A 70,782-nucleotide genomic window follows, 5' to 3' on the forward strand; every position below is an offset into this window, starting at 1 on the left:
TATAAACACATGTAATCTCATTTGAGAAATCAATCAATCAATTTCCTTTTCATTTTATGAGTCTATCTCTTTGTTTTTTTTTGTCTAGAACACTTCCTTGTTTCTTGGTGTGCAATATCCAGGCAACAGCCTCCTCTTGTTGGACTAGTGTGTCATATATAACAGCGATTGGAGTTGGGAATAACAGCAGCCTTCCGCAACTGCTTTGTGACCCCTCAATCCATTAAGTCTCCCTCGTTGCACCTTGCACCTTGGCGAGTTTCTATCCTTTCCAACCCTGCTAAGAGATCCTCGAATTTGGGCGTATCACAAACCAAAACTACAAAAGAAACATAACATATCGTGGAATCTCATTGAAGGCTCAAAGAGGATGTTCTAGGACTTCATGCCACACACAATCGACTAACTCACATAATCAATCAAAGGCATGCAAATCCAAACATCAACAACAGAAATACAGTGAACCCGTACCTAGAACCGTAAGAGCTCTAATACCAAACTAAAATAACCTGACCCATTTTTTAGATAATAATAATAATTAACTAGTGGTCCCATACACACTAGGCACCGAACCAAAACCAAAATAAACAGCAGAATAACCAAAAATTACCAATGATCAATAACCAATAACCAATGGTAGTGATTTAACCAAATCATAAAACATAAAACCAGCAACCTAGCAATCTTCTACTGACTCAACTCTAGCAACCTACAGAAGTCACTAGAACATCTTCTTCTTCATCGCCTTGATTCCACGATCACACTTTGCCTTTACCTGCACCACAACACTCAGTGAGGCAATTCTCCCATCTACTGGGCTATACACACAAGCAATTAAGATATCTCTAGCCATCAAACAACAATCAATAAACAGACAACAAACCAGGACAATTGCATCGACCGACACCAAATCATGCATCGACCGACACCAACTAGGATTGCATCGACTGACACAAGCTTGTATCGACCGATACAAGGTTCACCTGCATCGACCGACACTAACACTGCATCGACCGATGCATGCTCGACATTTTACGAAAATCCCTAATTGCAACGATAGATGCGTCCACATGGCATTGACCGATGCTCCTAGGTCAAATTGTGCCGTCCTTGCATTGCATCAACCGACGCACAAAGTGCATCGATCGACGAACATGCTGAGCATCATCTTCCCCGAAGCTCCTCGCCGGATCTCCATCCCTAAACCACCAAAACACAATCCAATGCCAAAAAAAAAGCTTCCCAAAGCCTCTTGCAACTCAACAATGTTATAACAAGCCAGATAAACACATAAATTAAACAAGCAAATCGGAGAAATCTCAAGCTTAAACAAGCCATGGTCATGCACTCACTTTTGCCAAAGAAGTTTCTGAACCTAAAACGATAGATCTACACTCCTAGCACGCTCCTACAACTATCCCAGCTACAGATCTCCACAGGAACAGCCACAAATCATCAAGAATTCTCAAAAACACTTAAAAACCTCTTCCTCTCTTCTCTTTTTCTCAAAAACGGCCCAATTCGGCCAAACCCTCGAGTTCCTCCTTTTATACACGATTTCAGGGTTTTTCCTAACCCAAAACACAACGTTTAACTTAAACTCGTTCGCAAAAACCAACCTTGCATCAACCGATGCACTATGCATCGATCGATGCACCTCCCAAACCGAGATTCCGGTTCGTGGATATTACATCCATTAAGACAGGTGAGCCCATGTGCCGGGAGTGGACATGGGGCCCACTGAGAGGTGGCGGTCGAAGAATTACAACATGATTTTTTCCTCTGTTTTGTCTTCACTCGCACAGTTCCGACAATCACTTCCTGGAAGGTCATCCATCCAAAAACTACTCCAGCTCAAACACGCTCCTTTCACTATACCGAAAAGATAAGTGCACTTTGGTAACATAGGTGGTCAAATCAATTCTTTTAAGCCTCTCCGCATATTCCTTAAACCGGGATGTCACACTTTTTCTAAAATATTTCAATAATATATAAAACTATTGTATTTTTCAAAAATATTAAATAATAAAGTGGCTAATCTTAATTGGTTGTTTTAAATCCTGTGTGGGCAGCCTTAGAAGCTGTTAACTCCTACTTTTTATTTGTGTAGATTATTAATATTATTATTATTATGACTAGGATTCAAACTTCCGTGATATCGCGGAGGAAGTATTTCAAAAAAAGTTATATTAAATTTTAAATTATATTATTATATATTATAAAATTATTTGAAAATAATAATATAGTTTGAAAATATATGCTAAGAATAAAACTAAAAATTATTTCAAAAAAGGAAAAATAATCAATAGGGTTAAAATTACATAAATATTAAACATATATAATTGCTAGTTAAAAAAACACAGCCGTCAAAATGAAAACTTATACTAAAAAATATTTTGTCAAAAAAACTCAACCTTAAGTTAAAAATTATTAAATGAAAAGTCATAATGAACAGATTCAACTTTGTAAATTTTTTTGTATGTATAATAAGTATAAAATAATTTATGAAAAATTATAGTAAAGAGTAACAAGCATCAAAACATTTGTTAACATTTTTATTATTAATTAATACACAAATGTTATGATGAACTGAAGTGATTCTAAGTGAAAATATCAAACAAAAACATATAATAAATAAATGCAATACATAAAAGGTAAATGGTCAAATTATTATTATTTTGAAAACGATGAAAACACCTTTGTCAATAGATTATACATAAAAGGGGTAAATGATCAGATTAACTCTTTTATGGGTGAACGAGAAAGCACACAAAAGTGAAGCTTCGACTCATAAGGATCCCAATATATTCCAACCACATCGCCTATCTTCAAATCTCTTCTCACGACGAATTCCCTACGCCATGCACTGCCAAGAATATAGCTTAGACACTTGGGCCATTTCTTAAGAACCAGCTTGTGCATAGTATCAGTGTCTTCATCATACACGTTGACTGCTAATCCAGGGCCTTCTTCGACTACCCTTTGATCAGATATAGGGAGATATCTCAGAATGTCGCTACGCACGATGCTTCCATTCAGATAAAGATAGTTTAGATAGCCAATACTGCTTTTGGTCAATTCCTTCTTGATGGTCCATGGATCGGTGTAGAGAGTTGTTTTTGTTGAGACATTGTGGTGCACCTCCTCTCTTTGTTCTTGATCCGTCGTAAACCTCAACGACGCCAGGTTTATGTTTTCTTCGGTTTGCTTATTGTCTGACGCATCTTCGGGATCATCATGTGGCTTGTCATACGGAAACAGATCCAGGGTGACCAAAGTCTTATTTGACGCTGAAATAGGAGCCATATCCATATCCAATGATCGCAAAAAACTGAAAAATCTGACCAAAGCATTGGATCAAAACTCATTTTTTTTTCTTTAAAATCACAGTCAATTTAAAAGAAGCCTCTTTCTATAGTTATTTTTTATAAGTTATCTGTTTACTTAAATCATTTGTTACTGGATCTGAAATTTATAATGAAATCTGAGAAGCTTAGTATACATTTCACAGAATTTTCAAACATATGCAAAATATACGAATATTCAAAACGAAATAATTTAAAATTATGTTCAAGATCCCTTCTCAAAAGTGCGAGCTACTTTCAGAATAACCATATATGAAAATTTGTTAATGTATAGAACTCAGAATTCTCAATTTAAAACCAAAAAACCATCGTAAAATTAGTAAATAAATAAAAAATGGATGAGAGGCCAATCTTTACCACGAAGACCCGATGTGTTTATAAGGAGGCGGTCATCGATTGTATATGGCCAATCTTTACCACGAAGACCCGATGTGTTTATAAGGAGGCGGTCATCGATTGTATATGGTAAAAAACATTCTGAAGTGTTTTCTTGTGGGAATTCATGTTTATATACACATTGAGCGTTGAACAATAATAAATAAAAAGACATATTAAGTATAGATTCATTACCTAAATATAGCATCCATCAATTATACTTCCTAAGTGATTTTTTTGACTACAGATTATAATGTAACGGTAATTATGGCAATATAATATAAATTATATTGACACGTGTAAATTTATAATTACTATATCATGCAGTTTTAAGGCTTTCTATCAACAAGGATTACTTACTTTTTCCAATTTTTTCTTGGGGGGGGGGGGGGAAGGTGAAGTTGAAATCGAGTGTTTTATTTAAAATTCGGCAAACATGTAAAATAAAACCCTCACCGTTTTCAAAAACATGTAAATGATCCTTATTATTTTGTGGGGTTTTAATCTCTCAACTTCTAATAGATGGTAAAATAACTCATGATGTTCAAACCCAAATAAAATCTGAGCGTTATATTAAAACATAGATACAAAAGCTATCGCATTTAAAAAGCTACAGATGTTAATTCACATTTGGGTAGGTGGTGTTGTATTGGGAGCAAAATGTCTTCGGCGAAGTCCTTCCTCTCTTCATTTGGAATTAGAAGCACTTCTTTGGGCCATGGAGAGTATCCTTTCGAGAAGTGTTGTTCATCAGAACTTCGAGAAGGATTGTGCTGAATTAGTCATGATAGTGCAAGTCCCTGAAGATTGGCCAGCGTTTTCCAACCAGCTCGATGATTTCTTCTTGCTACGTGTTTCCTTCCCGCTCTTCACCCTGCCGAAGATCCCTCGGTCATCCAATTTGAGGGTGTATTGCCTCGCTCGGTCTTCTAGAATGTTATTGTTTGAGTTTCCTTTGTAAACTTTTTTCCTCCGGTTTGGGCTACCAATTTTGGAGTAATGTTCTAATTAATGTTTGGTTGTTTAAAAAAATATTTAGATAACGCTCTATGTATTATTAAATTGGTTTGATTTCATTAAGCTTTTTGTAATTAACCCTAATAAATCTTCATTATTTAAAATTTTCAATGATAATATTTTCAATCTTCATTATTATTGATCTCATGATCGATTTCTGTTGGCCGGATGGTCAGGAGTGGGGCAAACTGTTGTGACGGTTGTCGGAGGACTGCTTTGTTATATTCGAGGACGATTCTATGTTAGTGAAAGAGAATTTTAACCCTCTGAACCCAAAATTGGTGGGTATCAATCGACATCAAGGGGCAGTGTCGATTGATTTTTAGGTCTGGTCGGTTTAGCTTTTAACATGCTGGTTAAGCGGATTTTTGGAAAACCTTAAACGTTTCTTCTTAAAAGTCGACGCCCTAACTGTTTTGTGGCAGAGAGTTGTATTTGTCATTCCTTAGAGAAGAAAAAAAGATTTGGGTTTGTGAGATCAAGTGAGAGATCAAAGGAGAAGAGCTTTGCTTGGTTTGGTGTGTGAACTGGTGTGTGAGGCAGAAGAGAAGGACATAAGAATGTTGTTGTGGTATTTTAGGGTTTTTGTTGGTTGTGTTGCATCGGTCTAGTCAGATCAATATTTTTTTGTTTCGAGGTGTGTGGGACCATGACTTATCTGAGCGTTTAGATTTTGTGTTTTCGTTGTTTTGTGATGTGCGGATTAATTTCTTATTTTTCTGTATTTTGTTGTGGTTGATGGTCTTGAATGGTTGTCGGTTTTGTGTGTTGGTCTTGTGAGAACGGCTTGGTGGATTGGATTGCTAAGAATGGCTTCGGAATTGTTGCAGCAACGGCTCTCCAAGGCTTTAATCTTCAAGTTGCAATCGCTAACATCCTTAGCATTCTCCCTTATCTCCTTTGATTGTTGAACTTTTCCTTCTTCAAGAAAAAGGAGCTTCCTCTCAAAGGCTTCAGCAGTTTCAAAATTTTCCTCCTCTACTCTTCTAACTTCAACAGCAAATTCATCCATTCTTCCCGATAGATACGAATGGATTTTGTCGAGATTTCCATGTATCATCTTCATAGTCTCATCTAGAGTGTTTGTCATCCGACTTATAAAATTCAATATCATCTCTTCTTCAGCTTTTTGTTGAGTAGACTCACGAAAATTGTCTTGGTAGACTCGTTTTGGGAGTCGGAAAGGATCTCGGTATTGGTGTGAGCGGTTTAAATTGGTTGCGGCTCTCCTTGGATAAGGTCTTTGAAAGCGACTTGGACGGTGACTTAGGACAGGTTCCCAATCTTCATAAACATCATATGGAGTTGGAGATGGTCGAGTTCTAGGGTTACCTCGGTAGAAAGCTTCTCCTTGATGTTGGTGTTGTCAAAAATTAAAATTTTCGGTACCTTCTTCATTAGGGAACTGATATGTCATGCAACAGTAGAAGTCTTTGAGCTCTTCTTCTCCATCTTTTTTAGCAGATGATAGATCATAGGACTCATCATTCTCCATAGGCAAATCTTCATATTCTATAGCTCTCTCCTTGAAATAATCTTCTTCCTCATCGGTTGGGTAATCTTTTTCTCTAGTCCACTCCTTGGACTTGTTAGGATCGGTTGGATCATCACATGAGGCTCTATATTCTTCTTCAGCATCAGCAGGTTGATATAGTTGATCATCACTCCAGTTGTTGCACTCACCGGATTTGTTAAGTAGGGCTTCTACCTTCCACTCTAAACGGCTCTCAATGGTGTCAATGGTGTAACCCAAATTGATAATCTTTGTTCGGCCATCATCAATATACTCCGTGTTGTTTAAGACTTGATTGTTGACAGCATTGATTTGTTCCTCCAAGCGTGTAACGTCCTTGGTGATAGTCTCGAGTTTGGCTCCAAACTCAATGCTCATCTTATCCAGCTTAGCATTAAAAACTTTATCAGCCTCCTCTTGACTTGATATAAGTTCTTCTATCATCTTCATGAGCTTGTCTTCAGTGTGAGAGCTCCTTGAAGTGACTGGTTTTCGATTGTCATAGACTTATTTTTCATTGACATCGACATTCATGACTTCTTGTGGATCAAGGTATTGGTCCGTCGCAAAGCATGGTACGTCCGTGTGGTACGGCGTGTAGGAATGGTCAGCTCGGCAGTAAGCTGGTCCCATAGGTGCTCGGCCTTGAGGTGTTCGAGTGAAAGCATTTCGACGAGGTTGTCTAAGTGTTGGTACAATGCTTGGTCGAGAGTGACCAATGCTTGTGCCTTGCAGCGAATGGCTTTGCGGACCGGATGGGTCTCCGTCCGTGGCTCGGTAGCGTGACATGAGTTGTGCAATTGTGAGATTCTCAAAATCTCCTGGGAGAGCGTCGAGGTTCATCCTCAAGGTCTCCTGAAACAGTGAAAAACAAAAAGAAAAATTAAAAGCAAGGTGTCCTAGACGTTACTCTAGTTCCTAGACTCTTGTAAACAACAATCTCTCCCCGGCAACGGCGCCAAAAAGCTTTGATGTGTGTGGTTTTTCACTTCAAATCTTTCACCTTAAAAGACCACACAACTGCTGAAAGTGCACAACTAATCGGTAGTAGTATTTAAGGATCGATCCCACAGAGAGAGAGTTGTTGTTCGACCGAATCCAACGGAAGTAAGTAAGGCTAGGACTCAATAGAAATAGGGTTTTGTGGTTGTCACGGTTGTAGCAAGCAAATAAACGAAAGTAAAAGCAAGTAAAATAAATGAAACAAGCGTTGGGCATCAAGGGGAATCGCAGGGGTTCAATGATCTATCTATCTAGGAAAGTTTAGGGTTAGTTTGTCTATCTAAAACTCGGACTACGAAACACTAATAAACCGTTAACTTAAAGTTCTCAAGCTAACCGTCTAAGATCACTACACCCCGTAACTCAACTGTCGCAGGCTACGACGCATAGATCAAAGCATTTAAAACAGGTTCGACTAACATTCGTGGAATTCCATAGGTAAGGGCTATGTGCTTCCTATGTCTCCCCACACATCTAAGCTAGGTCAAGCACACATGCAAGCTTTTGGCAAAGCACACACACTTTAGATCATAGTTAGTTCATGAGGCTAACTTAAAGCATTAAGTAAAGACTTAGAATTAAAGCATAGAATAAACCGAATTTAAATCTAACAAACCCTAAAAATTGCCACCTAAACTAAGATCATCTTCCTTCTTTGATTTATCCCTTTAAACCCAACTAGAAAACTACTCTAGCATGTTTAAGGGAGTCATCAAAGCAAGGTTTAATAAACTCATAAACATAAAAGAATAAATAGAGAAAAGGGTTTTAGATATTACTTCAATGATTGTCAAACAAAGTGTAAGATCATTTTCCTTAGAAACAAGAACAAAGTAAATAGAATAGAGAGAGTTTGGTGATCTCCAAGGCTTCAAGAGAGGGACAAGAGAGAGGTCTGCAGGTCGTGGCTGTTCTTCTGGTCGTCGGCTCCTTTGAGGCAGTTTTTTGGGCACACCCTAAACCCTAGGGCTTAGAAGAGTATTTATAGGGTTCTGTCTAGATTTAGGGTTTTGTAAGGCTACAAACGTCTTCTCTTGATAAGTGCATGGCAAAGGCGGCGTAGGAAGCTTCTAGAACGGTGGTGAAGATTTGGACTGGGCCGCTGTGGTGGTCGGTGGTCAGGCCTTCAAATAAAAGCCCATGGGCTTGATGGTTCTTCTTAGGTCGGTTTAAGGTACGTCTCGGTAATTCGGGCATAACTTCCGGATGGTTAGATGGATCGACTTGATTCCACTTCAAGGAGAAATATGACTCTTTCAGCTTTCCATAGACACCAAGTACGTCGAAAATTGAGTTCTGGAAGTTCTTCAAACGTTGCTCGTACTGTAAAGCTCTGAAACTTTCCTAAAACGTATTTTCCTTGCCTTTTGGTCCTTTTTGCTATAAAACCTGTAAAACCTTCTTGAAACCTAAAATACTTGATAATATACATTAAAGCCTTGAAATCATATCAAACTCATCCTAAATGCATACTAAAACTATAGCTAAAATGGGTAAAATAATGTTGTTATCAGTGTACATATCTTTTCGGTCAAGTGTCCTGAGATCAACTCACCTTGGTAAGGAAAACATGCACCAAGAGTTGGGTCTTCATTCAACTTAGTATCTTTATTGTTTTTTAGTTTCAAGAATAATCAATACTTGGTTTTGTTACCAAGTTACTATCTCTATATAAACACATGTAATCTCATTTGAGAAATCAATCAATCAATTTCCTTTTCATTTTATGAGTCTATCTCTTTGTTTTTTTTTGTCTAGAACACTTCCTTGTTTCTTGGTGTGTAATATCCAGGCAACAGCCTCCTCTTGTTGGACTAGTGTGTCATATATAACAGCGATTGGAGTTGGGAATATCAGCAGCCTTCCGCAACTGCTTTGTGACCCCTCAATCCATTAAGTCTCCCTCGTTGCACCTTGCACCTTGGCGAGTTTCTATCCTTTCCAACTCTGCTGAGTGATCCTCGAATTTGGGCGTATCACAATCCAAAATTACAAAAGAAACATAACATATCGTGGAATCTCATTGAAGGCTCGAAGAGGATGTTCTAGGACTTCATGCCACACACAATCGACTAACTCACATAATCAATCAAAGGCATGCAAATCCAAACATCAACAACAGAAATACAATGAACCCGTACCTAGAACCGTAAGAGCTCTAATACCAAACTAAAATAACCTGACCCATTTTTTAAATAATAATAATAATTAACTAGTGGTCCCATACACACTAGGCACCGAACCAAAACCAAAATAAACAGCAGAATAACCAAAAATTACCAATGATCAATAACCAATAACCAATGGTAGTGATTCAACCAAATCATAAAACATAACCCAGCAACCTAGCAATCTTCTACTGACTCAACTCTAGCAACCTACAGAAGTCACTAGAACATCTTCTTCTTCATCGCCTTGATTCCACGATCACACTTTGCCTTTACCTGCACCACAACACTCAGTGAGGCAAATCTCCCATCTACTGGGCTATACACACAAGCAATTAAGATATCTCTAGCCATCAAACAACAATCAATAAACAGACAACAAACCAGGACAATTGCATCGACCGACACCAAATCATGCATCGACCGACACCAACTAGGATTGCATCGACTGACACAAGCTTGTATCGACCGATACAAGGTACACCTTCATCGACCGACACTAACACTGCATCGACTGATGCATGCTCGACATTTTACGAAAATCCCTAATTGCAACGATCGATGCGTCCACATGGCATTGACCGATGCTCCTAGGTCAAATTGTGCCGTCCTTGCATTGCATCAACCGACGCACAAAGTGCATCGATCGACGAACATGCTGAGCATCATCTTCCCCGAAGCTCCTTGCCGGATCTCCATCCCTAAACCACCAAAACACAATCCAATGCCAAAAAAAAAGCTTCCCAAAGCCTCTTGCAACTCAACAAAGTTCTCACAAGCCAGATAAACACATAAATTAAACAAGCAAATCGGAGAAATCTCAAGCTTAAACAAGCCATGGTCATGCACTCACCTTTGCCAAAGAAGTTTCTGAACCTAAAACGATAGATCTACACTCCTAGCACGCTACTACAACTATCCCAGCTACAGATCTCCACAGGAACAGCCACAAATCATCAAGAATTCTCAAAAACACTTAAAAACCTCTTCCTCTCTTCTCTTTTTCTCAAAAACGGCCCACTTCGGCCAACCCTCGAGTTCCTCCTTTTATACACGATTTCAGGGTTTTTCCTAACCCAAAACACAACGTTTAACTTAAACTCGTTCGCAAAAACCAACCTTGCATCGACCGATGCACTATGCATCGATCGATGCACCTCCCAAACCGAGATTCCGTTTCGTGGATGTTACATCCATTAAGAAAGGTGAGCCCATGTGCCGGGAGTGGACATGGGGCCCATTGAGAGGTGGCGGTCGAAGAATTACAACATGATTTTTTCCTGTGTTTTGTCTTCACTCGCACAGTTCCGACAATCACTTCCTGGAAGGTCATCCATCCAAAAACTACTCCAGCTCAAACACGCTCCTTTCACTATACCGAAAAGATAAGTGCACTTTGGTGACATAGGTGGTCAAATCAATTCTTTTAAGCCTCTCCGCATATTCCTTAAACCGGGATGTCACACTTTTTCTAAAATATTTCAATAATATATAAAACTATTGTATTTTTCAAAAATATTAAATAATAAAGTGGCTAATCCTAATTGGTTGTTTTAAATCCTATGTGGGCAGCCTTAGAAGCTGTTAACTCCTACTTTTTATTTGTGTAGATTATTAATATTATTATTATTATGACTAGGATTCAAACTTCCGTGATATCGCGGAGGAAGTATTTCAAAAAAAGTTATATTAAATTTTAAATTATATTATTATATATTATAAAATTATTTGAAAATAATAATATAGTTTGAAAATATATGCTAAGAATAAAACTAAAAATTATTTCAAAAAAGGAAAAATAATCAATAGGGTTAAAATTACATAAATATTAAACATATATAATTGCTAGTTAAAAAAACACAGCCGTCAAAATGAAAACTTATACTAAAAAATATTTTGTCAAAAAAACTCAACCTTAAGTTAAAAATTATTAAATGAAAAGTCATAATGAACAGATTCAACTTTGTAAATTTTTTTGTATGTATAATAAGTATAAAATAATTTATGAAAAATTATAGTAAAGAGTAACAAGCATCATAACATTTGTTAACATTTTTATTATTAATTAATACACAAATGTTATGATGAACTGAAGTGATTATAAGTGAAAATATCAAACAAAAACATATAATAAATAAATGCAATACATAAAAGGGGTAAATGGTCAAATTATTATTATTTTGAAAACGATGAAAACACCTTTGTCAATAGATTATACATAAAAGGGGTAAATGATCAGATTAACTCTTTTATGGGTGAACGAGAAAGCACACAAAAGTGAAGCTTCGACTCATAAGGATCCCAATATATTCCAACCACATCGCCTATCTTCAAATCTCTTCTCACGACGAATTCCCTACGCCATGCACTGCCAAGAATATAGCTTAGACACTTGGGCCATTTCTTAAGAACCAGCTTGTGCATAGTATCAGTGTCTTCATCATACACGTTGACTGCTAATCCAGGGCCTTCTTCGACTACCCTTTGATCAGATATAGGGAGATATCTCAGAATGTCGCTACGCACAATGCTTCCATTCAGATAAAGATAGTTTAGATAGCCAATACTGCTTTTGGTCAATTCCTTCTTGATGGTCCATGGATCGGTGTAGAGAGTTGTTTTTGTTGAGACATTGTGGTGCACCTCCTCTCTTTGTTCTTGATCCGTCGTAAACCTCAACGACGCCAGGTTTATGTTTTCTTCGGTTTGCTTATTGTCTGACGCATCTTCGGGATCATCATGTGGCTTGTCATACGGAAACAGATCCAGGGTGACCAAAGTCTTATTTGACGCTGAAATAGGAGCCATATCCATATCCAATGATCGCAAAAAACTGAAAAATCTGACCAAAGCATTGGATCAAACTCATTTTTTTTTCTTTAAAATCACAGTCAATTTAAAAGAAGCCTCTTTCTATAGTTATTTTTTATAAGTTATCTGTCTACTTAAATCATTTGTTACTGGATCTGAAATTTATAATGAAATCTGAGAAGCTTAGTATACATTTCACAGAATTTTCAAACATATGCAAAGTATACGAATATTCAAAACGAAATAATTTAAAATTATGTTCAAGATCCCTTCTCATAAGTGCGAGCTACTTTCAGAATAACCATATATGAAAATTTGTTAATGTATAGAACTCAGAATTCTCAATTTAAAACCAAAAAACCATCGTAAAATTAGTAAATAAATAAAAAATGGATGAGAGGCCGACCTTTACCACGAAGACCCGATGTGTTTATAAGGAGGCGGTCATCGATTGTATATGGTAAAAAACATTCTGAAGTGTTTTCTTGTGGGGATTCATGTTTATATACACATTGAGCGTTGAACAATAATAAATAAAAAGACATATTGAGTATAGATTCATTACCTAAAAATAGCATCCATCAATTATACTTCCTAAGTGATTTTTTTGACTAAAGATTATAATGTAACGGTAATTATGGTAATATAATATAAATTATGTTGACACATGTAAATTTATAATTACCATATCATGCAGTTTTAAGGCTTTCTATCAACAAGGATTACTTGCTTTTTCCTTGTGAAGCATGTAAAAGAAAACCCTCACCGTTTTCAAAAACATGTAAATGATCCTTATTATTTTGTGGGGTTTTAATCTCTCAACTTCTAATAGATGGGAAAATAACTCATGATGTTCAAACCCAAATAAAATCTGAGCGTTATATTAAAACATGGATACAAAAGCTATCGCATTTAAAAAGCTACAGATGTTAATTCACATTTGGGTTGGTGGTGTTGTATTGGGAGCAAAATGTCTTCGGCGAAGTCCTTCCTCTCTTCATTTGGAATTAGAAGCACTTCTTTGGGCCATGGAGAGTATCCTTTCGAGAAGTGTTGTTCATCAGAACTTCGAGAAGGATTGTGCTGAATTAGTCATGATAGTGCAAGTCCCTGAAGATTGGCCAGCGTTTTCCAACCAGCTCGATGATTTCTTCTTGCTACGTGTTTCCTTCCCGCTCTTCACCCTGCCGAAGATCCCTCGGTCATCCAATTTGAGGGTGTATTGCCTCGCTCGGTCTTCTAGAATGTTATTGTTTGAGTTTCCTTTGTAAACTTTTTTCCTCCGGTTTGGGCTACCAATTTTGGAGTAATGTTCTAATTAATGTTTGGTTGTTTAAAAAAATATTTAGATAACGCTCTATGTATTATTAAATTGGTTTGATTTCATTAAGCTTTTTGTAATTAACCCTAATAAATCTTCATTATTTAAAATTTTCAATGATAATATTTTCAATCTTCATTATTATTGATCTCATGATCGGTTTCTGTTGGCCGGATGGTCAGGAGTGGGGCAAACTGTTGTGACGGTTGTCGGAGGACTGCTTTGTTATATTCGAGGACGATTCTATGTTAGTGAAAGAGAATTTTAACCCTCTGAACCCAAAATTGGTGGGTGTCAATCGACATCAAGGGGCAGTGTCGATTGATTTTTCGGTCTAGTCGGTTTAGCTTTTAACAGGCTGGTTAAGCAGATTTTTGGAAAACCTTAAACGTTTCTTCTTAAAAGTCGACGCCCTAACTGTTTTGTGGCAGAGAGTTGTATTTGTCATTCCTTAGAGAAGAGAAAAATATTTGGGTTTGTGAGATCAAGTGAGAGATCAAAGGAGAAGAGCTTTGTTTGGTTTGGTGTGTGAACTGGTGTGTGAGGCAGAAGAGAAGGACATAGGAATGTTGTTGTGGTATTTTAGGGTTTTTGTTGGTTGTGTCGCATCGGTCTAGTCAGATCAATATTTTTTTGTTTCGAGGTGTGTGGGACCGTGACTTATCTGAGCGTTTAGATTTTGTGTTTTCGTTGTTTTGTGATGTGCGGATTAATTTCTTATTTTTCTGTATTTTGTTGTGGTTGATGGTCTTGAATGGTTGTCGGTTTTGTGTGTTGGTCTTGTGAGAACGGCTTGGTGGTTTTGATTGTTGAGAAGGAAGATCAATAGAGATGTGGTCATATGGGTTAATGTCGATCGACACTAGGCCATGTTCGCGATGGAGGATGAGACAATGTTGAACGACACCAAGGGAGGGTGTCGGTCGACACCAGAGCAGTGTTGAGGGAAGTTGTAAAGTAGTGTGAAAGACAGGGTGTCGGTCGACACTTATAGACAGTTTCGTGCAAATCATTTCCTGATTGCCCTGGTATATATCTTAATTACTTGTGTTTGTAGTCTAGTATATTGGAGGATTACCTCACTAAGTATTTGTGATAATACTTACGCATCTCTTTTTGTGTTACAGGTGTTGGTCGATAATTGAGTTTGGTTAACAGTTGCAACGCTTTAGTCTTGACTCTGTAGTTTGTGTCAATTCATTGAAGAGGCACAAGTGTGAAGAGACACAAGTCATTGTAATGTTGTGTCTATTTGTTTTCCATATAAACAAATTTTTCTTGATGTAAATAACAAATTTCAAAGAAAGAAAAGTTTTAGTTTCGATTCTTGTCTTCTCTAAAAGAATAGAGACAAATGTCTCTTGCTCTGTTTCTTCTTCTTCTCAATATTATAACATGGTACCAGAGCTTATGCTGGTCTTTGAGCCTGATCCAAGCAAAACTAAAATAAGAAGAATTCCACTCCAAGAAGAAGAGAAAGATGGAGACAACAAATCAAGGGTGAGATGAAGAAGAAGAAGACCAAATAGGAAAAGATGGTGGTGACAAAAGAGAGTACCGTCAACCTTCACAAACATTTACCAACAGTACCTTCAACTAGAAGGCTCCAAAGGGATGAAGGAGATAGAAAATCTTCTCAAGAGGCAATGGAGAAAATGGATGTGGAGATGCAGTTGTGGAAGGATAATTCTAAAACTTTGTTCAACAATGTTTTGGTAAATCACAAGGATGGAAAGAAGGCATCACTTGATGAAGTTGAGAATCATAAAATTTCTTCAGTTGAACAAGACGGGGAACCCGCTGTTTGAAGAAACAGAGCATGGCGAATTAGCAAAAAGTAGTTTTGAGTTCGTGAGGAAGACGTCAACATGGAGAAGCTGCCTGTTGGAAAAACAGAGCAAGACTACTCAGCAAAAAAAAGGTTCAAGGGAATGCATGATACGTCAAGGAGACGTGATGGTGATCAAAGAGAGTCACCAAGAAAGAAAAGAGGATGCTTACCTCATAGAAAAAATAAAGCATAAGTTGGTTAAAGAGATAAACGAAGAGGACGTGGAGTAGATTCACGCGTAAGACGTCATGGAGACGTTTTGGTGATCCAAGGGAGATATCAAGCACAAAAGGAGGATGCTTACCTCGAAGAAAAATGGAGCAAAATAATATGCTTACCTATTGAAGTTAAACTTGATTTTGGGTTAAACTTAATTATGGGTTTACTAAACCCAAAGTTAAGCCTAAGTGCTAGATTTCTCTAGAAGCATTGTTAAAATCATCATCACATTTAATTGTTCTAATGAATTCTATTAGATAGATATATTAAGATATTTATGTAGGATAATCTAGATATTTGTAAGATAAAATCTAGATATTATATTTACTTTAGTAGAGTGATATAGATAATAGTAAAATAATCTAGAAACTTTTGTAAGCTAACCGTGGAGGCTATAAGTACCTCCTCACCCTCATCATTTGTAATTAACTTGAAGAAGTGAAATAAAAAGAAAGTTGCAATAAAGAGTGTTCTTCATAAGTTCTCTAAGACTAGTTACAATGGTGAAATTCTAAACTGTTGAATAAATTATTCAACAGTTGAAGTCATGCAATAGTCAGTTGAAAAAAATAAAAGAGCTGAGGTGGAGACAACTAAGTTGAAGACATTCAACGGAGTTGAAGACCAAAAGTTTGGGGTATACTTGCCACATGGCAGGTTTTTATTGGTTAATTTTTTTAATTGTAGGATAATATTTAGATAAAGAAATGTGTTGTGTTTCTATTGGATGGTGAGATTGCATATATTTTTAATTCAACCCAATTATCTTATAGAATCCAAAAATTTTATTTTAAAGATTTTATACCAAAATTCATCATTTTTCATTCTCTATAAATAGAGACTTGTTTCATTTAATTTGGACACACAAAAAAAACTCATCTTTTCTACTTTATTTTTTCTATCAGCTATCATCTTTTATTTCTTGTTTTTATTATTTGCAAACAATTTCTATATTTTATTAAATAAAAACAAAATCTCAATTTATTATATAAATTAATTTAATTTTTAATTATTTTAATTTCATTTGATATTAAATATGATTAATAATATGTGAGCACAAAAAATAAACATAAACAAGGTGAAAAATATGAAATAAATTTTGGTGGAGTCAGATGTTGTAATTTTTTTTTTTTTTTTGAATAAAATGTAAAATTTATTCGAAAAAAGCATTTTACATCAGCGTTTGGTTAAAAATGGTTGAAACTAGAAAATCGAAAAGTACAAGCAAAATGTTTGGTGTTATCTTGTGGCCAGCCACAGTGCCAGAGCAGCATTTGATTTGCTGGTGCACTGAGAGTGGAATGAGAGTAGCTTGTCTCTTATATTCCGGTCGATTGTTTTGAGTAGATGAGGAGCTGTGACTGATGGTTCTCCATGCCTTCTCCTGTTCCGTTCTCGCCATAGTGTGTGAGCGGTGGCCTAAAAAGCATAGCGCAGCAGATATATGGTAGTGGAGTCGAGTGTATCAGCGGTAAGGAGGGACAAATTGTCATCCCAGGAAGTCGAGAATCTGTGTGGACAGAGTTTATGAGTAAGGCATGTCCATATTTCTGCAGAAAATGGGCAGGAGAAAAAGAGGTGGTCACGAGTTTCCAATGGTGCAGAACAGAGTACACATGACGAGTTGAAACTTTCACTCCAAGACTGCATTTGGTCCCCTATTGACAACTTATTCGGGACTGCTAGCCATACCATGAGTGAGTATTTGGGAGTGGCCAGTGAAAACCAGACTCCTTTATACCAGTGTGGACGTGGTCGCGGATCCTGCAAGCTCTCCCAGGTCTCCTTAGTGCTGAAAACCGGTTTAAATGAGCCCCCTTGACCTTTCCAGAGAGCTTTATCCTCAGCTCCAATCAGTTCTTGAAAGCGGACCTCATCCAAAGCATTCTCAATATTGTTGAGAGAGTCGACATGGTGCCTTCTGCGCCGGTGGGCGAGAGCCTCTATAACTGTGGCATGTATGGGGATCCCCATATCAATGCACCCTCGCGGGCATGCTATGTCGAGTAAGCGTCCCATAGTCAACCAGTTGTCATACCAAAAGGATATGTTCCTTCCACTCAGTACTTCATATTTGGTATAGTCCACTACAACACTCCGATATTTCAGTAGCTTTTTCCACATCCACGAACCGGCTGTGGTGGTGTCCTTGATCGACCAGAAGGAGCCTTTGCGTAATAAGTAAGTCCGCAGCCACTGAGTCCAAAGGGAATTTGTGGAAAGTAAGCGCCAAATGAGCTTCAGACAGCTCACTGTATTGGCCTCGGTGAGTGATCTTAGGCCTAATCCACCTTCATCTTGAGGGGTACACACATCCTTCCAAGCGACTTTTGCTTCTTGGTGTTGAGTGAGGGCCCAGACCAGAGGAAAGCAGAGCATAGGCTATCTATTTCTTTAAGATAGGCCTTTGATAGTCTAAATGCTGACATCCAGAAGTTTGTTAAGCTAAATATGAGAGAGCTAATTAGCTTCAAACGACCAGCAAAAGATAAGGGGCGAGCTGTCCAGGTACTTATACTTTCTCGGATACGGTCTATGAGAGGAGCATAGTCACGTGCAGTAATCCTCTTTGTCAACAATGGGAGGCCTATATAGCGAACCGGTAACGTTCTAGTAGAAAAAGGGAAAGAGCTAAGAATATCAGCTTTGTCCCCTTCGCGAACTCCTGCCATGTACCGAGTAGATTTCTCAAGACTAACCTGGAGACCGGAGTAATCTGCAAAGTGATTAAAGGTGTGGAGGATTTGTTCTAGTGATCGTTTTGTACCATCAGTAAACACAAGCAAATCGTCAGCAAAGCATAAGTGAGTGAGATTGAGGTTGTGACATTTATGGTGGTATCCGATATGGCGATCCAAAGCTGCTTTATCCAGCATTGCAGACAACACTTGCATACTGATGACAAAAAGATACGGCGAGAGTGAACAACCTTGGCGTAGGCCACGAGCACTGCAGAACAGACCGGAGAGCTCACCATTCACCTGGACCGAGAAAGAAGTAGTAGTGATACATAGCTCTATCCATCGGATGAACTGCTGTGGGAACTCGAGAGCTGTAAGGGTGTTGATGATAAAAGGCCATTGAATAGTGTCGAAAGCTTTTGAGATGTCTATCTGATGTTGTAATTTTTTAAAACAAAACTATTGTAGAGGGTAATAATGATGTATGCGTTGAATTATGATGTGGAAGAAATAGAAGATGATGTGGAGTGTTAAAAAGAAAAAAATTGGTGTTGTAATATTAGAACCGTTGTACATAGTCTAAGACTATCTTTAACCGGGTCTCTTAAGAGAGGTTGTTAAAAAAAAGTGAATTAGAAATAAATCAAAACAACAAAAATACTTGAAACCCGCCTCTTAAACAATAGGTTTAAGAACTCCTAAGAACATGTGTCGTAGCATGTTCTGATTGGCTAATAATTTGTAACCAACAAAAAAAAAATTCCCGAGAGAAGTCATCTCTCTCTTTCTCATCATTCTCCGTCGGAAAAATCGCAAATCATCGTATTTAGATTTGAGAAATTGGAATCGAAAGTTGAGGGGAAATCTATATGAAGCGTTGTTGGATTGTTTCAAGAAATTGGACCAAGGTTTATCATGTCGAGCAGAGAAAAACGTAATGGATTTCACATATCCTAATTTCTCACATCCTTCAGTTCAGGTATGTTTCATCGAATCAGGACCAAGCCGTAGGTTCTAGGAATTTGGATGCTAGTAAGGGGAATACTTTGATTATGAATGATTGTGACAATCCGTCCCGCGGACCCCACTAGCCCCCCGCTAGCTGCCCCAATGGACCATCTGTGGACCCTGCTAGCCCCCCGCTAGCTGTCCCAACGGACTCCAAGCTGGCCCTACAGGGCATCGATCATAACCCATCACTGTGGATATCCGAATCCACCAGTAGGTTATTGGTGCGCCATGCGTTCCTCGAACCCTGGTCCTCACCCTTTAACAACCTTTCCACAGGACAAGTTGCCACCAATTGATCTACAGCTCAATTGGTGACAGCTTGTCCTGTGGGAAGGTTGTTAAAGGGTGGGGACCAGGGTTCGAGGAACACCTGGCGCACCAATAACCTATTGGTGGATTTGGATGAATAGTTTCATTTCCACGAAGAGGGGTTAGGATCGATGCCCTGCAGGGCCAGCTTGGGGTCCGTTGGGACGGCTAGCGAGGGGCTAGCAGGGTTCCACGGACTGTCCATTGGGGCAGCTAGCGGGGGCTAGTGGGGTCCACGGGACGGGTTGTTACAATGATCAAAGGCCTTGTTAAACTCTCATCGTTTAAAGGAGTAGATTACTTATGGCTGACTAATTGAAAGATTCTTTAGACTTGGAGGTTTCAACGATAATGAGAAATTGAAATTTGTGTCTAGGAGTTTATCAGGATCAGTTCTAAGCTAGTTTAACTGTGAGGTGAACCATTCTCCATTTGTTAGCTAGCTAGCATGATTTTCAAAACATAATGGTGGTCAGATCTCACAAGGAGAAGGAAGCCAATGCAAAAACAGATTGGAAGATCTAGAAGAAAACCAGAAAACTTCTAAGGTAGAAGAAGAAGGATATTCTCTCTTGGTGATGAATACTCGAAGAGATGAAGTGGTGAAGAACCATATTTGTCACTAATAAAGTTTCAGAGCAAATAGAATTTGTGAAATGCTTTTCTTCTCTATTCAATCGTAACAAACTTTACAAGATGTGTTATATACATCAAATTACAGTAAACCGGACTAAACTAAACCGACTTCTAATTACAATTAAATAACCAAACCGGCTCAACCAATTCACTCCTGATAGTCACAAGTTCGAGAGAGAACTATACACGTCTCTAGTCTCTAGACACGTCACTATGAACTAGAAACGAGTCTTCTTAAACCATCTCCACTCAAGTAACCCATTTGGATTGCTCAAATCTTAATTAATACTAAACTAATTAAAGCAACTCACTTAGAAACTTAAACAAAATCAATCCTCCACTAGAGAAATTCACTTAGGTTGCTCAATCATTTAAATAATAATTTTTTACATAAAATATAAAACTATAAAATATTACAAATTTAGAAATATTAAACATAAATTTAAAATAAGAAATATTAAATATATTTTACATAATTCGTAAGAAGATTTACTGATGGGTTGCACCAAATTTTTGCCAAATATGCTCAATCAATACTTTTTTCAAACGATCATTCATTTGTGGATCATGAACGTCATTTCGAATGCCCATCAAATTATGTAGATTTTTTTGTCTATCTGTAGAATACGATAGATCAACATGAGAAGTTCCGCTTCCTTCGCCGTGATGGAACTCTGTTGGATAGTAGAAATTGTATTCATGTCGTTCGTCTTCCACTATCATGTTATGCAGGATGATACATGCTCTCATTATTTTTCCTATTTTTCCTTTATCCCAAAAAAGTGCGGGATTTTTCACGATTGCAAATCGAGCTTGCAAGACTCCAAAGGCACGCTCTACATCTTTCCGGCATGCTTCTTGACATTGAGCAAAGAGTTTAGCTTTTCGGCCACGTGGTAGTGTAATTGATTGGATGAAAGTTGCCCAGTTGGGATAGATACCGTCAGTGACGTAGTACGCCATTTTATATTTGAAACACACTTTGTTAGTGGTATGGATTGATGGATGTATGCAATGGTGAGATATGGAATGAATGAATGGTAGGGTGTTTCAATTCCCCTTATGCAAATGTAGTACAAGAGGTGTAAATCCAATCTGAGGATTGTGAACAATCAGAATGTGTATAAGTTAAGCTAAATATGCAAAGGATGTTTGTCACTAACAATCCTATTAATGAAATGTAAGGAGCAGAAAGTAAAACTACTAGAACTAGATGCTGAATGCAAATGGAACAGAATGATTATCACTAAAATGAAGCTACAACAGAAATAGAAACTATGCTAATAAACTAATGCAAGACAATATTGAACAGGGAAATAAGTAAATGCAACAGTAATGCAAATAGAATGAGACTAGAGATAATACAAGACAACTACAAATCATAAACAAGGAGTTCTGGGGATGAACTCGAGCAAGCACTCGATCGAGTGTAGATCGAGTGCAGGGTCGAGCTGGATAAATCCGTGAAACAAAGCAATGCAAGAAAAACAGAGCAACACAAGAACGAATCAAACAACAATCAAACAGCAGGATTAAGACTTAAAAATCAATAAACAAGGAAGGCCTTGAGGAGGGATTCATGGGCTGGACTAATGAATGAGGTCATCTAACTTGGTCAACAAATCTCAAGCAAACTTTGAGCTAATCTCTAGACATATAAATCTAAGACAAGTTTAATCCACTCTCGTGGCAAGAAACAATCAAACCTATGCATCTCTAGACTTGTTCTCACATAGTAAAGAGTCTACACAAGCAGGAATTAAGCAATACATCTCATACCAAACAAGACCTCTAATCTATTAGCTAGCCTAATGGTAAGCTCTAGATCTAGCCTTATCTATGCTCCTTAAACATTGGTGTGATGCTAAGATGCTTGAAATCAAACCCTAACCTCTCAGTTCAGGATTAGCATTAAGAACATCTAGCCTAGAAGAGATTCTACCACAATCAAGCTTGACCAAAGCAAACAAACCTCAAACACAGCCCAGCCTAACCCATCCTCAATATCCTAAGCTACTACTCACAAGAACACATGATGAACATCAAAGTCATAAACCCAGAAAATACTGAAACTTGCATCAATTGAAAGATAAAACAAAGATCCATAACATTCAAGAAGGAACCAAACACGAATTCTTAATATCTTGAAAGTTATGAAACCAACAAAATCCAAGAATCTTATGTTTTCTCTCTTAAAAGAGTACAGGATCTAAGGAAAATAAAAGTGCAAAAAGAATAATTCCCCAAAAGGGTAAAAACTAGGTTTCTGACCATTCTAAAAAGTTGGACTCTTTGGTGGCTGCAGGTACAAGGCTTTATATAGGAGAGGGGGTGGAAGCCCTAAAAATACTAAAAGACAAAATAGTCAACGACTTGGTCAACTCGACCCTGTGCTCGGTCGAGTGGCTGGTCGAGTTGGCTTTTCTTCTGTTTCCTCCACTCGGTCGAGTCCTCCTCTGCACACGGTCGAGTTTCTGGTCGAGTGTGGGGTCGAGTTGGACTCTGGACCTTGGTTCTTCAGCCTTAACTTTCTTGCTTTCCCTTCATGATTGCCTCACTTCTCCTTAGCATTGCTTTCATGATCCTTAAGCTCCAAAATCACCTGATTATGCATGAAAAGATGCAAATGCAATGCAACTAAACTCTAATGCAAGATTAGTCCTAAAGCTATGCAATAATGGTAAAAATGGATAGCAAAAGATGCAAAAGATGTGAATAAACTAAGGGAAAACATGGTAAAATATATGAACATCAGTATTGTTATCCATTGACTACGTATGAAACTCTTGGAGCTCGGCCCTCTAAGATATCATCAAACACCGGTGAGCGGTCAAAAACATTGATATCATTTAACGTACCCGGTGGTCCGAAAAATGCGTGCCAAATCCATAAATCTTGGGATGCCACTGCCTCTAGTACGATTGTCGGTTTTCCAAATCCACGTGAATATTGTCCTTTCCATGCAGTTAGACAATTCTTCCACTCCCAATGCATACAATTCATGCTACCCACCATTCCGGGGAAACAGCAATGTTCTCCAATATTCAGTAATCTTTGGAGGTCTTCCACTGTAGGTCGTCTGAGATAGACGTCTCCAAATAGATTGATGACTTCGTCTACAAAATTTTCAAGGCATTTGTGTGCGATTGTTTCAGCTAGTCATAAATATTCATCCATCGCATCTGTCGAACATCCGTATGCCATCATACGGATAGCTGCAGAACATTTTTAAAGTGCAGAAAGACCGAGCCTTCCAGTAGCATCTCGTCTTTGTCTGAAGTACGGGACTCCATTTTTAATAGTACTGACTATGCGTTCGAACAATGGTTTGTTCATTCTAAAGTGACGGCGGAACATAGCAGGAGTGTAAGTCGGATTCTCACCAAAATAATCATTCCATAGTCGACTGTGGCCTTCTTCGCGGTTTCTATTTATGTGCACTCTTCGGAATATTGGAGCTGGTGGTTCTTCCTCTTGAGTGTAGTTGTACTGAATCCCTTCCACTATACTATCAACTTCCTCTTCTACCATTTCATCAACTTCATGATCAGAACTCCAATTAGACATTATTAGTCAAATTGGTTTAGTTGTGAGGCTTATTGGAAGTTGGGTTTTTTTTTTTAAGGTTTATGGTTTTGAGTATTTAACAAGAAGAAATGAGAACAAGAAATGAGAAGAAGAAATGAGAACAAGAAATTAGAAGAAGAAATGATAAGATAAATGATCAGAAGCGGATAATAAGATAAATGTTTGTTTTGTTTTAAGGAGGAAGAAATGAAAAGAAGAAATGAGAACGAAGCGGATGAAGTCGCAAATGAAATTGAACATGAACCTTTAATATATAGACCTTACAAACACAATCAATACCCATCCACGGGTTACAAACATAAATACAACAACCCAAAACACATTCACGGGTTGCAAACAGTCTGTTCAACAAACAAAAGCCGACCACACTTAAACAAAAGAGACACCCGTGAATGGCACTAAAAAACAACCAACACATTCACGGGTTCCAAACAGAACACATCAATACAAAAAAAAAAAGACAGCTTCCATTCGCTTGACTACCAACATGATTCACTTTAGATGGCAACAAGACAGCTTCATATGTCATCCCAAAACCTAAAACAAAAGAAGAACACAAGTTAAACAATAGTTAAACAATTGTTAAACAATAGTTAAAACAAAACCTGCCAACCAAGACTTAAACGGGTGTTAGTTCTGAAACATAAATGTTTGTCAACATTTGATCAACAAGTTTGTCTCTAAGTAGGACTTCAGCAGGTGTTAGTTCATTCTTGTTAAGCAGGCTGTCTAGCAATCTCATTTTGCCGTGCCTCTCTTTAGCCGCCTGTTCTTGATCCTTCATTGCTACTATATTATCCAACTTACTGACAGAACCATCATCCACATCAATACTAACTGCAGGTTTCTTTCCTTTTTTCTTGGCAGCTTTAACCCCCGGAGGCCTCATCTCGTCTCCACCATTGCTCGAAGGAGCTGAGAAATCTCCTTTAGAAGCAAGCTTAGTCCGCTTATTGCTACATTCTTCATGTTGTTCTGTGATCCATTTCTGATCATTCTTCAGTTCTCTCCAACAATGTCCAAGCATAAACGGCTTGTTCATGTCATTCTTGTAAAAATCATACGCCATGCTCACAATATCATCTTCTGATTCTCCACTCTTCCTTCTTGTACTCGCTTGTGAGTAACACCCAACAAACTTGTTGACTTGGTGGTTTATCTTACTCCACCTTGCCTTACATTGTGAAGGCCCTCTTGCGTTTGAATCGGTTCCTCCATCATGAGCTTTGTAATAGTCTGCAACCCTCTTCCAGAAACTTTGTTTCTGCTGCTCGTTGCTCACCACTGGATCTTTGCTTGTGTTTAACCAAGCGCTTATGAGATGAACATCCTCCTCTGCACTCCACCGCTTCCTAATTCCTCTGATCTCATCTGCTGTAACCTCGATACAATCTTCAAATTCAGATGTCGGGGTTATGTTAAGAGGCTGATAAGAGAATCCAGGGCTAAAGTTTGAAGGCTGAGAAGAGAATGGATTACTAAACTCAATAGGCTGAGAGGATTGGGTGGAAATAGGAGGAATAGGATTATCTGAACAGTTGGGTTTTTGAGAATTCAAAAGACCAACAAAATTTTGATCCCAAAAACGATAAGGGTTTCTAGGATCCATTGCTTGTGTTAGTGTAAGCTGAGAGTTTAGGTTTGTGAAAGCTGAGAGTTTAGATTTGTGAAAACGAAAGGGTTTGGAGAGATAAACGTTAAGAGTTTGGGTTAGTGTTAACAATGGTCGTTTATATTGACATCAAGGTTTATGTGAGCTTTAATACTAAAGGTTAGACAAAGAGAAATAAAGGTTTATTTAGGTAAAGACTAATGAGTGTTTTAGTACTAAAGAGATATACTTTTCAGTATATCTCTATGAATAGACCGATTGAAACACTTTTCAGTAAATCTTCTTGGGTAAAAGTTTTCAGAAAGCTGATCTTTAAAGTCAATACTAAATTCAAACTCAATCATATAGGTTTTGGATAATTTTACACACAAACTCAAACTTAAACAATTGATCAAATAAGACAACAGCACATGGAGAAAATATAAAACCGAAAATCAAACTCAACCACTTGATCAACAGCATAACAACACTTGAGTAAATTTAAGACACACACGGTTTTGGAAAATTTTAAACCCTTGAGCAAATTTTTAAACACACATGGTTCATCACTTATCAAATACAAAAACACACGATTTGATGTATAATTATTTTTACCGAACCTCAAACATTCTCATCATCAAATACAAACATAACACATCAAGAGAAAGACAAACATAACACTTCAATCATTCTTACAATCTATAACACATAGACAAACATAACACTTAAAGAATATAAAAAAGCTACACATCCATCACAAACACAAACTCAAACAAAACCAAACAACAACAAAATAAAAGCTAGAGTATCATACCTTTACAAGTAAGAGAATCCAACCGTGTGTCCACTTCACCTTAACCAATCTTCACCATTTAACAGCTACACACAGTTTATGAAGCACCACGCACAAAACATGACAACCGGATCAACATTGATCACACAATTACTTATACAAGACATAAACTAAAACATTGTACTCCTAATATTGAGAACAAAACAAGGATTCAATCAACAATCTATAACAAAACAGACAAACATAAGATAACAAGAACATAAAAATGTATTAATTCTTGAAAAAACTATCAGACAATAACTCGATTAAAACATAAACCCGATCACCCTCCAAAAAAATTCTCAAAACCGATTGAACATCCAACTAATCTCATAATCTACGACTAATAAGTCAAATCGAAATAAAACATTTACCAATCTAACAATCAATCAATTAATCTGAAACCCTAACTATTATAGACAACCAAAGATTAATTTCAAATACATGCAATAAATCGGAAAGGAGAAGACGAACCTTCTATCTCCGATTCGGTAGCCAATGGACCTCACTGTTCCTTGTAGGCCACCAGAAGAATCCTCCGCCGTTGTTATCCCATTAAAAGGAACCACCGCCGTCGGTTGCCGTGAGAACCGAACCGTCAACTCTTACGATTGAGCCGATCTGGAAGCCATCGCCTCTGGGTGACCAACTATCCTCCAGTTTAAGTCGGAAAAATCAAAGGATTCGACCTGAAGCCATTGAGTTTTCCGATTCGGGATGAATCGCCTCTTCAATCGCCTGACTTCTACGAAATAGAAGAGAGAGAGACAGTCGGGAGAAAGAGAGAAGAAATGGGAAAGAAAAAAAAAACATTTTATATTTTCGCTCCAACCTACCACAGGATGCCACGTAGCATTCTTAACCTGTTGCTAAAATTGCTTCCCACAACAACGATCCTCACCTTCGTGACCCAGAATTGGTTTTTTTAATATTGTTTTGGGGCCCAAAAACATGAGTACCCATGAGAGTAGTACCCATGAGTGGAGACGCTCTAATAGTGAGCAGCAAAAAGGTTTGTGAGTGGCTAAGAGGAGACTTGTAATTATTAAGAGGATTTTGATATACGATCATTGTCCCTTGTCTTCCTATTAACACTTAACATCTTGCATGAATTTTGGATATGGTGCAAAACAGTGTCAAGACATTGATAGTTTATTTGTTCCTTCTTGTTCTTGTTTTTCTCGTTCCTTCACATGTTCTGCAGTTTTTGATATGTTCTTTGTCCATTTGTAACAGTTGATAATAAGGATTAAGTAAATGCATAGTTTACAAACCTTATCACAAAAGAATGGGTCTCCTCTTGATCTAATGTTGTCGAAGATGATTGTTATTTTTTGACAAATACAAATGCTCTGATGAGATCATATAAATTGCTGCTATGTCGTGGATCGAGCCTTCTATTTATCATATCAATTACTCCTCTTTGCAATCTCACTGTTTATTGATGTCTTTAATTTAATGTTTTGTGAAAGATTTACAATTCGTAAAAGGATTAAGAAACTACTTCACACTTGTTAATGCTCTCATGTTTTATAAACCAAAACACATAATTTTCAAATATTTAAACTTTAAGAACCCTACCATTGGAGTAAGTAAAAAATAATTACTCATAAGGGTATCTTAACTTTTGATTTTGCAATATTTAAATTATAAATATGGTTAAGAAGAACTCATGGACTCTTAACCAATGGAGATGCAATTACGGTCTTGGGCTAGTGCTAAACACTATTGAATAATTTCCTTTACATTACCTCGGAGAAAATTAAGTTCCAAAATAATATTAGAAGTTGTATTAAAATTAATCCATGTTGAGAAAATTATGCGAATGCAAGTACTAAACTTGAGAAGCCTAAAAAGAAGAAGAATCTCTCTCGACGTCTCTCTCTGCCTCCCTCCGCTCTTTGCTCCACTAGTTAGGGTTCTTCTTCTGATCTACAAAAACTTATGTAGCTGCACGAGAAAGCACACGAAAGTGGAGCCTCGAAGCAAAACGATCCCAAAATAGTCCAATTTCGTCTCCTTTTCTCAAACCTCTCCTACGGACAAAGTACATACGCCATCCACCGTTTAAAACATAACTATGCAACGTGGTCCATCTCTTTAGAAGCAGCTCGTACGTAGAGTCAGTGTCGTGGTCATACACATCGACCGTGATTCCTAACCCTTCCTGCACGTTAATCTTGTCATCATTGTTGAGATATTTGATGATGTGGTCCTCAATGGGGACAGTGTGAAGAAGAAGACGGCTAAGCTGGCCAAGATCGCTAGTGGTTAATACCTTCTTGATGATCCATGGATCTTTGAAGAGTGTCAGTTCTGTTGAAACATCGCACCAGTCGTCCTTTGCCCTTTCTTCATTCGTGATTGTGACGTTCCTCAATTGCTTAATCTTTCTTTCTTCTTTAGTTAATCTGTTTTCGCTTGGTGTGCAAGAAACCATGGCTGAATCATCAGGGTTCCTCTTCTTGGAGTTTTCACAAGACGACAAACACAGAATCGTGGAGACCGTAGGATTTTCCGATGAATTACCGTAGACCAAGTATTGAGTATTCGAAGCAGCAGAGGGAAGAACCATCTTCATTGCCGATGATTGAAGGTCTTGTGGTGTTTTTTCCTGATTTTGCATCATTCTCGTTCGACTCAATTTGAGACTGTAACGTAGATGTATATAATGTATGTTAAACCCACCTTTGCCTTAACTTTTTCCCTTTTTTTTTTTCAGGTATTTTCCTGTTTCAAAAAAGGATATTTATGTGTTATAGGAAAAGGAAAGATTTATATTTTAGTTTTGCAGATTTATGTAAAACGTACATTTTAATTTATTCATTAATTTTCAATTTCTGCGTCGGAATTTTGAGTGTAAAAAAAAAAAAAAAAAAAATTGCAGAACTCTACCTGTCATCTCTAAAATTAAAATCAGTCATACTGAATAAAAAAAAAATTTAGAAAATGTTTAAAAAATAATATCAAATTGAAGGTTGCCATGAAAACATTTAAAACATACGTATAAAATTTATGTTTTGTATTATTTTGAATTTTGTAGGATTAGTTTGCATTTTTTAAGATATAAAAGGTAAAATTGCAAAAATTGGTGATTTCGACTTTTCGAGTGTTTTATTTTTATTTTTGCACTTTTTTTTTTTTTTACTTTTAGAGAAATATATTATACCATTAATTATAGTAACAGTGAGATTGGTTTTTTTCCTTGTTTTTTTGTTGTGTGTAAAAAACAAAAAGAGAGTGAATGGTAAAATATCAATATTCATAGGGCATAAGAAAAAGACGAGTGCTCCCTTGAGGAAACATCAAAGAGAGCAAAAACGGAAAAAAAATCTCTCTGAATCGCTTCTGCTTTGGTAGGTTCTCTTCTCTCTTTCGTTTTCTTCAATCTAGGTTTCGAATTTTGGGATTCAATTGTTCCTTCCAGAGAGCTCCAATTTCGGATCCTCTCAGTTTCTTCTTCTTCTTAGTCCCCTGATCTGATTATTGAATCCCAGAATATCTTCCGACGAGCTCAGCTTTTCTCCGATCTCTAATTTCTCTCCGTCTTCTTATTCTGTGTGATCCTTAATCAACAGCCGAGGACCTTAAGCTTGTTTCGATTGCGGGAGTGCGATCTAATCCTCTGAGCTCTCTCTCTCAGCCGGGGATCATTGTCCCTTCGCAATGGTGGTCTGCAAATGCAGAAAGGTATTTTTCATCTACTGATTTCTTAGACTGGATAGCTTATCAATTGATGATCTGTGGGATGCGTTTCTTGTCGAATGATGACTGTTAGCGATTTCTGATCTTGCATCTGAGTTTTTCGAATTTTATGTTTGCATGTGATTTTCCCCAACATTGTCGCATTTGGTTTGATCTGGATTTGTGTTTTCTTTGGTGGAAAGAAATTGGTTGTTTCTGTTTGGATTCTCTTGTAAAGCTCGTTAATGTTTCCGTTTCTCTTTGTGTTGTTTTGTTTTCAGGCTACGAAGCTGTATTGCTTTGTTCACAAGGTCCCTGTTTGCGGAGAATGTATTTGCTTCCCGGAGCATCAAACTTGTGTGGTATGATTTATCAAAATCATATACTATTTGGTGTTACATGGCGAGCTGATAGTTTTCTAGGAGAGTTAGTCTCTTGTTGTTTGGAATGTGGTATCCTCGTAGAAATAGAAGAAGAAAAAAACTATGTGGAAGATCTTCTACTATTGGAAATAATTGCTGCTTTTGGGAACAGAAGCGTTTGGTTTGGTCTGGTTTAGTTGTTGACTGTTTTTTCGTGAATTTGAATGGATAATCTGGATATATGGTGCCAAATTGGTTATCTAGTGATATGATTGTCATTTTAAAGAACTCCATACTTTCAAGAGTAGAAACTCCGTCTCTGATCTGTCTTTGGAGCTGTATAGACATTTTATTGATATTAATTTCACACTTGTCCGTCATGACCTACGCAAGATTAACGTTAGTGGCAGCAAGATCTATTTCTCGGGCATATCTAGCTTGTTTTTCCTGATCTGTGTGCACAAGCAGTCATCTGCTCTATTTTATAATCTCTCTACAGCCATTTTCCTCTCTCTTTGGTTGAGCAGTGTTCAGATTTTTTTTTTGTTTTCTTTATGCTGCTTTATGTTTGACATGGAGAAACGAGACTGAAAGATGTTTTTATCATGTTGTAATCGATAGGTCCGGACTTATTCAGAATGGGTGATAGATGGAGAGTATGATCAGCCAAAGTGTTGTCAATGCCAAGCAACATTTGATGAGGGGGCAGGTCATCAAGTCACTCGGTTGGGTTGCTTGCGTATGTTATCTGAATTTTACCACTGTTGGATTCGATTTTTATTTCTGAGTGTCTTCTGCAACTAAATAATTGGAATTATCTCTATCTTCTATTTGTATCAGATGCTTTACATACAAATTGCTTGGTTTCGCATATCAAGAGTTTTCCTCCTCATACTGCACCTGCTGGTTATGTGTGCCCATCATGTAACACGCCTGTAAGTCCAATTGATACATATGAATGTAGTAGAAAAGGTTCTTTTGTGCTCTTCCTGTTTTTTTATTGCATTGTTTTTCTTGAGTATAACTCCTCACGGGAGCTATTGGTTGGTGTCTCATATTGATACCTGGATTTAGAGAAATATTTGAGTTAGAGTGATCTCCAGTGATTCTTTTTAGCAATAATGAGCACTTGATAAGTGCTGTTCTGGCTTTCTATCAATGTGTTCGTTTTTTGTGGATACTTGGGTGACTTGTTTTGGACCTAACGTTGTATACTAAATGTTGTATTTTTTTTATTATTAGGGGATTGGTAGTCCATGATTTTCTGTTTTAGTTAACTTCTTCAAGTCAGTAGCAACCTTTGTTTGTAATGTAGCAGATGAGTGCCAATCAATCAATATTACGCCTAGACACACAAATCTTCGAAAAGTAATTAAAATTAGAGTAATTAATGATAGATAATTCATGTTCTCTTGACTCTTTTCTATCAAATATCGGATGACTTTTAGCTGCTTCCTGTGTTCTGGTATGTAATACTTTACTCTATGATGTGATATACTGGAGGTAGTTATCTTGATTAATTTGGTCCACCAAGGTTTGAGCTAATAGAGTAATAGCCATCCCGATTGTATGACATTCCTGTCTGTCCTTTTTTTTTTTTACTTTAAAAACAATTTGTATGGGAGAGTGCCATATTATAGTTCTCATATGGTTTTATCTTACGTCGACGTGTTGTTTCGTTCTTGGGAGAGTGCCATATTATAGTTCTCATATGGTTTCAATTGCAGATATGGCCTCCCAAGATGGTAAAAGATGCAGGATCTCGGCTTCATGCACTCTTAAGGGAAGTGATTACGCAGGTCAGTTTTATCTTTTAGCTCAATTGTTATTGTTGATTATCCAACTTTTCATCTTGAAAGAAGTTAAGATCTCCAAAGTATTACCTTTTTGAGTGTTACCCTCACTTCAGACATCTCTCAATGTGAGCATATATTATCCCCCAGTAATATGGCAGAGTATCGTATTGTCACATAGTTTTGTGTTGACTAGTGAACACTATAACATGTCGTGAAATGATTACTGGTTTAGTTTGATATAATTCTCCGCTTTCTATATGGCAGACTGGTCTTGAGAAGAATTTACTTGGGAACCATCCGGTTTCTCGATCCACTGAATCTCGTAGCCCACCCCCTGCATTTGCTTCAGATGCATTAATTAATTTATCATCATCTTCTCATGCACAAGAAGGAAAAAAGCTGCCTGATAGTTATTCAGTAGCCGGAAATGGAGAATATTCCAAACCTGCGGTTTCAGAGATAGTTGAGATAGATGTTCCTGCTTCAGCTGGGAATTACATGAAAAGCTCAAGCCCTGGAGTAAGATTCTCTTTGTTTTTTCGCAAAAACTAGTAGCAATATCTGTTTCCCCTCTTATCAATTGTCACAAATTTATGTATTTGTTGATATTGTATATAGCTTGCTGCTGCTGCACGGAAAGGAGTACCCGCTGTGGACAGGCAGAACTCCGAGACTCTATATTATGCGGACGATGAAGACGGAGATCGTAAAAAGTACTCAAGAAGAGGTGGGAGAAAGACCGTATCTTTTTTACCGCTCTTGTCTGAAATGATGTTTTGGTTTTGCGTTAGTAGAAGACTTAGGCTGAGGATATGCATCTGGTTTTTGTTTCTGAGATGCATAGTATTTACTTCAAGCTGCAAGTGTCTGCCTTCCAGTAGACGAACTCCATTTTCATTACGAATCAGTGACGATGACTTTGACTGATTTTCATTTTCTTTATCCATGTAAGGTCCTCTTCGTCACAAGTTTCTACGGGCTTTACTACCTTTCTGGTCTACTGCATTACCAACTCTGCCCGTGACAGCACCACCTCGTAAGGATGCAACGAAAGCAGATGATGGTTCTGAAGGTCGTGTAAGGCATCAACGATCATCAAGAATGGATATAAGGAAAATACTAATTCTCATAGCTCTCATGTAAGACCTTGTTTACGGTGTAACTCTTTCTTCACCTGCTCGTTATATGTCAAATATCTGGTGCAAAATAAGTTAGTATTATCAGTTGTGGCCTAAATCTGTGTGACCAATGTGCAGAGCCTGTATGGCAACAATGGGGATTTTATACTACAGACTTGCGCTACAGGCAATTGGTCAAGAAATACCCGATGAGGAGCAGCGATGAGGTAAAATCCTATCAGACAGGGGAATAAGGCTGGCTCAACATATATCATATACATTGCTGGCTTAACCAAATCAATTTGCCCCTGGTGTAGATCCTTTTGGACGACTAGAAAATGTTTTTTCATGATTCTGAGAATTGTGGCCTGCGGTTTATTTGTTAGAACGTTACAAATCATGTTCCTTGTGTCAGTATCCTTGGTTTGTTGCTGGTCAAAAGTATCTGTTTCAGATCGACATGTTTTAGTTGTAGCTATTGTTTTTTGGTAGACGAAAACACATTTTATGGACGCTTCAATGTTCAACATTTCATGGCCTGTTGAGTAGTTTCTCTCGTTATTTCGGGGTAAAATAGATGGTTCTAAATGTTTAGATATCGATCTGAATCTTTTATATATTGATTAAGAAGGAAATTACGTTTTTGCTCATGTGTCTGTCTATTGAAATGGAAGGAATTTATTAGGGAAAATTATTAATTATTTTGCTCAGAGACCAAAAATAACTGTAAGTTTCTAAAAAAAAAAATAACTGCATTATTGCACTCTTGTAATCTTATATTATGAAGGAGTTTTAGTTTCATTTTGCAAAGGTTCTCATTTTCACATTCTCCTTCTTTCTCACACATCCTCTCTCTCTACCATATTCTCTCGTCTCTTGTAATCCTAAAACATTGTTACCACTTACAATTATCTATGTTCTTATTGGGGTAAGATTATTATGGTATCTATGTTCTTATTGGGGTAAGATTATTACTGAAGCAGAAATTATCGAGAACACTAGCTTCACTTTTCATAAAGACTATTGTGTCCTGCAAAAACTATTTATAAAATTGCGAGTACTAATTTGTAAAATTTATTTATCGGACCATAACTTTAAAAGATTATTAAAATCATAATTTTTAACCACAAAAAAAATTTTGTTTCTTCCTTGCTATTAGTTTATTAATAAGGATAAGTAGTTGAATCTAAATCTATAGGACATACTCGAATACATACTTATACTTCACAAGCAATGCAAAATGGATTCGACCGCGGAAACGTTCTGATATTATTAATTGAAAAATTGCTCAAATACCTGTGAGTAAGGCTTATTTTTTCTTTAGGTTAACTAATCTATTATGAAACGGAAAAAGGGTAAAGTAACTTGACGTTAATTGTTCTCCCACAACCGGCCCAAAAGGGAAGGACTTTTCCCTCCGGAGGAAAAAAAGAATTTTAAGACACTATTGCTGATTTTCAGAGTATCCATTCACGCTAAACTGATCCGCTTCCGTTTCTAATAATAGTTATGGACCTTATGGTTACAAATTTGTTAACCATAAGTGCATCAAAACCATCGGTTCACCCATTTAGAAATTTAAAATGTTTAATTAACGGCATTACACACGAACTAATGTTACTGATTTATGTTGTTGTCGCTATTCATATTTAAATTTCGTATGTCATATGCTCTTAACCAAATAAAACAAAAATTTACATATATTTTCTATCTGCATTTATAATAAGTTTTATTTTCCGCATTTAACAAAAGTCATTCATAACTTTGACTATAATTTATTACTAGATTTTAACTCGTGATGCTAGAATTTAATCCGCGGTAAACCATGGGACAATTTTTAAAAATTTAATAACATTCTAATTTTTATTTGTTTTTTATATTTAGTTTATTTTGTTTAGTTAAAAATATCTTTTTTTGGATTGTCAATTATTAAAAAAATAATAGGGGAAATAAATACATAAATATGTAATTTATAAGCTATTGTCGGATTAAGTCATAATTTTACCAGTGATTTAACTGTTTTACAAAATTTTAGTTAAATTACCCTGATTTAATATGTCTAAAATTCTAATATTAGTGGTATTGATCAAATAATTAAATGAATATTTAATCCGTGCTTCAAAACCGAATTAATAATATTTTATATTTATACTAATGTTAATTCAAACCGTCATGTTAATTACAACATGTCCCGCCATATAACAACAAACCGTCATATTAGTGGTTTAACCTGTATTTCAAAACCGTCATATTAGTGGTTTTGGTTGTGGGTGTTGTGTTTCGTTTGTGAAGTTAATATATATACATGGAAAATGCTTGATGAGCAAGGAGTTTACGATCTGTAGCAATAAAAGAGAGATTTTAGTGTTTTCCTATTTGAGTTGATAACATTATCGCAAAATAATATTTAGTTTCTTAACGTGATATATACTATATTAAATGTATTTCTTGATGCTAAATTTATAAATACCCGATTATTGAGTTTCTAAATTTGGGTTTCCGTTTTTATGAACTTTATTAACGTTATGATAATTACTGCAATTTTAATAATTTGTTACTCAAATTCGGCTGTGTCATTTAAATTTAAGAGATCATAGAGTCTCTAAAGATCTATTCAAATAGTTTTGAAGATTTTTATGGGATTAAAAATTTAATGCGTAGAGTTGTTTTTGGAAAAATCGAAATGTATAGATGTTGTCAATTTATTTATGGCAATAAACATATCAAATTAGGTCAATTTAAATAGTTCCATTAATTGATTTTCTACGAAATATTATTTTAGGAAAATCATTAGGGGTTACTGTTGTAAATAAAACAAATTAAATAAGCAAAACTTAAAGGGCGTAAACCAAAATATACTTCAAAAATATTAATATAGATTTTATAGCTTAATAAATATAGCTTAATAGATATTCGTCCAAGACCAGCGAATGGTTGGGGGAGGGTGTGGTTGCCAGTTTGATGGTTAAATCATTTAATTAATCCAATAACGAAGGAATGGCATTTGCCTACTCTTGAGGAGTTTTTTGACCCAGTGGATATTACTCTCATTCAGAGTATGCCGGTTAGTAAAACTTCTCAACCGGATAGATTATTATGGCATTTTACTAAGTCAGAGAAGTATACGGTCAAATCAGGACATCGGTTGGCCCGTGAACTAATTGAGGATGTTGAGTATGGGCCGACCTGTGTGTCCTTGCGGGCGCAGACGTGGAAATTGGATGTACCCTCGAGGATTCAACATTTTTTCTGGCAGATTGGGTCGAGTACCCTCCCCGTGTTAGAACGGCTTGCGTATCGAGGTGTTCAGTGTGAGGCTTTTTGTAAGCGGTGTGATTCTGCAATAGAGACTATAAACCATGCGCTCTTTGAGTGTCCACGGTCGCGATGCATTTGGGAAATGTCCCCAGTGGCACTAGATCCGGGAGGCTTTCCATATAACTCGATCTATGCGAATCTAGACTTCATATTCTGGCGAGCATCTTCCCAATCCGGGGTTTCTGATATAGCGCTTCATCTCCCATGGATTATCTGGTTAATTTGGAAAGATAGGAACAAAAAGGTTTTCCAAGGTATCGAGGTAGAGCCAACTGAAATCTTGAATCAAGCGGCCAATGATAAAATATTGTGGCATGAGGCCAAATCATTCTCGGCCAGTTTTCTGGATTCTCCGCCTTTATTGGAGGACATGGATTTCTTTTCCACGCTGTCAGATTGATGATTCTTGGAAAAGTACAGATCCTTTACAGGGTTTGGGTTGGTGGTGCTGCAGTGGAGAAGATTCAACGCTCCTTTTGGGAGCATGGAGTCAACGACGAGGGTTTACTCCCTTACATGCGGAATTACAAGCACTGATCTAGGCTATGGATGCTTTACTGGCGGCTGGAGTTGTTTGTCAGGCTTTTGAGATGGACTGTGCTGAGTTAGTTGCGATGGTGCAGACGCCGGACGATTGGCCTGCTTTCTCGAATTTGCTGGAGGATTTTGCATTACTCCGATCTTCTTACCCCTCCTTCACTCTAATCAGGATCCCTCGAGACGTCAACGGTAGGGCGGATTGTCTGGCTCGATCTTCAAGATGTTTAATTTCTGAATATACTTTTGTAAACTCTTTTCCTCCGGTTTGGGCAACCAATCTTGGAGTTCTTTTTTAATTATTAATGTTTGGTTGAAAAAAAAAATATATATACTATTTTGTTTGTTTATTTACTTTCCAAAACCATTATATTAGTAACTAATCTTTGAATAATTACACTTGCATATTGCAAACATTACTCCATCTATTCTACATATCTAGCTTTGTGACCCTAAATATCTCAAAATCAAAATCAAAATCAAAATCAAAATCAAAATCAAAATCAAAATCAAAATCAAAATCAAAATCAAAATCAAAATAAAAATCAAAATCAAAATCAAAATCAAAATCAAAATCAAAATCAAAATCAAAATCAAAATCACAATCACAATCACAATCACAATCACAATCCCAATCCCAATCACAATCACAATCAAAATCAAAAATCAAAAATCAAAAGCACTATAACGGAAAAATACGGTATTAGAATTAAATAGGAGCTTGACCGGCCATGAGTTCTTCTAGCTTTTCATGTGCCGTCGCAATTCGCTGCTGGCTATTCTGATGGTGCTTTAGAGGATGATGATGGACATGCGAGGTATGAAGAAGATCAAATCTTAGATACCATCACGGACTACTACCGCAACCTCTTTAAATCTACTGGAACCGTTAATACTGCAACTGTTGATGAAGCCATAAACCATCGAATTTCAGAGGAAACAAATGCAGATCTAATCACCATACATTTGCCTGAGGAAATCAGATCAGCCTGCTTCTCTATCCACCCGGACAAAGCACCAGGCCTAGATGCTTCTCAGCCAGTTTCTTTCAATCCAACTGGAGCACAGTAGGCCCTCAGATCATCTCAGAAATTCAAAGTTTCTTTATCTTGGGTATCCTGCCGAACAACATCAATAACACTCATGTTAGATTGATACCAAAGATAAAGAGCCCTAAGAGGATGGCAGACTACAGACCAATAGCCCTATGCACAGTCTACTACAAAATCATATCTAAAATCCTCACCAAAAGATTACAACCCATCCTGCATACAATGGTTGCAGAGAATCAATCGGCCTTTGTTCCCCAACGAGTGATCTCTGACAATGACCTCATTACGCATGAAGTACTCCACTACCTTCACTCCTCGTCTGCAAAACAAAGATGCTACATGGATGTGAAAACAGACATAAGTAAAGCATATGACAGAATCGAATGGCAGTTTATCAATGCAGTCCTCGAAAGGATGGGTTTTCATGCAACGTGGATTAACTGGATCCTACAATGTGTCACAACTGTAAGATATTCCTACCTCATGAATGAATCTGCTCAAGGACTGGTGACCCCTCAGAGAGGAATACGACAGGGAGATCCACTCTCCCCGTATCTATTCATTCTCTGCAGTGAAATATTGATGGGACTCTGCCAAAAAGCACAAAGAGAGAATAAACTCACAGGTATAAAGGTTGGGAAACAGAGCCTGAGAATCAACCACTTACTTTTTGCTGATGACACCATGTTCTTCTGCAAGACCGATGAGCTTAACTGCCATATGCTGATGCAAATCCTTCAACAGTACGAAGCAGCCTCAAGACAGAAGATCAATGCCGATAAGTCAGCCATAACATTCTCTGTAAAAACTCCAATGGAGACAAAAGAGAGCATCAAAACCCAACTGGGCATCCAAAGGAAGGTGGTTTAGGTAAATATCTTGGATTACCTGAACTCTTTGACAGGAAGAAGAAAGATCTATTCACTAGCATAGTGGATAGAATTCGACAACAAGCTTGCAGTTGGTCAACCCATTATCTCTCAGCAGCTGGGAAGACAACCTTACTAAAATATGTCCTAGCAGCCCTGCCAATCTATTCAATGTCGTGTTTCAAACTCCCCAATTCCCTGTACAGGCGTATACAGTCGGTGTGAGAACTGAAACCAGAACTCTCCTTCCGAAGTGTTTTTCGAGTGGAGGAGCTCACCACCGTTAAAGTTCCGAACTTAAACTGAGAGTTTCTGAGTGATAAAAGTGTATATTATTACTTGAGTGTAAAAGTTTTTGACCCCCATACAATGACTCCCCCTTTACGTATTTATACTAGTTTATTATACACAATCAATGCCTAATTAATTATTTACGCTAATCTCGCACCCTAATCAATCTGATTGAATGCGGAAATCTTTGACCGAGCCCGAACTGCGAGCTGATTCGTGGGACACCTCTCCGCATTCCAGCCTTTTCTTTGGGCCTGATGGGCCGACCAATACTACGCCCTTGGCCCGTTTAGCTTGTCTGGCCTAGGCCCCTTGCTTGTTATCCGAGCTGACGAATTGTGGGTACAACAGTTGCCCCCCAAGTCTCCCGAACTGATTAGCTTGGGGCACTTTTTGATTTCCAAACGACCAATTTCGAGAAACTGAATATTCCCCATATCTCATGATTTGATCGTGGTAATGATGGGATTTTCCTTCCCGAACAAACTCTGGGGCCCACTAGGTAGCTTACACGCTACAAGAGAGAAGACAAGCGGACCGAGACCTCTCGCTTCCCTAGGCAATCATTACTTCCTGGTTCTGTGTCTAAAGGTAAACTTATCCGACTTCTCCCTTCTACTCTTAAACTTTAGTTTGCTTTTTGTTGTCTTCCGTGTTTTTCTCTCGTTTCCTATGTTCCTTGCTATTCGCTAGAAATTTCTTCAACTCTCCTTTGTCTAGATCAATCCCTTTCACTTTTACCCAGAAAGCATGTCACCTCCGAAATCTACACCGGGTAAAGCCGCAAAACTTCTTATTCCGGGCGTTTACGTTCCCCATCAGCCGTCGATTCTCTCTGCGGAGAACATGGCTGAGATTTTGGGATCCACCGAGATTCTGCCGGAAATCAAGATCAGATTCCCAGAAGCTCATGAGTCCCTAGAGAATCCTCCTCCTGGCTACTGTTGCGCGTTTGAAATCTTTTTCTCTGCGTGCGGATTGTCATTCCCCCTTCCTGAACTAATTGTAAAGATGATGTTCGAGTTGGGCTTCGCACTTCCCCAGATGTGCCCGAATTCTGTTTGGACCGTCCTTTGTCTTCAGACTTTGGGAGAGGAGTTCGATTACAAGCTGTCCTTGGTCGACTTCCTTCAAATTTACACAGTGAAAACAGGTCGCACCAAGGGCACTCATTACGTAAGTCCGCTCTCTGCACTGAAGGTCTTTGACGACTTCCCCGAGAAGGATGAGAAATGGCGAAAGTCTTATTTCTATTTTCCAGTTAACAAGCTCACCTTCGGACACCTCTCAAGTTCGCTTCTTACCTTTTTCTTGTTTCTATTTCAGATTACTTCGAGCGCGGTCTGCTTTGCCCCACGTTCGCGGAGTTCTTCTCGCGGTTCTGTAGCTAAGGTCAGATTGCCTGGGATTCCTTTTCGTGTGAAAGGATTAGAGAGTCCGGAGTCAGACTTAGAGGACGTTCTCTCGTTTGCTCCGACCCTATAAGCACCTCGGAGATGAACTACAGAGAAGAAAGAGCTTGCAGGGCTGCTGAGAAGGAAGCGAAGAGGCAAATGGCTGCAGCTCTTGCTGAAGGCAAAGCTCGCATCCCTGCCAAGAACTCCGGCTCTTCAGTTCCTGAGATGAGCGAGATTTCCGTGTCCCCAGCTTGCCCTTCGAGCTCCCTGCTGATTCTTTCGGACCTTCATTCGGTCCATCCGAGCCTCCTAAGATTGTCATTGCTGATTCTAGCGATGAACCACGGGAGGTCATGGCTCCCCCTCCACCAACAAGAAAAACCTCCGTCGAGGTCAGCTCCCAGCGGGTTGATTCATCTAAGAAGAGGAAGGAACATGAGACTTCCACCTCTTCCCGCGAGAAGAGCCGTGCCCGGACTAGTTCGTCGGGAGACAAGCGAAGTAGATCCAGTTCGAAAGATGGGGGTCCCTCCTCGGAGAAGAGATCTAGGGAGTTTCCTCCCACTAAAGAGTCTGGGGGTTCCTCCGTGAAGCTACCTTCGAAGGAACAGCGTCCTTCTCCTCGAGGTAAGAATGACCTGAGGTGTTTTCGCTTCAAGTTTTTATTATTCCAAATATTTAGAGTAAAATAACATTGCTCATACCATGCAGCTCCCCCCGCTTCTCCAGCTGATCTGATGAGGAGCTACACACGGCCTGGAGTTCGGATTCCGGCGTTCGCCGACATGTCCGAAGTCAACCGTGCGAACTTTTTCTGCTTCGCGGATAAGATTGACGAGGTTAGCGACATATACATCTTTGTTTCTCTTTTACTTTATTATTATCTTTTTCGTCTTTAACAAGCCAACTTTCCCAGCTGATGATCGAGTTTAACACCTTGGTGGCATCCTACGAGGATCAGCTGTTTGCTTCCCCCTCGTCCTCCGAGGTGAGCCTTCTCAAAGAGAGAGTTGCTGACCTAGAAGCCCAAGTGGCAGAATATTCTAGGCTGGAGGCCGAGAATGCCAAAACCATGGAGAAGGCCGAACAGATCCGAGCTCGGATGAAGAAAGCAGAGGTAGAGGTGCTTGATCTCGGGGTTGCCAATGAGGACCTCCGAAACAAACTGAAGAGAGCGGGTGACCTTTACTATGAGGCCACAGAGAGTGAGAAGGTGGCAAAGAATAAGTTGCACGAGGTCGAACTCTGCAATCAGCTTCTGGAAGCCGGTAACAGCTGCGAGATCAAGAAGGTGCGGAGGGAGGAGAGACAAACAATGATGCGGACTCTCCGTCCGTTGATCGAGGAGGTGAAGGTTCAATTTGAGGAAAGGGAGAAGTTAGTTCCAGCCGAGATTAGGGCTAACCGGATGCTGATTGAAGAAATCTCAAGGGGGGAGATTCAGGATATCGAAGCTGAGCTTGGAATTTTGCGAGCTGATGAAGAGAAAGCCAACGAGGAGGTCTCCAAGATAACCCTCCGCGATTTCGACCCCTCTGCCTTTTCAGACCTTTTGATAGATACGCCAGAGCTGTTATGCAACGAGCACCCCTTGAGTATTACCATTGATGAGTCTGGAACTAACTTCGAGCGACTGTCGAACCATGGGATGGACGCCTTTCAAACGAATACCAGATCGGAAGTGGAGATCGCAGAGATGAGCCTGGTCATTCCCGAAGTGGCATCGGATCCTACCCTCCCTTCTGATACTCAGTAGAACTTTCTCGGAGTTGTTTGGCACGAGCTGCCCCCCAGTTGTTGTTTTTTTTTTCTTTTTGAACCTAATTCGGAGTTTTTTTTTTTTTTTGGTCGCGGTGACCACTCCGTACGCGAATATTTCCCTTGAAATCGAAAAACTCTTTTATCTTTATATCTCCCCAACTTCCGTGATACGAAGTAAGACTTCGGTTTAACCGACTACGAAGTAAGACTTCGGTTTTGTTTGAAAGTTGCGAAGTTAGGCTTTGGCCTTAACTGAAATTTGCGAAGCTAAACTTCGGCCCTTTCTTTTAAAATAGGAAGTAAAGATATTTTTACTTGCTGAATACGAAGTGAGACTTCGGTTTTAATTGAAATATGCGAAGTTAAACTTCGGCTTTTTAGTAATTTGCGAAGTTAGACTTTGGCTTGTTTGTTTGTAAATAGGAAGTAATGAAACTTTTATTTACTGAATACGAAGTGAGACTTCGGTTTTAATTGAAATATGCGAAGTTAGACTTTGGCTTTTTAGTAATTTGCGAAGTTAGACTTCGGCTTGTTTGTTTGTTTTGCTGGTCAACCATTATTAATAAAAAATTGAGAACTTTTGATTTTATTAAAATGGATAGCTGGACCCTAAGTGGGCTGCCTACGTACCCTTATCTGGATCAAGCCAACCGTAGTTCGATACAAGAATATTAACTATAGAATAGTTTGAGATGCAAGGAATTCCAGGACCTCGGGACTGGTTTCCCCTTCGAATCTTCCAGCTGGTAAACTCCATTGCGCACTTCGCGAGTGATTATGTGCGGTCCTTCCTAGTTAATTACGACCTTCCCTGCATTGAGCTCCTCGGTGTTCTCATAGACTTTTCTCAAGACCAAGTCCCCAACTGCAAGCGGCCTACCTCGGACTTTCGAATTGTAGTAGCGAGCTACGGCATTCTGGTAATTCTGCATCCTAACCAAGGCTTGATCCCGGCGCTCATTAATGACATCCAGTGTATCCTGCATAACTTCTTCGTTCTCCGCAGCTCGGAGAGGATTCAAGGTCATACGGACTCCGGGTAGTTCGAGGCTGGCTGGGACTACGGCGTCAACTCCATAAACTAAGGAAAAGGTGTTTTGTTTGTAGCTCGTCGAGGCGTGGTTCGGATTGCCCAAAGTACTCCTTGGAGTTCGTCTGGCCAGCGCCCTTTGCGAGAATCCAACCGTTTTTTTAGGTTCGCCAATATAACCTTGTTCATTGCCTCGGCTTGTCTGTTCCATTGCGGGTAACGAGGAGTTGACTTGTTAAGCCGTATTTTCCATTTCGCATAGAAACCTTCGAACTTCGAAGAGATGAACTACGGGCCATTGTCCGTAACAATTTTGTGTGGAATACAGTACCGGTAGATTATGCTCTTTAATATGAACTGTTCTACTTCCTCGCTTGTCACCTTAGCGTAAGCCGCTGCCTCAACCCACTTAGAAAAGTAATCAGTAAGAGCAAGTACATACTGAACTCCTCCTGGTCGCCGATGTAACGGACCAATGATATCCATAGACCATCTCATGAACGGGTAAGGTGCGGACACCGAAGACAGGAGTTCGGTTGGCTGATGGATTGATGGAGTATGCTTTTGACACTTCTCGCAGGTTCGGGAATATTTCTCGCAGTCGGCGACCAGAGTAGGCCAAAAATACCCTTGTCTTTTGATTTTGAAGGCCAGAGTTCGCCTTCCGGAGTGGTTTCCATTGGGACCGTCGTGAACAGCTCGCATCAATGCCGCGGGCTCCTCACCAGTAACCCATGTCAGATAGGGACCTGCTGTACTCTGGCGCAAGAGTGTTCCGTTATAGACGCAATACCGTGCACTGACAATTTTAAGTTTTCTTGCCGCCCATTTGTCAGCAGGGAGTTTACCTTGCTCCAAGTAAGCCGAGATCGGACTCCGCCAATCTCGTGCTCCCCAATTGTTAGTGTTCGTGTTGCTTGGGGGTTTATCGGGTAGGACAATTTTGTCCGGGCTCGGAGGCCTAGGAATTACTGGAGGTTGGACATCCGAACTGGTTTCCTGCTCGTCAGAAACAGGTGTGACTACCGCAGCTGGAAGAGTATCCATGGGTGAGGGACTGGAAGTAGTCGCGCGAGCTGCTGCTTCGTCGGCCGCCTTCTTTTTTATTGCTCTAGTGATGACGTTCGAGCTTTCCAACCGTATGCTCGGGTATTCGTTAATTTTGACCAGGATAATTCTTGTCGCTGTTGGGTCCGAAGTCGATGATAATGATGCCAGGGCATCTGCAGCTGAGTTTTCACCTTGCAGGATCTTAGTGATTTCAAATTCGACAAATTTTGCTGCTAATTCTTTGGCCGCGGCTAAGTATGCTTCCATGCGCCCGTCTTTAGTTTTGTACTCCCCCAGGAATTGGTTGGTAACTAACTGTGAATTGCAGAAAGTTTGTAGTCTCCGAACTCCAATTCCTACAGCGAGTCTGAGTCTGGCTAAGAAAAACTCGTACTCGGCCTCATTGTTGGATGCATTGAAGGCCAGATGGAATGATTGCTCGATTACTTCGCCGGTGGGAGAAACAAGGCGAACTCCAATTCCAGCGTCTGTTTTGGATGACACACCGTCCACGTGTAGAGTCCATGGGACATCTACACTGCTTTCAACCGAACTAGCAAGTGGAAGTTCTATCAAGAAATCTGCAAGGACCTGTGCCTTTGCGCAAGTTCGAGTTCGGAACTCGATGTCGTACTCACTAAGCTCCACTTACCATTTCGCCAATCTGCCAGACTGGTTCGGACTGTGAAGCACCATCCAAAGTGGTTGCATCGTTAAGACAACAATCAAATGCGACTGGAAGTACGGACGTAACTTCCTCGCAGAAATTAGTACTGCTAAAGCCAATTTTTCCATCATCGAGTACCTCGATTCGGCTCCTGTGAAAGACTTACTGATGTAGAAAATTGGCTTCTGCTCCCATCTTTCCTCATAAACTAAAACTCCGCTCACCGCGCTTGCCGACACGGCTACATAGAGGAATAGTGGTTCACTGAGCTCAGGCTTTGCTAGAACTTGTGGTTCAAACAAGTAGGTTTTTCAACTGGGAGAACGCTGCTTCGCAGTTCTCGTCCCATGCGAATTGCCTCCCTCCTTTTTTTAACAACTGGTAGAATGGGAGACATTGATCAGTTGATCGGGAAATGAAGCGGTTAAGTGCAGCTATCCGTCCGTTTAGGCATTGAACTTCTCGCAAGGTTTTCGGGGAACTCATGGACAAAAAAGCGTTAATCTGCCTCGGGTTCGCTTCAATTCCTCTTTCAGTTACGATATAACCCAGGAACTCCCCTGACGGAACGGCAAATGTACACTTCGTGGGATTGAGCTTCATCCCAAACTTGTTCAGGATCTCGAAACACTCTTTCAGATCCGCGAGGTGCGAGCTTGACTCCATCGATTTTACCAACATGTCGTCAATATAAACTTTCATGGTTCTCCCGAGCTGTTTCTCAAACATCCGATTTACCAGCCGCTGGTAGGTTGCTCAGGCATTCTTCAAGCCGAATGGCATCACTTTGTAACTATAGGTTATGCGGTCTGTGATAAATGCGGTCTTCTCTTGATCGTCGGGGTTCATGAGGATCTGATTGTACCCGGAGAAAGCATCCATAAAGGACATCAGCTCTTGTCCGGAAGTGTATTCGACTAACCTATCGATGTTTGGAAGAGCAAAGCTATCCTTAGGGCAAGCCTTGTTCAGGTCGGTGAAATCAACGCAGACTCGTGATTTCCCATTTTTCTTTTTGACAACTAAAGTATTGGCGAGCCACTCTGGGTATTTGACCTCGCGTATCTGTCCAGCCTTCTGTAGCCGCTCTACCTCTTTGTGGACAATTTCAGCCCGCTCGGGGCCGAGCTTCCGTCGCTTCTGCTTCACGGGTCTAAATGTCAGATCTACATTAAGCTCGTGAGAGATGATCTCGGGTATTATCCCCTGCATTTCGTCGACTGACCAGGCAAAAGTAGTAATGTTTTCCTTGAGAAAATAAATCAAACTAGTTCGGAGCTCGCTTCTTAAAACTGCCCCTATCTTGATTTCTTGATTCGGAAACTTTGAGTTAATGAATATATCCTCTGTGAGGTCACCTTGCAACTGCTTCCGAACTGGATTCTTTGTGACCTCCAGCTGTGGTTGCTATTGGATTAGGAGTTTGTGGCTTGCGAGGTAGCAGCTTCTCGCAACTGTTTGGCTCCCTAGGATTTCCCCTTAAGGAATTGGGAACTTGACGCACTGATGGTACGTAGATGGGACCGCTTTCATCTGAAACAGCCAAGGTGTCCCTACTATAGCGTTGTAGGCCGCAGGTCAGTCGAAGACCGTGAACTCCACCATTTTAGCTATTCCCTGAGTGGAAACAGGTAAAGTTATCGTTCCTAGGTACATTGAAGTTTCGCTGGTGAACGAGACCAGTGGAGATGGAGGTCCTGCGATGTGCTCTCTCCCGATGCCCATCCTTGTGAGGGTTTCCAGAAAGATTAAATCGACCGAGCTCCCAGTGTCTACCAAGATTCGGCACACTTCGTAGTTCGCTACATTAAGTGAAATAACGAGTGCATCATCGTGAGGAGTATCTAGGTCCGGACTTCGGGGTCGAAGGCGGAGTCTTTTTAGCAGGTGCTTCGAATCGGGGTTTGCCTACTGGTGCAACTTTATGCTTTAGTGCAGCAGCAGCCCTTTCTTCCTCTGCAATTATCCAGTTTGAAGCTCGGTGTAGTGCGTCCTGGATGGTAGGGAACTGATTTACAGTCAGCTCCTCGCGGAAACAAGATTCGTGCCAAAGGCCATTTTTCAGTGCGGCCAAAGCAGTTGAGTCTGAGAGCCCCGGAATCTGGACCTGAATTTCTTTGAATTTTGTTATATAGGATCGGAGAGATTCTCCGGCAGCTTGGTTCATATTCCAAAGCTGAGCGCCTGTTACCGCGGTTTCGATTAAGCTAGAATAGTGCTTAATGAAAGAAGTTGACAGCTCCGTGAAGTTGTTAATGGAGCCAGCTGTCAAAGATACAAACCAGAGCAGAGCTGGTCCGCAGAATGTTTCTGCAAACAACTTGCATTACCTGGCGTCTGCTTCATGAGGCTCGAGGTCAACACGGCTAGCTATTAACAAGAAGGTCTTGAGATGACTGGTCGGATCTTCTTTTCCCTTCGTAGCTCGAGAATTTTATTTTGTCAGTATCTTTGACGCGGACTCGGGCTACTTGATCAGAGAAAGGAGTTCGCTTCGATTCTTCAATCACCCGAGAAATATCCGGTGCCGAAGTGGTTGCACTGTGCATCATAGATCGCATGTCGCGGATCTCATTCTGCATTTTGTGGAACTCGGGTATTGAAGAGTAACCCGGAGTCAAGTTCTCTTGCCGAACACTTCCTCCCACTGGAGGAGGGATCTGAACTGGAATCCCAGAGGACCCAGCAACTTCATCTTGAACCGGAGCGTTACTAACCCCAGCCAATGGTGGTGCTGACTGAGGAATTACCTGTGGTGGGAAAGTATTCCCTGGGGTTGCTGGTATCGCTGTCGGCTGCAAAGTGACAAATGGAATGGTTTCGGCTAAGTCTAAAGCACGTCGCCGTGGGTTTTGGTCGAAGGACAGGAGGTCGACCCGATCGGCATACGCCTGGTGAGAGGCAGAAAGAAAGATCAGCAATCGAAATTGAGACCGCTTCCAGCCAGGTGGAAACCTGACCTTCCAAGCCGTCGAACACTCGGACAGAGCAGCAGATGCAGCTTGCTGGCGATCGGACTATTCTGTTAGATCCTACAAATGCTTTTGGATTGTTTCCAGAGTTACCTGATTAGCAGATGCTTGGGCCATTGCAGAATCTGTTCGATAGGGATTTGCGAAAAGCGTCAGAACTATATGAGTATAGGTGATGACCCCCATCCTTCTAGCGCCAAATGTGAGAACTGAAACCAGAACTCTCCTTCCGAAGTGTTTTTCGAGTGGAGGAGCTCACCACCGTTAAAGTTCATAACTAAAACTGAGAGTTTTTGAGTGATAAAAGGGTATATTATTACTTGAGTGTATAAGTTTTCGACCCCCATACAATGACTCCCCCCTATCGTATTTATACTAGTTTATTATACACAATCAATGCCTAATTAATTATTTACGTAAATCTCGCACCCTAATCAATCCGATTGAATGCTGGAGTCTTTGATCGAGCCCGAACTGCGAGCTGATTCGTGGGACGCCTCTCCGCGTTCCAGCCTTTTCATTGGGCCTGATGGGCCGACCAATACTACGCCTTTGGCCTGTTTAGCTTGTCTGGCCCAGGCCCCTTGCTTGTTATCCGAACTGACGAATCGTGGGTACAACAGTCGGTGTTAACACGCTTCTGGTGGGACAAAAATATGGAGAAAAAGAAGATGTGTTGGGTAGCTTGGAAAAAACTTACAAGAGCAAAAGGAGAAGGGGGACTCGGGTTTAGAGACCTACAGAGCTTTAACAATGCCCTCCTGGCTAAGATCAGCTGGAGAATCCTCACCAACCCTGAGTGTCTCTTGGCAAGAGTGCTCCTAGGAAAATATTGCCACTCCACTCCGTTTCTAGATAGTGTGGCTCCCGCCTCCTCCTCTCATGGCTGGAGGAGTATACTAATTGAGAAAGATCTCGTGAAATCACAATTAGGGAAGATTTTTGGTAATGGGGAGGATACTCTTATCTGGACAGAACCGTGGCTCTCCCTTACCTCCCCAATAACCCCAATGGGACCACCTCCATAGGACAGAGCGAATCTCACTATTGCAAGTCTGATATCTCCCATCACCATGGACTGGGATAGAGAAAAACTTCAGGAAACCCTCCCAGGATATGTTGATCAAATCCTGGAGATCAAACCATGTACACTAGGGGCAAAAGATACTTACGCCTGGCTCCCAACGACCTCTGGTATCTACTCTGCTAAATCTGGTTACTATGAGAGTATTTTCCACGACCCAGAGAGTGGCTCCCTGCATGACTTAACTAGCGGATTTAGCTGGAACACCCACATCTGGAAGTCACATTGTTCACCAAAACTAAAATTATTCATGTGGAAGTTGATGAGAGAAGCTTTACTGGTGGGAGAGAATCTGGAGAGACGAAGGATAAACGTTGAGGCGAAATGTCCATTTTGTGGCAACCTCGAATCCACCCTCCACCTTTTCTTTTCATGTGATTTTGCAAAGAAGTCTGGAAACTTGCTTCTCTGAAGGAACCGTTGAACCCGCACCTATTCGCGACCGTTAGTGTGACAACCCGTCCCGCGGACCCCACTAGCCCACCGCTAGCCGCCCCAATGGACCGTCCGTGGACCCCACTAGCCCACCGCTAGCCGGCCCAACATACCCCAAGCTGGCCCTGCAGGGCATCGATCCTAACCCCTCACTGGGCAAATGGAACTATTCATCCAAATCCACAGTAGGTTATTGGTGTACCAGGCGTTCCTCGAACCCTGGTCCCCACCCTTTAACAACCTTCCCACAGGACAAGCTGTAACCAATTGATATGCAGCTCATAAGTTGGTTGCAAATAGGTTATAGATTAATTGATAAATAATTGGTTACAAGTTAAATAGTGGTGCAACTTTAAATTATTTCCATAAATCTTAAAGAGAATATTCTAAAGAATCATTTGATATCATCAAAATTACCATATTAATTTCCATTATTAAATTATTCATCCATATTAAATTTTTTTGATATATAACTTAACATATTAATTTATTAATTATCATTATACTTCATCCCTCATTTTTATATATAGGTCTATTTGCTGAAATAAATAAATTATCATATTATTTATTATAATTAAAAAATAGTTTTATTTCCGGATATATCATAAGTTGAATTTTTAAAAACTAATATAAATTGTTTAATCTATAAAATATTCAAACTTTAGTAATATTATTCTTTAAAAATAATATCCCTTTATAATAAAAGGGAAGTATACAACATTGTTTTGTAATCTATATAATTTTAATAAGTTGGTTACAAATAGGTTATAGATTAATTGATAAATAATTGGTTACAAGTTAAATAGTGGTGCAACTTTAAATTATTTCCATAAATCTTAAAAAGAATATTCTAAAGAATCACTTGATATCATCCAACTTATCATATTAATTTCCATTATTAAATTATTCATCCATATTAAAATCTTTTGATATCTAACTTAACATATTAATTTATTAATTATCATTATACTTCATCCCTCATTTTTATATATAGGTCTATTTGCTGAAATAAATAAATTATCATATTATTTATTATAATTAAAAATAGTTTTATTTTTGGATATATCATAAGTTGAATTTTTAAAAACAAATATAAATTGTTTAATCTATAAAATATTCAAACTTTAGTAATATTATTCTTTAAAAATAATATCTATTGAATTAAAAAAATTTCCTGAGTAACGGGTCAAAATTTGAATATTTGAATTCAATTTCATATTTTTGTTGAATTTTATAATTTTATATAATATAATAAACTTTAAATAATTTATTTTGAAATATTTTTAAAATATTGAAACTTGATATAAAAGTTAGAAACTATAAACGCATTAAACTGATTTGTTATAGCAATGTCAATAATATGTCATTATAATATGAAAGAATTTCAAGAAACCAAGTATATTAAAACAAAAAGTATAACGATATATTAAATTACTAATAATATAAGAACTCACTTTTTAAAAACCAAATTTACAAAATTATGTCTTATAATGAAATTCAAGTTATGATATAGAATATACATTGTTGAAATAACTTCACATACATAAACGAATACAATATATTAAAAAAAATTTAAAAATATAAAATATACAAATTTTTGTATAAAATAAAATTTAACTAGTGTTATAGCACGAGTACTTTTCTAGAATCATTAATAATATAAAACTTACAAAATATGTGTCTTTTTCAAGCAATCATATTTAGCATATGATTTTATTGCATAATGTTTTATCCAATTTTTTTTTTAAAACAATCACATAAATTATATTTTATATAAAAATTACAATGTAACAAAAAAATTTCAACCCGTGCTCTAACACGGGTCTTAATCTAGTTAAAAGTTAATTAATATGTCATAGTTAACCTCATCCATTAGAAGTTTATATATAACTATGCAAGAGTTTGGGCGCACCAACTGCGTCTCAAATTACATAAGTCTAAAAACCCCTCATTTAACTACGACTTAAAAAAAATTTTATTTTTAAAACTTTTTTTGTGAAACACCTAAAATAATGGTATTTGAACCAAAATAACAAAAACAAATTTTTTAAAAGAAACAGAAAAAGTTTATTTTTTTACTAAAACTAAAAAATTACGTGTTTTCGCCAAACCGAAAAAGCATTATAAAGATCACATATTTTTTGTTGTGTATTTTTATATTATAAAAAGATGAATTCATTTCTAAATTTTTATTCATATTTAATATGATAACGATTTAGTTATAAGCATAATTAAAACCATTAAAATAGCTTCAACTCAAACTAAAGGTTTATTTGATCATTTTACGTATATTGTATCCAGATATAAATATCAAAAAAACAAAACAAACATAATTGCATCGAAATATAATTTTTTGGACACATGAACTAAAAACAGTTGTTTTAGAAAATTATTTGATAAAATTAATATTTTATACTATTAAGGGCTTGACTGGTAGAGCATATGATGGGTCTAAGGTCTTTTAACATCTAATCATGTTTTATTAGTTGATCATATAAGAGAGCATAGAAAACTTTTAAATGTTCTTATATGTTCAACATCTCAATGCTTTTTCATGGAGTTTTTTTCATAAGTATAAGGCTTTTAAAGTAGTAAAAAAATAATTTTACCCTAACCAATTTAATTATTATTGTACAATAATCTCAATGCTTTTTTTTTCCTTTAATTTTACAAACTTTAAATTGTTGTGTCCTCCACTATTTAATGCTTTGACCTTTTATCACATTTAACAATACTTTTCAAAAGACTATGGGATTATTTGACCTTTTATGAGATTTTAAATGATTTTAATGATTTTAAGGAAGTTGATATGATTCCAAGTAAAATTCTTTCAAATCTCATCTAAAACCATAAGATTTGGATTTCTGTATTTTTAACTAAAGAAACTCTTTCAAATCCTCCATAATCCCAAAAAATCATTAAAAGTCTAAATCCACAAAATGTTTTGAATAACAGTCGATTTTAAAGTAGATTTTTAAATCATTAGTTCAATAACAGTGAATTTCATTAGACTTTTTAAAATTCATTATTAAATAACAAAGGATTTGTAAATTTTACACAAATCACTTAAAATGTCATGTTGAATACATCTCCCCTATGAGTCTTTATACTGTATTAATTAGAAAATTCATTTATTAACAAAACCATCATATAATATCATAAATTAGCCCACATTGAAGTTAAAGATCATAATCTAAAACTCTGTTATTATTCTCTTCAGCATGATACAACAATACCAAGATTGTACATAATTTTTGAAATTGTTTTTCAGAATTTTATTAAAGTTATGAATCAAATTCTGATTCACTTGTAGGTGCACCGACCGGAGCGATCTCTCTTTGTTTTGTTGGAATATCCCATCCATACCTGAAATACTCTCTTAGAAATTTGGTGTGACGGACATATACTCCTTGTTCTTTTGCAATCCACAGACACACATTAGGGTTCATTCCATTATATGTACCATCTATACAATTTAGGCTCGGAAAGAAAGCTTCAAAAAACACATGATGTTTATAGTTTGGTCCCTAAAACACAAAGACAAAAATTGTTTAACTCTATTGTACAGTCAATAATGTATATCTTTTTTTTTTGAACAGTCAGCAATGTCTTGAGTGAATAGTTAAATCTGTTTTGAGTATATTCTATATAAAACAAAATGCATTAAAGCGAAAAAACAAATATTTTCAGAATCCAGTTAACCTTTTAAAATACATGAAAAGTTATAATATTACTTACATGTGGCATAAGTTTTTTTAGATTGAACTAAAAAAACAAAAACAGGATTCATTCCATAAGATATTTGAATTTTTCAAGAATACAACAAGACTCATCCCTAGTTTAATGTACCTAAAAATATGTAAAGATATATATATATATATATATATATATATGTATATATAAACTTAAAATTTAATTTTTACCTGCCATAAGTTACACCGATATAAAACATTTGGAAAAATTATAAATTTGAATTGAAAACTCTCGCCTATGTTAAGATATGTAATTGGAAAACCATGTGTGTTACTCTCGCATTGGACTTTCAGTTTCTTGTTAAACTGAAGCTGATTTACAATTTGGAGATGAAAAGTTCTGAAGAAAGGAGGCAACAATGAATCTATAGAATCAAAGGAAAAGAGGACTAGAAGAAAAAAAACCAAATATTTTCCCATTCTTAATTCTCTGTAATAAACATTTCTTATATGATTAAAGATATATACACATACACAGGAGGCTAGTAACACATATTTGAAGTAATATATCTAAAGATATGGTAATTAGTAATTACTAATTGTGCTAAAGTTGACTAAATCAAAGTGTCCATATGGTAACATTTGACCAAAATCAAAGTGTCCATAAAGTAACATTTGAATAATTTAGATAGTAAATAAATAATTTACCTAATATAAGAATATTATATTATTATTCACGTATACAATAATTTATCAGGATCCTGTTATAATAGCTAACTAGATTTGGACCTGCACGTATGTGCGGGGTTGATTTTAGAAACTAAGTTTACTAACATATTTATAAACAATTTTTTAGAAATGTTATTAATATTCAAGATCTAAACTCTAATTTGGTTTAGACAAAAAGAAATATCAAATTTGTTTTTGTTATCAATAAAGAAAATACATTAAAAAAAAGTAGTAAGAGAAAACGGTATGTTTATTTTGGGACAGAAAATGCGTCTTGTTCCGTACATGTTAAGATTTTTCTATCGTATAACTAAGATTTTAATAATAATTTAACTATTTGAGATTTTATATTCTATCGCATAACTAAGGTTTTAATAATAATTTAAATATTTGAGATCTTATGCTAGTCTTTACGACCCAAAAAAACAAAATTACCTTTTTGATTTTTTCTCTTCCAATCAAAAATAATCTACCCCTAAAATGTAAAACAAAACAAATGTGAAGTTACAATTTATGTAATATATTAAAAGCAATTTATCTTTTATACCACACATATATATATATATATATATATATATATATATATATATATATATATATATATATATATATATATCTTACACTATTTGTAGATAGATGCATAAGTCTAGTACATAATTACATGTTGTTTTCATCTATATAATTCTAAATATAGTAAAATCAATCACAAGTAAATTATACTACACATCAAGAAGTTCCTTGATTTTTCTCCTCCCTATTTTTTTTTTCAACCAAACATTAATAAATTAAAAGAGCACTCCAAGATTGGTTGCCCAAACAGAAGGATAAGAGTTTACAACTTCTCCTCCCTGTTTTACCGCAGAAAATACAGACATTACAATCGTAAACATTTTTAAAAGTCTTTTAATCATGCAATTTCAAAACTTTGAGTAGACCATGGGCTAGTTCGTTTAATCATGCAAGTTTTTCTTAATCTGTCTCTGCTTTAGTTTTAGCGACACTAATTACGGAATTCATTACTTTTAAGTCGCTCACTTGTAATTTGAGGGTTAAAACGAACAGACCTTATAATATATTATTGAAAACTTGAGAGTTACAACTACAGTAACGTTATATTCTATTATAACATATATAAGTTATAATAAAATTTAAAACCTGTAGAGTTGTGCAAAAGGTGCGGTGTAGCAGTTTAAAACCTGTAGAGTTGTGCAAAACCTGTATTCTGAATTTTTTTTATTGAAAACATTGTAACAGTTTTTCCTATGATTTTGGCTTTACATGTCACTCTGTATAAACCACCAAAAAACAATGTGAGAAAACATAGGCTTAAGAAAACAATCCAATTTTAAATTAAGAATCTTAATATGTTACTGATGATGCCAAATTTATTCAAAAATGGCATATTCGTTGTCCTGTTAACCGCTCAGAGTCAAACTCTCATTAATACATGTATATATACATGGGAATGGAATTATCATAACCTTTCATCCTAATGTTCACGTGTACTTAATCTTATATACTTGCTTTTAGAAGTACAAAAAGCAAAATAATAATTTTAGTTTACATGTAATTTTGAGACTATAATACATGAATTTAATATATTATTAGTTTAGTGAATTAACTTAATAGTTTTTTTCCCTAGTTTTTTTTTGCTTCATACTCAAGATGTCACTGGGTCAATCTCCGAGGGAAAAAATCTGAAACAAATAAATAACTTGAGGTTAGAAAAAACACCAAAAGAACTATTTTGATTTTATAGAACCAAAAAAAAAAACACCAAAAGAACACCAAAAAAACACCAAAAAATATTTTAATAGAACTACAGCGATGAATCTGAGTGATCAGCTTGTCAATAGAAGCACTATTTATACAAAAACAAATAAGCTGTCATTTAGGGTTATAGAAAAATCTTTCATCATTAAAAATATATTTTTTCTTAATAGTTATGGTTCCTAAAATTACTCCAAATGGTTAGGAAAATAATAATTCTAAATTTTCAAAAATACATTTACAACTGTGATCGATAAAGGAAAAACATTTGTTATATTGGTAAATATTTTAAGAAACAATCAATTAGTTTGTTATTAAAATGGTATATTGTTGACTGTTTTGATTTTTAATTGCGATTTTTTATGGCAAGTACAAATTAGTATTAGGGATATTTAATTATGATTTCCTTATTATCTATGTTTAATTGTTTTTTTCGAGATTTTGGTATTAATTTCTGAGATTTTCCTAGTTTAAGTTGCTAAGATTATATAAACTTCCTTATAAATTAAGCGTTAATTAGTTTTAATTAGTTGTTTAAATTCTAGCTAATTTTGTGGGTTGATTTATTTTGGATTTTATAGTAGGTTTTAATTGTTTCCGATTTTATAGTAGGTCTTAATAGTTTCCGATTTTATGTGTTATTATCATTTAATACTAGATTCGGACCCGCACGTACGTGCGGGATTGATTTCAAGAATTAATGTTATTTATCAGGTCTACAATATATTATGTATGTGTGAAATTATGTTTATAAACATATTTTTAACAAATATTATTAATATTTATAATCTAAACTCATATCAGTACAATATTCTATTTGTTTTAGTCAAAAAGTAGGATCAGATCTGTTTTGTTATTAGTAGAAACAACTACAGTTAAAAATAAGCAAAAATAATATGTTTATTTCTGGACAGAAAAATTCGTCATGTCCCATACATATCATGTTTTTTCTATCTGAGAATTGTGGTTTTGGATCAAAACTGATTTCACAATAACATTTGGATCAACACGACGATGCATCCAAATCAAATGCGAACTGAAGTGATCGGTTATAAAGATTAACCAAATTGGATTACCTAAATTGTCTAGCTGGGGGAACCCACATTGATAGGCCTACCTTGTAACGATTTTGCTATTTTTTACTCTTAGAAAACCGGTTCTCTAAAAACAACATGAGCAATATATGTATTCATACTGCTGAATTTGCAAAACCTATGGGTAACAGGCATTTCAAAAACAAAATTCTAATCTATAAAATATGTCTTTTTATTAACCAAATATTAATTAAAATATAACTCCAAGTTATTTGTCCAAACTTGATAGAAGTTGTTTACAAACATAATTTGTGACACTAATGATCTATAAAATATGTTTTAAGAGATCGGGTAAAAAATTATTTTCTGTTTTGATAGTCTCAAACTCTGTAATTTTTAAAAGTACCCAAATTTTTGAAATAATTGTCCTAAAATAGATATTTATCCATTCGAAACTCTATAAAATCGCATTATATGGTTCACGAAGATTAGAGGGATTCTTTCTTTTTAGTTGGTATGATAAGTTCTACTTATGCGGTAGAATTAAATTTGATTTCCTTATATTATTTGAATTTATAATTATCTTTCCAAAATTTGATTGAAGATTACTTGTTCCTATCAGTTTGGATAGGGAATTATAGCCATATGTTTTGTTTTGTTTGATCACCCCAATTTAAATAGCACACAAATTAAATGAAAAGAAACGAAAATGTGAATTTACAATTCGAATTTTTTTATAAAATATATTAGTAACATTTTGATTTTTTTATACCACACATATATATACCTACACTATATGTGGGGATGGATAAACAAATCTAATATATAATTACATGTTTTTTTTCTATATATAAAATCTAAACCAATGTTTTGAAATCCAGACCGAACCGGCCGATCGAACTGGTTTAACTGTGAATCAGAAGGTATCCCAGTCCGGGTTATGCTAAAAAACCCAAGCATTTAAAAACATTGATCTAAACACAATCAATTAGTGAAATTGATTAGAATCAATAACTTCTTCATGTTTCTCTTTCACATCATATGTAGTAACAACATTTGTTCTTTTTACCACCTGCAAACATATATATATATATACATATAATTATTATTAAATCATGTGTGGCTAAAAAATATTAAATTCATTAATATTTTGGTACCTTCATATATCTATTGTCTTCTTATTCCACCAACCTTTATGTTCTTAACCTATATTTAGAAAGTTCAGATAACCATTAGAATATTTTGTGAAAATTAACATCTATTATACTCTCTAAATAATAAAGTTTAAACTTCTGACCTTGTATTAGCTGGAGGCAATACCTTATGGTTCTCCAGTAATGTGAACTTCAAGCCCTACATAAACACATCGTCGCTATTAGTCAATGTTTTTAAACCCGGATTGGACCGGCCGGTCGGACCGGTCCAACCGTGACTCGGTAGACATTCCGGTCCGGATTACTTCTAAAAACTGGGTAAATAAAAACTCGTAAAAAACCAGAAAAATCCGCTAAAAACCCGTGAACCGGTGGTTGAACCGGCAGGTTGGACCGACGAGTCGATATCAAATTAAAATATTTTATTTTTATCACATTTAAAACTCAAACCAAATTAAAAATAAATATTGTTATTTATAAAAAAATCATTTAGTTATTTTATCTAATCATTTAAAAGTTTAATTTTAGCTGTTTAGTACTTAATTACATATGTTTTGTTCATATATTTATAGAAAAGTAGATGTTATATTCATAAAATGTAAATAAATCAATAAACTAATTGACCCGTAGTTCAACCGGTCCGACCGGTTGACCCAATGATCCGAAAGACTTCCGGTTCACCTTTGGTCCGGTTTTAAAAACATTGCTATTAGTCAAAAGAACAGACAATTATATACTAAAAGAGAGATTAAACTGGAAAAAAATGTTTTAACAAAGAAACAAAATAAAGAACATCCTGTTTTATTTTTTCGATTTGATATTTTGTAGTAAATCAAAGTTCTCTTTCCTTTGAAAATAAGTTTCTGTCTCGGAGTAAAAGAGATTTGAGAGTTTTTTTTTTAAATTGAAGATGATTACTGCAATATTTATACAAAAATTTTTTTTGGCCGATTCATAGATATTTTTTTTAGTTTTGATAAGAATAAATATTTTTACAATCTTGTTATTACTTAACATTTAGTTTCACTAATGAATTCTCTTAAGATTATGAGTATTATCTAAAATATATTATTAATATAAATATGAAAATTTGTTTGAAAAACACAGGTTTTCTCATAATTTGGTAATATTACCTTGTTATTAGTTTGCAAATTATACTGATTTGGAAAGAATACATGAATTTCACATATCTTAAATGTTGCAATTTGAATTATCGATGATAAAAGAATATATTTAGTATTGTGATCTTGTAGTTATAGTAGATATTAAATATACGAGATTTTGAATTTATTATAATTTCCTTATGTTTTGGTTTATTATATAACTATATTATTTTCGGCTAAGAAAGATATTAATCACGTTTGGATTATTTCCTTATTCAAGATTTGAAGACTAATGATTTGAATTTAATTATTTAGATATTAATTAAGGTAGTTTGTAATTTTTAGGGATGTTGATTTTATTCTGTTTTTCCTAATCTAATAAATCATTCTGTTTTTTATCGTAGGATTTAATTACACCCAATTGTTATGTACTAACATCATTTAATTTTTGTTTGGCTATTACACAACTAAGGACTATCAATCTGTTTGGTTCCAATTAATATCAATCTGTTTGGTTTCAAGAATTACATATCCTTATTTTAATTTAAGTGGCATTTTATTGTAATAATCTCTAACCCTATGTATCTTTATTAAAGATGCTTCCCTTTTAATAGTATAGATTTGTTCGGCTAGTATAATTATTATCAGTCTGTTTGGTTCCAATTTGATTTCAATCTGTTTGGCTCCTTATTTATATTTATTCCTATTCAGTTTTCAGTAGCATTTCATTGTAATAATATCTTAATTTATGTCTACTTATTAAAAATGCTTTCCTTTTAATAGTATAGATTTTGAAAATCAAACTTTATATAATAAGATATGTTATAATGTTAGGTCATTGAAAATTTATTAATACTTGCAAAAGAAGAATACAAAGCCTCATTAACCTAGTGGTAAGAGAGTACAAAAGTGTTGTGGAGATCTAATGTTCGATCCTTTCCACCATAAGTTTTTATTCCTTTGCCTCACTAAAAAATCGGCCAAATTCGTATTTTCTTTTGCTTTGTGGCGGCTCCGGCTCGGATAGTGAAAAACAAATACGAGGTAATGAGGGTAGTGCAAGTTACGAGGTCATCCTTCCTAATGGGCATTGTGCTTGTCACCAATGGAACATCACATGAATACCTTGTCCACATGCAAATCATGTCGTAACTCTGATTCAGAAGAGTAAGTGTAATTGTTTCATTTAATCCTCTTACACTTTTTTCTCATTTGATTGATTTAACTATGTTATACTATGTTAATTGGAGGTATGTGTGGATTATGAAGCTTCGGTCTCCTAATCTGAGTGGTAGTCTTGTTTTGGTATAGAAGGTTTCATTTATCTATGGATTGTCCTCGTTTTATGATTTAGCTTTCTCTCCGTTTAAATTTTTGATCCCTTGCAGTTCGTAGTTTTCTCAATAATTATAAATCTTGCTGTTTTTTCTCGATTTTGTTTTGAAAAAATATAAATATCCGGATATGTGTCTAATCCAAAGTTCTAATAAGAAAAATTCTGAAAGAGAAAAAAAAAAGAGTATAACAAACGTGCTTGTAATACAATCATCCAAGAACATAGATCTAATTTGCAAAAGAAAATTTATAAAAAGTATATATATAATTCAAGAAATGTGAAGGATAAAGTCGCACGCGTGTGTTTGTCCGACTCCGAACTACGAACGGGAAAGAGTTATAACTGAGTAACAAAGGTTCTTATGTTTGGTCATCGCACGTACCGAAACATAAAACACAAAGCGAACTCAGATAATAATAACAACTCGTTTCACCCCCAAAAGAAAAAGAAAAAAAAAACAAAAAGAAAAAAAAAAAACAAAAAATCCCTTTAGGGCACACAACAAAGCGAAGAGAACCACTTGTGTTCTGTAACAAATTTCGCGGCTAACTCTGGTTCGTCGTACTCATTCTCTTTAGAATTCTCAATTCATTCTTCGATTTCATCATTCTGGGTTTTTTGCTTTCCCCTCAGTTCAATTTCGATTGATTTGACTCTTTCTTTAAAAAAAAAAAAATAATAAGTTCGATACTTTGCAAAGTTGGGATCTTCTCAAATTCGTCTTTGTTTTCTCTGTTTTCGATAGTTTCTTACCTCGAATCTGTCTGCAAAAACCCGAAATTTGTGTTTGATTTTACTTTCTTAGTTAGTCAATCTGTTGTAACATTTTTGCCTGAGCTCAGGTTCTATATGAACTTCTTCTTCTTATCGTACTTCGATCTAAAGAATTAATGTATGTGTTTTGATTTTTCAGTTCAGGTGTATAAAGAATTGGGGTTTTTTATTTAGGTCTTGGGATCAACTTTGCTGCAAAGCTTGGATCTTTGGATGAAGCTGGATTTGGGAATTTGGGTTTAGTTTCAGTTGAGGTGGTTTGAAGGTTTTTGGTTGAAAAAGATGGGGTCAGATCAATGTTTCTCAAGATTGAACACACTTGAGATAAAAGCCCTAATTTATCAGAAAATTGGGCATCAGAGAGCAGATACTTACTTCGATCAGCTCGGCAAATTCCTTACCTCGAGGATAAGCAAGTCCGAATTCGACAAGCTATGTATTAAGACTGTTGGTAGGGAATGCATATCTCTTCACAACCGTCTTGTGCGTTCCATTTTGAAGAATGCAAGTGTTGCTAAATCCCCACCACCGAGATATCCGAAGAAACCAGGGAGTCAGTCTCTTTATGTGGATTCTTCTGCGTTCCCTCCTTCGCCTAGAAAGTGCAGGTCGAGGAAGTTTAGAGACCGGCCTAGTCCGCTTGGTCCACTTGGGAAGCCTCAAAGTCTCACTACTACGAATGATGAGTCAATGTCAAAGGCAAGAAGACTTCCAGCTTCTGTTGAAGATGGAGAAGAAGTTGAGCAAATGACGGCAAGTCCGAGTGTGCAGAGCAGAAGTCCCTTGACAGCTCCACTTGGTGTTTCTTTCAACAATCTCAAGCGCGGGATTAGAAAGTCTGTTTTGAGTTCACACAGTGGTATCAATCGTGAGAGTTGTCAAAGCAGGGGGGAGCTACCTGATACGATAACATTGAGAGCTAGGTTGGAGAGGAAACTTGAGATGGAAGGGATAAAGCTATCTATGGACTCTGCTAATCTTCTTAATAGTGGATTGGATGCATATATGAGAAAGCTGATCGAGCCTTGTTTGAGTTTATCCGCTTCTCGGGTGAGAGATATGAACAGTCAACGAAAGCGAGCGGTGTCTAACGTATCAATGTTGGATTTCCGTGCTGCCATGGAGTTGAATCCACGGGTTCTTGGAGAGGACTGGCCTATACATCTTGAGAAGATCTGTTGCCGTGCCTCAGAAGAGCAAAGGTTGTAGAAAAAACGCCGTAATTTTTAGCAATACAGCAATATCATATTTGATTTGACAGATTTGGTACATTTACCTGAGATTCTTGCCTTTGGAATTTGGGTCGCATTGCATGCAATTAGAGAGATACTTGAAGAAGCTTTGAAGGGGAAACAAAAGAGGCTTGGGGGTTTGTACAAGTTCTGATAGATATATATAGTTTTAAATACCATTTGTTTAGCAGAGATATCTTTACTTTTTTTTTCTGGAATCTTTCCTCATGTCTGATGTAACAAATTTTCCATGAAAGCAAAAGAAAATTTTAGCAATTCCATGTCTCCTCCTTTCTCTAACGAAACAGACAAATAAGAGGAAACATAACTACTTCATGAAATCATATATGTCTGGCATGTGTAGTTCTTACAAGCTCTTAGATTTACCAACCTAAATCTACAGACATAACAGAAAAATCTTGAAGAATGCTAATCGCAGTTTGATGCCGGCGAAAACTGAGTGAGCACAAAATAGGGAGGTAATGCCCGAGACAATGTAGAACATATTTGAGTGTTTTAGCTTGAAATCACGTCTGGTTTTTTACGGTTTGCCATGTAAGTCATGTAGATTGTCCATACATACGAAAACGAGTTGCTTACAAGAGGCTGCATGGAAATAAAAACAAGAGCAGAGTTAGAGTGAGTGCATCCTGAGATAAGTCCTAAAACAGAAATTGATAGTCAAAAGGATTACCTGTAAATGAACGGGGAAGAATCTGAATGTAATAAAATCACATACAGGCCAATACATGACACCGTTAAACAGCGCAGGGAGTAAGTCTCTTTTCAATCTGGCAAGTATATCTGAACCGCTTTCCCCTGAACAAATCAGGAAAGCAAAATAACTTCAAAACAAGGTTTAGTGTAATCAAACCACTGAGAGAAAGATAAAGTAAAACCCCATCACTAAAAATCAATGATATTTTGTATTAGTAAGACACATCCAAGATCAAACAAATTCGACACAAGAATTGAACCAAAGAATTCTCAAGTTCAAGTAGCAGAGAGGCAACTTGTTTCTGAAATCTATGTGGTGACTAAGAGTATACTAAGAACTTCAAGACTGCGAGTTTCTGCTTATGTAAATAACCAATCAATCTCCATTTATCATTCTCACCACGACACATACTAGCCACAAGCAAAAATGACTGTAATTCCAGTTAAACTGATCTAGTTCACAAAATTTTCATGTACATAAGAATCAGAGTTAGATAGTCTCGCAATTTTATAATGAATTTACCACTAAATTTGAGGCAAAAAAGAAGAGCAGCAAAGAATGCAAACAGGTTGGTATGTTACTTCCTTTCCGAGCACATTTCTGGTTTCAGATATATACAAACACAAGAAGCTTACCTTGCAGGGATGCATTCAATGAGAAGAAAATAACGGTCATGGTAGGCCCGTAGATCGCCTGTCCCATGGCCATTTTCTTAAACGTTGTGATCAAATCTCGCGTAGGAAATAGTCTTGACATGAAATTGAACCAATAGTGAAGTGTTGGACCCAAGACAAATAGACCATATCCACCCATCCTTGCTGTTCTCACCAAGTCATATGACTCAGACGATTTTTTCGCAATTGTCTGTCAAAAGATCAAGACAGGGTGAACCAATGTCAGCTGTAAAAGTCAATTCTCACAGAATGGAGTGCTACAAAAACAGTAACTACAAGGAAATGTAACAGAGGAAATCTCCATTTCAAGAATGACCAAGTCATACGACTTAGAAGAACTTTTCACAATCGTTTAATGAAAGAGTAAGACAAAATGAACCAAATGTGACCTCTTGAAGTCAGTTCTTATACAGTGGAAAAGGCACAAGAAATTCGATACAGACACATTACTCTAATCTCTTTGGGTTGCAGACACATTACTCCAATAAAGAATCAAACTTTTTACTTCTCCTAATCAAATGATATGTTCTCTTCCTATCTGTTCTAGTTTTACTTGATATTAGGAGGAAAGACCTAGAAACATCTCCCGCAAAATTAAGCCTTTTTGTATTTTTGAATCTCTCATAACTAACACATAAATGTCACAAAAAGGCATAGTTTTTAGCTACCATACTTGTAAAAGGAAACACATTTTGTCCAGTAACATTGAAAGAGTACCTGAGAAGACAAGTCGGCGGCAATGTAAATAAGAGAGGAAGTGACACTTTTGGTCAAAACTGGGCGTGATTTCACCATACCAAGGTACCATCCAACGAACCCAACTTTCGAAATCGACGCAGATGATGAAGTAGAAGAAGAACAAACACCCAAAGAAGGAGAAGGTGAGACACCTGTTTCTTTTGCTCTTCCGAGAAGCTGACGCGACCGGAAATAAGGTCTCGATTGAGCAAGACCGGTCTTAGCAAATGGGTATGTCTCCGCCGCCGCGCTCCGCCGTATGAGACGGGCGGTGTTCGCGGCTGCGTTTCTGAACAATGCTCCGCTCATTCTGGCTTCCGAGATTTTAGGTGTTGTTTGTTGTTTGCTAATCAGGAAGCTTTTGAGTTTTTGATGATGACTGCAAAAAGTTCGATGGATTTTTCCAGTTTCTTCCTAAAAATCAAAAAGCTATTCTTTTTAGTCGGTTAAGCTAAACCGTATCTGGACCGAGTTACCCAAAATTTCCAGTATCTATGGCCAAAAAGTCAACTTTATGAATAAGGCCTTGAATAGAGACATCAAAAGTCCAACAGCCTAAATTAGCAAGTTTTTGTGAAAGTTGATTTATGAGTTTTTTAACAAATGTGCCACAATGTGAAACTAAACTTGTGGGTTCTACCACATTAGTGTACTTCTTTCAACAAATATCACAAGCCACAAGTAAAATAACAAAATTATCCCTCATGATATTTGATTTTTTATTTTTTTATTTTTCTAAATGAGACATATTCTTTTTCTTTTTTTTTTCCTCCTTTATAGTGTTTTAATTTGTTGTGTTGTCTTTTCATCTTCTCTGTCCAATCTTATTATATAAAGTTGGGTTTTGAAAGTTAGTCATTAGTAAGATTTTGACATGTGTCAAGTTATCAATCTCAGATTTTGACATGTGTAAAAGTTAATATTTAATAAGAGAAATATAATTACAACAGAAATAAAATATCTTATTTTAAAAAATATTAATAATGTAAAAAGATAATTATCAAAAGTTACAGAATTTATAAAAAAAAATACAAAGGTTTTTTAAATAATAATAAGGAGATTATATATATATATTTCATAAAATTCGAAATTATAATATTATTTACTTATTTTAATTTTAAATTATTAATTCTACAAAAATAAAGGGATTAAGGATTATATACAGTTAATTATTAATTCTAAAATTTTGTAAATACTCACTTTTATATAAACATAGTTCGTCTCATAATTAAATAATTTATTTAAAAACACTGCTTTCAACTTTATTTAATTAGAAAAAAAAAATTTATGGGAGAGTAATTTACCAAAATTTCTCCTACTTTCTCCTTTTTCAGTTGGGAATAGCTAAGATTAATATGTTAACCCAAGAAAATATTGATAGATGCATCTTCTTTTCCTAATATTGTAGTTTAAAATTTATTTTAGTATTATTAGATTTTTATTTAGTTTATATTTTCATCTTTGAATTATTTAAAATTCATATATTACCATGCTTATAATATTCTATTGTTTCTTTAATTACGTCAAATTAATTTTCTTCTAATTTATCAATCTTGATTGGTTGGTCATAAACTCCTTTTTTTTTTTGCAAACATAATTGTTAGCATTATTCATTCAATCCCAAAGGGAGATAACGAGTAGAAGCTTATCAACCTAATGGATGGATAAAATAGGTTAATCAAACACAAGCTTACAACAAACATAGATAGATAGATTGAAAAAACATAAATCGTTGTTGATAGATCCATAGGAGCTCAAAGACTATGACATCCTGATTTGCGGAAAAAGTATAAAAGAATTGATTTTGCCACATATGTCACCAAAATGCACTTATTTTTTCGGTCAAGGGTCCTGAGAGAATTTCATGAATGGTGACCTTCGTAGAAGTGATTGTCGGAACTGTGCGAGTAATTAAGGACAAATTACAGGAAAATGTCATTTGTAGATTTGTAGGGTCGGAAAACAAGTTTTTAAAGTCGCTCAGACGTAACAAACCAGCCATCGAATATGGTTAGGTCCACGGACCGGGGATAGATGTAGGGCCCACTTAGGAAGGTGGGCCTATGTACCGAGAGTGGACATGAACTCACTAAGCAAAGTAGCGGTTAAGGCGTTGTAGAGAGCTACATCATGGGAAATTTAACATTAGTTACTATCAAAAGATTTTGTGACGTTATAAAAAGGTTTTTACTACATTGGTTGTTGGAGTAAGCCATTTTGAGATAGCAAAAAGACGTAAACATGTTCTCTCCATACAGGAGAAGGGCAGAGCCAATGTTCTTTCTATAGTGGAGAAGGTTGCACACAAGGTTATCTCCCCAAGGGAGGAAGGTGGAGGAGGTTGGACGCAAGGTTATCTCCCCAAAGGAGGAAGGCGGAGCCAAGGTTTTCTCCATGGTGGAGGAGGTTGGACGCAAGGTTCTCTCTATAAGGGATGAGGGCGGAGCCAAGGTTTTCTCCATGGTGGTCATATATTATTGTGATGGTACATAATTGATTAGTATATTATGTAATATTTTTTATTCAAAATATTTTTTGAGCTGACAATTTTTGTAATAAAAAAACTATGCAGAAGTGAAAATAAAATAGTTGGCTTAATGTGTTCATATAGACATTTTATAGGTGGTGATAAAGAATATATTTGTAGCATAGAATATATTTAGGTTTTAAAAAATACACTTTTAATAGTAACATACCTAAAATATTTGTAAATGGATATAAATCAGTGTATTATAACAAAAATAAAATTTATAAATAACGTACAATAAATTTTAATATATTTTTGTTAAATTTAAGAGAAATACCTTAAAATAGCACTAAAACAAGTTTTATGGACAACTATAGCACACATTACATAAATTTCCAAAAATAACACTATTTAACACATTAAAATATTTAAAATTAATTTTTAGAATTTTTTTTTTTACGTTTGGGTTCTCAATTTCACATTTAGGGTTTAGTTTTGAGGGGTAGGGTTTAGTATTTTGAATTTAGAATTTAATTTTGAAAGATTAATTTGTGCTATTTTTGGAATTTTAGAGATGTTGTGCTAAGTTTGGAATAAAAACTTATTTTGGTGCTATTTTTGAGAATTTCTCTAAATTTAATTTAATTTATAGAATTTTAAACCCGCACATCGGGCGGGTCCTCATCTAGTTTCTAATTAAAACGAAGAACTTTTTTTTTTCTTGTTTCGTTATTGTCTAAACTAACTGAACCAGAACAAATCCACACCAAATCTGACTCAGTAAGCCAATAGCGAGTCGCGGAGTGAATCTCTGCCGTCCTAGACCGCCGTGATGTTCCTTTCCGTGAGATGCCTCGGTGGCGTCTCGGTGATGTTTTCGTGGCAAAGACGATCGCTTTCGGCGGGGCTGATGTAACGCTCCAGAACGCCTCTGATTGGAATCTTCTGCACGAGGCTTTGTGTTGTCAGAACTCAGAGATCGCGGAAGCTGTTCTCCGGAGCCACCACTGTTCGGCGTGGTGCAAATGGAGACGGAGACTTCATCATCTGATCTTCTTGCTCAGCCACATGAGAGATTTCTACATGGAGATATTGTTTCACTTCGAGAGCTTCGTGATACCGTTTAATAGACAACTATTTTAGGACAAGATGTTGCCAGTTGTAGACATTCAACGTTTAATGGACAACTATCCTTTTGTTTCAGTTTGACAAGATGTTTCAGTTTGTCTATCAGTGTTTCAAAATGTCCTCCAAACTATCCTTTTGTTATGTAATTCAATTTCTCAATTTTTAACAGATACGTTCTTTGCATTTTCAGTATATCCACACACTTGTCAACCAATGAACATGTCTACAGTCAGTTTTTATGTCCACACAGATGTAAACCAATCAATTACTTGTCCACACTATACTTATTTGTCCACAATCACTTGACAACCAATTAAGTAGTTGTCTCCAGTATAATTTTATGTTTACAGTCTATTTTATGTCCACACCCACTTGTCAACCAATGAACATGTCTACTACATATGTCATATTGTCCTCCACATGCTTGATAGTTCCAAGGAAATTTTAGTGAATTCTATTGTCCACAACTTGTATTTAATTGTTGGCACATACAACATCAAAATTAGTATCTCTGACAATTTATGTCCACAAATATCTCTCTTCGTCTCCCTTCCTTTTAATCCATTTATTCTTATTTTATGCATTAACATCTCTTTTTTTTTCTTTTTTTTTTCAACCAAACATTAATAATTAATTAAAAGAGAACTCCAAGATTGGTTGCCCAAACAGGAGGATAAGAGTTTACAAATAACGATTCGGAAGGTAAAGATCTTGAAGACCAAGCAAGACAATCTGCTCTTACGTTGACGTTGCGGGGAATCTTGACGAGGGAGAAGGATGGATAGAAGGAGCGAAGCTGCGAGAAATCCTCCAATAAATTCGTGAAAGCGGGCCAATCATCTGGCGACTACACCATCGCAACAAGCTCTGCACAATCCGTCTCGAAGGCCTGACAACTCACTCCTGCCGCCAGTAAAGACTCCATAGCCCAGATCAGCGCTTGCAATTCTGTATGTAGGGGAGAAAGGCCACGTCTGAGGCTCCGAGCTCTTAAAAGAAGCGTAATATCATGACCATTACAGCACCACCAACCCAAACCCTGAAAAGGGTCGGTCCCTTTCCATGAACCATCAACCTGACAGAAAATAGAAGAATCCCTCACCTCCACTACGGGTGGAGGGAGGGGATTGTTCACTGAAAAAGATTTGGCATCCTCCCAAATTAGCTTATCAGTTGCCGCTTGATTTATAATCTCAATTGGCTCTAACTCAATACGCTGGAAAACCTTTTTATTCTTGTCTTTCCAAAGTGACCATAAAATCCAGGGGAGAGAAGAGATGATATCAGAAGCCCCGCCTTGAGAAGACGCCCTCCAAAATATGAAATCTAAATTCGCATAAATCGAGGCAAATGGGAAACCTCCCGGTTCCAACAGCATCGGGACCAACTCCCAAATACTGCACGACCAGGAGCAAACAAACAGTGCGTGGTTAATAGTTTCCATTTCCGTCGCCAAACCGCACCGCTTACACAAAACATCACAACGAACTCCCCGATACGCGAGCCGTTCTAACACTGGAAGGGTACCCGAGGCAATTTGCCAGAAAAAATGTTGAATCTTTGGAGGTACATCTAATTTCCATGACTGAGCCCGCAGAGAACTGCATGATGGCCCATACTCCACTTCCGCTATTAATTCCCGGGCTAACCGATAACCTGACTTTACCGAATACCTGCCTGACTTAGTATAATGCCATAACAATCTATCGGGTTGAAAAGTTTTACTAACCGGCAAACTCCGAATAAGTGGTATATCCACCGGATCAAAGAACTCCTCTAGAATAGGCAAATGCCAATCCTTTGTAACTGGATTAATTAAATGATTAACCATCAAACTCGGGAGCAAAAACCTCCCCCTACCATTTGCAGATCTTGGATGAATATCCGGTAACCATGGATCCCGCCAAACCGAAATGGAACAACCAGAACCTACAGTCCATTGCGCACCCTGTTCCACCAATCCCTTAGTTGAAAAAATGCTCCGCCAGGCAAAAGAAGGATTATTCGGTTTCTTTGCCATAAGAGGATGTTTGTTCCTGAAATACTGTCCTCTCATCACCCGGGCCATTAAAGATGACGGATTGTGAATTAATCGCCAAAACTGTTTGGCCAGCATAGCGTCATTAAATTGTTCCAAAACATCTCTTTTCTTTTACCCAGTGATCCTTCCTTTTATCCACATTAATTGTCAATTTAGTCAAATGATGCAATAAATGCTAAGTCAGAAGCTGTACTATGTCACCGCATCGTCTGTTGAGTATGTGTTTTTATCATATAAATAACATATTTCTTTATATTTCCACCTAATAAACATATGGGTATTTTTGTCATTTGCAATGGTCCTTGTGGTAGAATGGAAAAGGGTTTGTGATTATGGTAGATTGGAAAAGTTTTATATCAAATGTGGTAGATCTGACTAAAATCCCTTGCTTTATACATCAATCACCAAAATATTTTTTTAAAAAACAATTATAACAATATATGAATAAATATTGTTAATAAATTTAAAAATATCTAAATTTATTCTATCATAAAAA

The 70,782-nt window shown here is 36.9% G+C and overlaps 7 protein-coding genes, 2 long non-coding RNA genes and 1 pseudogene across 12 annotated transcripts; 2 read left to right on the forward strand and 8 right to left on the reverse strand.

Annotated features, from left to right (window-relative positions):
- Positions 1–2,650: 2,650 nt before the first annotated feature.
- Positions 2,651–3,849, reverse strand: LOC147927096 (uncharacterized). Its single transcript, XR_015582927.1, has 2 exons — positions 3,723–3,849; positions 2,651–3,340 (listed from the first exon to the last, which is right to left on the reverse strand). It is a non-coding gene; the product is annotated as an uncharacterized LOC147927096 (long non-coding RNA).
- Positions 3,850–11,592: 7,743 nt separating this feature from the next.
- Positions 11,593–12,742, reverse strand: LOC104747339 (uncharacterized). Of its 2 annotated transcripts, none has more exons than XR_015582757.1 (2): positions 12,658–12,742; positions 11,593–12,282 (listed from the first exon to the last, which is right to left on the reverse strand). It is a non-coding gene; the product is annotated as an uncharacterized LOC104747339 (long non-coding RNA). The 2 variants fall into 2 exon arrangements; XR_015582756.1 differs by having other exon boundaries at positions 12,664–12,734.
- An 11,724-nt stretch (positions 12,743–24,466) lies between these two features.
- Positions 24,467–25,456, reverse strand: LOC147927097 (glutathione S-transferase T3-like). The gene has a single exon (XM_087487299.1). The coding sequence runs from the start codon at positions 25,454–25,456 to the stop codon at positions 24,467–24,469; it is 990 nt and encodes a 329-aa protein (XP_087343425.1).
- A 2,756-nt stretch (positions 25,457–28,212) lies between these two features.
- LOC147927098 (B3 domain-containing protein At2g33720 pseudogene) lies at positions 28,213–28,851 on the reverse strand (annotated as a pseudogene).
- A 592-nt stretch (positions 28,852–29,443) lies between these two features.
- LOC104747340 (uncharacterized) lies at positions 29,444–33,769 on the forward strand. Of its 2 annotated transcripts, none has more exons than XM_010468964.2 (10): positions 29,444–29,626; positions 29,849–29,960; positions 30,236–30,316; positions 30,938–31,055; positions 31,157–31,251; positions 32,044–32,115; positions 32,377–32,631; positions 32,731–32,839; positions 33,065–33,251; positions 33,369–33,769. In XM_010468964.2, exons 2-10 carry the CDS (start codon positions 29,937–29,939, stop codon positions 33,454–33,456), a joined length of 1,029 nt encoding a protein of 342 aa, XP_010467266.1. In that variant the 5' UTR covers positions 29,444–29,626; positions 29,849–29,936; the 3' UTR covers positions 33,457–33,769. The 2 variants fall into 2 exon arrangements, with proteins under 2 accessions (XP_010467266.1, XP_010467267.1); XM_010468965.3 differs by having other exon boundaries at positions 29,475–29,626; positions 29,768–29,960.
- Positions 33,770–43,776: 10,007 nt separating this feature from the next.
- LOC147927099 (uncharacterized) lies at positions 43,777–45,907 on the reverse strand. Its single transcript, XM_087487301.1, has 3 exons — positions 45,601–45,907; positions 45,191–45,485; positions 43,777–45,091 (listed from the first exon to the last, which is right to left on the reverse strand). Exons 1-3 carry the CDS (start codon positions 45,905–45,907, stop codon positions 43,777–43,779), a joined length of 1,917 nt encoding a protein of 638 aa, XP_087343427.1.
- Positions 45,908–52,869: 6,962 nt separating this feature from the next.
- On the reverse strand, positions 52,870–53,910 carry LOC109129190 (S-protein homolog 21-like). The gene is made up of 2 exons (XM_019236892.2): positions 53,620–53,910; positions 52,870–53,223 (listed from the first exon to the last, which is right to left on the reverse strand). Exons 1-2 carry the CDS (start codon positions 53,866–53,868, stop codon positions 52,981–52,983), a joined length of 492 nt encoding a protein of 163 aa, XP_019092437.1. The 5' UTR covers positions 53,869–53,910; the 3' UTR covers positions 52,870–52,980.
- A 6,927-nt stretch (positions 53,911–60,837) lies between these two features.
- On the forward strand, positions 60,838–62,796 carry LOC104747342 (uncharacterized). Of its 2 annotated transcripts, none has more exons than XM_010468966.3 (2): positions 60,838–61,068; positions 61,428–62,796. In XM_010468966.3, exon 2 carries the CDS (start codon positions 61,571–61,573, stop codon positions 62,495–62,497), a length of 927 nt encoding a protein of 308 aa, XP_010467268.1. In that variant the 5' UTR covers positions 60,838–61,068; positions 61,428–61,570; the 3' UTR covers positions 62,498–62,796. The 2 variants fall into 2 exon arrangements, with proteins under 2 accessions (XP_010467268.1, XP_087345628.1); XM_087489502.1 differs by having other exon boundaries at positions 60,912–61,068; positions 61,433–62,796.
- On the reverse strand, positions 62,772–65,114 carry LOC104747343 (protein SYM1). Its single transcript, XM_010468969.3, has 4 exons — positions 64,630–65,114; positions 63,874–64,102; positions 63,215–63,339; positions 62,772–63,126 (listed from the first exon to the last, which is right to left on the reverse strand). The coding sequence occupies exons 1-4, from the start codon at positions 64,957–64,959 to the stop codon at positions 63,037–63,039; spliced, it is 774 nt and encodes a 257-aa protein (XP_010467271.1). The 5' UTR covers positions 64,960–65,114; the 3' UTR covers positions 62,772–63,036.
- A 3,978-nt stretch (positions 65,115–69,092) lies between these two features.
- LOC104748702 (uncharacterized) lies at positions 69,093–70,313 on the reverse strand. Its single transcript, XM_010470304.2, has one exon. The coding sequence runs from the start codon at positions 70,311–70,313 to the stop codon at positions 69,093–69,095; it is 1,221 nt and encodes a 406-aa protein (XP_010468606.2).
- Positions 70,314–70,782: the final 469 nt, after the last annotated feature.

The sequence above is a fragment of the Camelina sativa genome, chromosome 15 (genome assembly GCF_030686135.1).
Source record: "Camelina sativa cultivar CO46 ecotype springtype chromosome 15, ASM3068613v1".
In the NCBI taxonomy this organism is placed as follows: Eukaryota; Viridiplantae; Streptophyta; class Magnoliopsida; order Brassicales; family Brassicaceae; genus Camelina; species Camelina sativa.

Bases quoted from the DNA above. Each gene is read 5' to 3' on its own strand.
- LOC147927097 (XM_087487299.1), bottom strand. From the start codon at position 25,456: ATGGATCCTAGAAACCCTTATCGTTTTTGGGATCAAAATTTTGTTGGT.
- LOC104747340 (XM_010468964.2), top strand. From the start codon at position 29,937: ATGGTGGTCTGCAAATGCAGAAAG. The intron at 31,252-32,043 runs GTAAGTCCAATT...TTTCAATTGCAG, and splicing joins GCCCATCATGTAACACGCCT to ATATGGCCTCCCAAGATGGT. The intron at 32,840-33,064 runs GTGGGAGAAAGA...TATCCATGTAAG, and splicing joins TAAAAAGTACTCAAGAAGAG to GTCCTCTTCGTCACAAGTTT.
- LOC147927099 (XM_087487301.1), bottom strand. From the start codon at position 45,907: ATGAAAGTTTATATTGACGACATGTTGGTAAAATCGATGGAGTCAAGC. The intron at 45,486-45,600 runs GTCTCCCATTCT...CACAAGTTCTAG, and splicing joins TTCCCGATCAACTGATCAAT to CAAAGCCTGAGCTCAGTGAA. The intron at 45,092-45,190 runs GTAAGTGGAGCT...TCCACTTGCTAG, and splicing joins TCTGGCAGATTGGCGAAATG to TTCGGTTGAAAGCAGTGTAG.
- LOC109129190 (XM_019236892.2), bottom strand. From the start codon at position 53,868: ATGGGAAAATATTTGGTTTTTTTTCTTCTAGTCCTCTTTTCCTTTGAT. The intron at 53,224-53,619 runs GTAAAAATTAAA...TTTGTGTTTTAG, and splicing joins ATCGGTGTAACTTATGGCAG to GGACCAAACTATAAACATCA.
- LOC104747342 (XM_010468966.3), top strand. From the start codon at position 61,571: ATGGGGTCAGATCAATGTTTCTCAAGATTGAACACACTTGAGATAAAA.
- LOC104747343 (XM_010468969.3), bottom strand. From the start codon at position 64,959: ATGAGCGGAGCATTGTTCAGAAACGCAGCCGCGAACACCGCCCGTCTC. The intron at 64,103-64,629 runs GTACTCTTTCAA...ATCTTTTGACAG, and splicing joins CCGCCGACTTGTCTTCTCAG to ACAATTGCGAAAAAATCGTC. The intron at 63,340-63,873 runs GTAAGCTTCTTG...TGATTTGTTCAG, and splicing joins ATTGAATGCATCCCTGCAAG to GGGAAAGCGGTTCAGATATA.
- LOC104748702 (XM_010470304.2), bottom strand. From the start codon at position 70,313: ATGGCCCGGGTGATGAGAGGACAGTATTTCAGGAACAAACATCCTCTT.